This window comes from Gastrolobium bilobum, unplaced genomic scaffold (genome assembly GCF_033153095.1).
Source record: "Gastrolobium bilobum isolate Gb01-03AN ecotype WA unplaced genomic scaffold, APGP_CSIRO_Gbil_v1 utg15844, whole genome shotgun sequence".
Classification (NCBI taxonomy): Eukaryota; Viridiplantae; Streptophyta; class Magnoliopsida; order Fabales; family Fabaceae; genus Gastrolobium; species Gastrolobium bilobum.
In genome coordinates, this window is record NW_026896862.1 from 111,395 (window position 1) to 181,322 (window position 69,928).

Sequence of the window (69,928 nt, forward strand, 5' to 3'; positions counted from 1 at the left end):
TTGGTTGTTACAATATCCTACCGATATTGTTATTACTAATGTCCCTAACAGTTTGTTTCACCGTTACATTGATTATGTTGATTCAACGGTTATATTTATTTTCACCTTTGTATGATTATGATTCATCATATTTAATGTGAAAGCATTAAATATGGGGAATCATAATTATACAAAGATGAAAATAAATATAAAGTATTAAATATGAGTTCGCTTTTTCTGCAGTTACTGCAAATAAGTTATATGCACAAAGCCCAATACGACGTCGTTTTGGGGCAAAAATCATGGTGTATTTATAATTTTAATTATTTCAGGGTTATTATAATCTTTATAATTTAATTTTTTAATATTTCAATCCCAAAACGACGTCGTTTTGGGAGTAAATGCAGATAACTTATCTGCTGTAACTGCAGAAATATTTTTCTGATTAAATATAGGGAGAAGAAAGAAGGTTTTTAGAAAGTCAAATCAGAACTGTTGGATTAACATAATCGATCTAACAGTGAAATAAACTAGTAGTGACATTGATAGTAACACTAATTGGGAGTAACAATATCCTATCTCTTAAATGAAAGCCATGAATTTTATTTTGAAATAGTTGAAAGAGGTTGTAAGATAAAAGAAATAGGAAGTATAACCTCTATCGAGAAGAAAAAATTAAGGAGGTTATATTTATCATCATTTTTCTTGGGAAAAGTGTTTGTCCTTTTAAATGACACAACTTATGTCATTTAACTCTCACAAAGAGGTGGGACTCACACATTTATATTTTTTTGTCCACTCTCTTCTCCTTTATCTATCTCATTCTCTCACTTAAAATGACACAACTTTATATCCTTCAAAATGATATACACTTTTTCCTTTTTTCTTACCACCTTTTACAACTAATTTTATTACCGTTTGATCAAAATTAAATCAACAGTTACAAAATGGCATAAAGTGAGATCTATTGATTAGATTTTGATCCAACGATAAAAAAATTAGTTGTAAGAGGGGGTAAGAAAAAAATGTGGTGAGTATAACATATTCCAAAAAAAATATACATGTTTACTTTTTTTTTTAAATGAACAATATAAACCATGGTATACAAAATAAAAAAGAAGGTGAAGACAACAAAAGTGGTAAGAATGAAAAAACAAATCTTGCCCTGAAACAAACAAAAAGAGGGGAGTAGATCTTCTCATATGTTATATGGAAAAATCATAATCTTACCAAAGTGAATCAATAATAATAAAAGAAAGAGTAAATACCTTTTTTCGTCCCTGACAATATTCACGAAGTCCCTTTTGGTCCCCAACAATAAAAAAAAGCTCATTTTGGTCCTTAATTTTAGAAAAATAGTGCCATGTTAGCCCTTCTGTTAGTTGAGCTATGACGACGTCACTAACGTGTCTGACGTGTACCGTTAAGTGGCTGACTCACATTCCACTTAGGACCAAAAACGACGTCGTTGAGGTACCTTCAGTTTTTTTTTTCTTCTTCTCTCCCACTTGAAGTTTATCTGGAGATTACAACGCTAAGACCTTCCCTCACTTTCACAATTTGCTTCTTTTCTCCCACGTCGTTGAGGTACCCTGTTGTGAATGACCAAAGCTTTTGACGGAGTCTCCATACCATAGTCTCCTTTGGACAAATTGGAAGCCCTAGCACTATCGTCCATTTCACAGAATGTGTGGTCAATGACGATGGTGCTTTGGAGGAAAATTGAAATGTGGGTCACGAAATTGGCCAGGTTAGGGTTTGGATTTGAACAGAAAGTGAATTTTTTCGTAGAAATGGGGAAGCTTAGCGTTGTATTGTGCTGCTCCCACTCTCTGCTTGTGCAGTGGCGACGGTCAGAAGAAGAGGGTGACAACGAGCAATGTAACAGTCAGGTAGCCCTTACGTGGAACTTCAGCATTCATTGGATTTATTTTAATTTAAATCTGTTTATATTAAATAAATTCGTGTAGAATTTAAGTTCATCAAATAAACTTAAATTATTTAATCAAAACAAAATTATCACAAGGTTTCGGTTACTCTTAAAGGGTTTGTCATTTGTGAATTGTAAACTGCTTCCTGAACCCTACTTCTATAACTTTTATGTGAATCATGAAGAGGATAAGATTTGTGTTTCTTTTGGCATGTGATGTATCTGTCAAGGAAAGTAGTAATATATGAATATGCATACTATGCAGTTATCATGCTTTTCCTTAAATTCATGAATAATCAAATCTGAAAAATTGCTTTGTCCTTAATAAGGTGTCCATGTCTTGTTCTTTGCTTATGTCACACTTTTAGTGCAGAGATTTTAAGAAAGAGTTAGATGTTTTTTCATTTTTGATGAGATTCATCTTTCAAGTTGGTTGTGGTTGTAGTATACCCTTTCCTCCTTGTATCTCTATCACGAAATTAGCAATTTAATTTATGACAGTTCTAGCTAGATGAAGTATTGAATTAACTTAAAATTGTGTCAACTTTGTGAAAGTGAACCTCTCCAGTGCTAGTTTTGTGCAAGATGATTAAATTGTTTGAATATGAAGAGAGATGAATGAATGGTTCGTCAAGCTGATTTAGTTATCATTTGTGTCTCTGTTGGTGTGGCCCTTGGAATTTTGATAGCTTGCCTCATATGTTTTGGCATAAGGTGGTACAAGAAGAGTTCTCATCATAGGTCCGGTTTTTGCGCCAATGAAGTCACCTTTGCTAGCGTTCTTGCCTCTTGTGCTGCTGCTTCTCAGCTTCTTCTCTCCAGGTAGGTTCATGGGCTTGTGACAAAGTTTGGTTTTTGTGGAAATGTGATCCACGTCCAAATGCTGTCACTCGGAATGTAATTGTGAGGCGATATCTTGATGTTGGTGATGCAAAGGAATCAGTTTTCATGTTCTCGCGGATGTTTTTGGCTAAGGTTAGGCCTTTGAAATGTGTCGGCAGGCCTTTCAGACCATGAAATGGGGAAACAGGTTCATGGCTATATCTATCGATAGATACTATAATCAGAACTGCTTTGGTTTACATGTACTCTAAATGTCGTTGTCTTGAGTATGCTATTGAGGTTCTGATGGGGGCAGTTACTAGGGATGTGATTATTTGGAATACCATAATTTTGGGATGTTGTCACAATCATAGAGGCAAAGAGGGACTTGAACTTTTTGGGATAATGCTAGCAGAAGGCATCAAACCAGACCATGTGACCTTTCAGGGCATTCTGCTTGCTTGTGTTGAAGAAGGCCTTGTTGAGTTTGGTGCGGAATGCTTTAAGTCAATGAGCAATGAATACTGTGTCCTGCATCGGCTGGGGCATTATGACTGCATGATTGAACTCTACAGTCAGCATGGATACATGGATAAGCTCGAGAATTTTATGAAGACAATGACAATAGATTGCATAGAAATCCTTTGATTTCATGTCTCTGTTTTTCTTTAGTAGGGACCAAAAAAGGCCCCGTGGTTTTTGTCAGGGACCAATAAGGGCGTTGGAAATCCACGGTGGACCATTCAAATCCGTGTCAGCAAACTAACATGCCAAGTGTGCATCATTAGTTAGGCCGTTGGATGAGATTTAACAAAAGGACTAACGTAGCCTGTTTTTTGTAATTTAAAGGACCACTATGTCCCTTTTTATTGCTAGGGACCAATAAGGGGTCTGTGGATATTGCCAGAGATCAAAAATGTTATTTACTCTAAAAGAAAAATATATGAAAACAAATAGTTATAAAATCATCACCATTGATTCATCCATTAAAATTCTCTGAGATAATCATATTAAATAACATGTGATCCATTTCCAAAAAGAGGAGCATTTGGGCAGGGCTTGCAAAATGAAATGAGCATATGATATTGTAAATGATAATGTGAATGATTGTTTCTTTGTTTGTTTGTGTATCGTTTTGAGAATAGCGATGGTTTTCTCTTCGAATCCCTTAGCCCTCAGCGTTCCCGAACCCGCTTTTGAAAAGTGGCTCCGCGACACCGGCTACCTCGAAATTCTCGACCACCGCACCTCCTCCGCCGCCGCCGCCGCTGCATCCACCACCGCTGACCCCAACTCCTCCCCGATACCAGTTTCCGGTCTCTTCTCTCGCCTCGTAACCCTACTCTCTCTCCTCACTCTCAACCCCTTCGCTAAGCTCACCGCCGATGATTTCTCCGGCGACACCCCTTCTTGGTCGCGCTCCTTCTTCGGGTTCTGCGGGTCTTACTCATTCCCTTCCTCACCCTCCCAAGCTCGCTTTAGGGTCCATGAAAACATCAAGCGCTATGCTCGCAACTACGCCTATCTCTTCATCCTTTTCTTCGCTTGCGCTTTGTACGTACACTCTCCTTTCCCCCCCTCAAAGCTTCCTCCTTTCACATTTTGAAATGTGCAAGTTTGGATTTTTAAGATGTTTTGTTTGTATGGTACTATCTTGCTTTCAGTTGGAGTTTTTCTTTTCTGTTCTATTTTTGAAACATGATATTAATGTATTGGGTGAAATTAGGCTTTTTTTTTCTTTGTGAATTTGGTGTATTTCTCAAGTTATGATGGGTGGTTGTTTTTGATAGTGCAGTGTGGCAGCTTTGGTAATTTCACTTGCGGTTGGTATTAATTTGGTTATTGTTGTGTTCTTTGTTGTTGTTGTTTGATATAACTGCGTTTTTGTTCTTGATGGTTGTAGGTATAAGATGCCACTTGCTCTTGTTGGTTTGATATCTTGTTTGGCATTGTGGGATTTCTTCAAGTTTTCTAGCGACAAATGGGGGTTGGATCAATATCCTCTTACTCGCCAGTGCTTGCTTCGCATCGCCCAATGTGGTGAGCAATAATTTCTTATAGAAAGTATTTTTATTTTCTTTTTCTTTTTTGCTTTTTACTACTTGAGTATGAACTGGTAATCTATTGCCTTTACCAAAGAAAAAAGGGGGAGGGGGTGTTTTTCTTATGGTTTTGCTATAGTTTTATTGGGGATGTAATGTAACAATAACATCCAATAGGCATGTGCTGCCTCTGGACTTTGCTTAAGCTGTGGATTGAACCGAATTCATAATCTTTCCTCACCAGTAATCCCCACTGATGGAACCCCAATCAATTAACAGCAAAAATAATAACAAATACAGTAAAAGAACACTTTGATTCACTTAATAATACATTGGAGATAACTTCTTTGACAGTATCTACCATAACAACAGAGAACAGAGCTTTAACATACATACAGACTCACTACTGACAATGACGGTAGTAAATGACAATGTAGGAAAATACAACTATGACAGAAATATAAACCAAAGGTCTCAACTCACCCTCAAAGCCAAAGACCTAGGCCTCAAGAGATCCCTAGAGATCCTATTCCCATTCCCAATTTCCATTTCACTCAATATATGCCTACCTCACACTCCCACTCTCCCCTCCTTATATCCTATTATTTGAGAATATTCTAGAATAACTCCCTAGTAACTAACTTATTATCTCAAGCCCATCACTAAATATCTCAGCCCATCAAATTGATGGAACCCAGAAAATTATAACTATGTATTTATTAAGTCAAGAGATTGCAAACACTAATTCAAGATAAAATGCAGAAAATAAATACCAAAAGACCTCACTCAGTCTCCAGCCAATATACCTAGGCCAAAGAGATCCCAAGAGATCCTTTCCCAAAACTCCACTCCAAATATTCTGAATACATGCATAAAGTAAACCCCACCCCCAAATCACTTTATATAACAACATCTCTCTCCTCTAACTAACTGCTATGAACTCTTTTGCATTGCTGGACTTGGGCCCACTTGTCATAGCCCAACAATACTCCCCCTCCAAACTCCCAAGTAAGAAGAAGAGATTCACTGACGTTCTCCCTAGGCATGCATGAAATTTTTATGTTATATACTTAGTGGCATAGGTTTAACTAGAAATGTCTTTTACTGAGCTCATGTGGCATCTCTTGTTTTCTGCATATATTTCACCCTCCCTCCCTTTTTTCTCATGTAATGTGTGGTATAGCACATTGCTTATGGATGCTTGGAAAAACATCTCTAACTTGTTTTTGAATCTCATATTTTGCAGCAACAGCAGTTATTCTAATCTTTTCCAATGTTCAAATGGCTCTCTTTTGTGCCATAAGTGTCAGCTATGCAGGTGAGTCTTTCTATTTGTAATCTTACTGCTGCCCTATGCTCTTCCTTAACTGGTCTCCTTTATCTGGCGGGTCCTTAAGTTCAAAAAATCTCTTTAGGCATGATGCTGCATGCTGCATTTCGGAAGTTGACCCCTGCAAAGCAACCTTCCCCGGCCAGAGGTAAGTAGGTAGCCAATCGAAGAAACAGTGGTACACTTGCGTTTATTCAACACATCATACTTTGGTTATTCAAGGGGCTTTTGTACAGAAGATAGTGCTTACAATATAGAATTTAGGGGACGGAATTTCGATAATTTTGATATGTGCAAGAAACAAGATTGATAATATACCAGATAGGCTTTCATTCTAAACATGAACAATTGTGGATTCATGTTTTATACAATATTGGATCCTGCTTCGTTTATTTGTATCCTGCCAAGGATCTAGGCCCCATGTTCTCGAAGTGCACTTTCTCATCCAAATTACAATTCTTTTTTTTTGGTGTAAAAATTACAATTCTTTTAGGAAGCTGTTACGGACTCATTTTAATAACTATGATTAAACCTCAATGAATTTTTAAAATATTTTTGAAGTAAACGTGATAGAACTCCTACGAAGGTGTATGCTAGGAGGAGGTACAGGGGATTATTGGGAAATGTTCTAGAAGAATAGGCTGTTAGAAGAGAGAAGGAGGATGTGCTGACGCGTCTAGTCAGTTAGAGGGAATATAGGAGGGTGAAGGTTGTAAGCATGAGTCAGAAAAGGACTAGGACTTGGATTTGGGAGAGAATCAGTACCTCTTCAATTGTACTGAACCTGTATCTCTGTGTGCAGGGTTGTTAGTCATTCTGATCATAGTAGTAGTCATTTATCTTTGTGCATTGCTTTACTGTAATAGGTGAGACTGTAGTATTGTATTTCCTTTTCATATTAATACAGAAAATCCAGTTATCTGGGCCCAAAAAGGTGCTTGTCTCTTAATTTTCCTAAATTCTCTGATCCAGTCTCATCAAAACGATTGTACATAATTTGTTATTGCTTTTTGTGTTCCTGCTCATTGATATTCTTTTGCAATATTTTGCAAGAAGCTTTCTCTCTACCCTCACTTATGTTCAAGTGAAGTACACTGATTTTGCTGCTACACAGTTTGTTTAGCATATTGTAATTATGAAACGGACATTGAATTGTTTAGAACAATAGCTGGAAGTAAAGCAGGTTTGCGCACTGCTTAGGGAGTACATTGTTTTATTGTATTTAACAAAACTCTTTAAATGTCCATGTCAAAAAAGAGTTGCATTCTTTGGAATTGAGTTTGGATTTGAATTATGAACAAGAAGAGAGCAGATGAGTCTCTGTTCAAAGATAAGTGTAAAAGTAGTGGGATTTACAATATAGGCGGCGGCGGCATTTCCACATAATTACTTCTTTGGCTGCTGTTTTGGAAGGAAAGATCACTTGAATTCATCTGATGAGGTAAACTTTCACTGCTGTTATCCAACTCCATAGCTCCTTGCGCACCTGAGATTATGTCATAGAAGAGCGACGAATATATAGAGCCCTTGCCATCTACCATGGAAGCAATGCTGTTAAAACGAAAGTGTGTACATAGAAATGGTGAAGGTGAGCAGAAACGTAAAATCGTGAAATGTAAAATCGTGAAATGTAAACAAAACGTAAAAATTTATTACGTACCAAAAAAAAAAAAAATCGACATATAAAATCATAACACACCAATAATAAAACAACTTTTAGTATATAGAATCAGAATGGAATCATAATTTATAATTAGTATATTCTAATAATGTTTTTAGTACATAGAATGGAATTATAATTTATAAAACAACTTTCAACAAATGTTTTTAGTATATTCTAACAATTATAATTTATAATAATTAGTAGTAAAAAAATTAAGAAAGGCATTCAAGTAGTGAAAAAAAAAAGGCATTCAATCAGGTGATAGTCATAATACATGTATATAGAATGGAATATAATTTTTTTTCTAACCACATACCCAAATTCCAGATCCAACCATTATGTCAGTAAAAAATGCTAACAATATATGAAGATAAATCACGCTAATAAGTAATAAGAGCAGCGAAAGTGAAAAGATGGAAAGGGGCATACTTTTAAGTTTTAAGCACAAGATTAAGCAAAACTAATGGACCATTGAAAGTGATGCTACAAGATGGGTGCTTGCGAACAAGTGCAGTGACTATGATCGAGCATAAGCACAGCACAGCACTACAAGATGGTGATGTCCCCAGCGATACAACTACATTATCCACTCTTCAAGTTCAATGGGCTCTCGTGTGAGAGGACGTGTTGGGCACTTTCACCCTTTGAGCTAGCTTTTGGGGTGATGTATCCTAATGTTCTTTACAAACGATGCAACTGGTGAAGAAGCAAGGACGACAGCCGAAGCAATAGAGCTGTCTTCGTGTTTTAATTTGAGAAAAATATAATTTTCCCAAAATGCTCTCCGTTTATTTTCTTTTTTTTTTTTCATACTGAATCAACTCGTAAACTCGTCTAGTCAATCGAGTTTATTGAGTCAACTTGGCGTTTTAACCGTTTCTACCCAAATCCCATTTCTACCATTTTTTCGACACATTTTGTGGTAAAAAAATGTAGAAATAGACGTTTTTACATTTCGACACTACATTTTAACAATAATGCATGGAAGAGTCAACTGTTCAATTGGATGGCAGTCCTTACCTTACCACAATGAGATGATGGCAAGGACTCTATATATTTGTCGCTCTTCTCCGACACAATCACAGGTGTGCACGGAGCTATATGGAGTCAGACAGCAGCAGTGAGGGTTCATCTTATCAGATAAATTTAAGTGATCTTTCTTTTCAAAGCAGCAGCTAAGAGAGTAATTCTGTGGAAGTGCCACCACCACCACCACATTCTACCATGAATCTACTCTCTCAGCTGGAAGTTTCATAGGAAGCACCCTACGTCAAGGAAGTTGTGATGCAGTTGCACATTGTAGATCCATGGGAGTGTATATTTTATACTAATTATCTTTTGTTTTAAATTTTATGGGTTGAATTATGGGTTTTATAAGAGTTATGTTGTAGGAAAAATGATTGTGTAATATTATAGAGATTCGTTTTGCGTGCCGTAATTTTTTTTTTCTTCAAAAAGTGTGGGTCCCACAAAATGTTGTGTTTGTAGGAAAATTTATTGTGTCGTGTTTAATGACAAATGCAAATCCCTTGAACTATTAGTTAAAGAGGTATGCTTATTTTTATTTGGGTTTGGATCATACGTTGGTGTACCTAAAAATGAACATGAACCTATCATGGTAGTAGGAGTCTTTAAATTGGAGAGTATGATTTCACGCAAGTGAATAGATCTTGGTTTGACTTGTTATGTGACATCATCATAGGATTAAATATATGCTATCACTTCAGTTTTCTAGCCATAGCTATTATTTGATGAGGAGGAGCGTTCTTGTGTCTATTAAACGCATCACCAATAGCAACTTTCTTCTTCATGAGTCTATCTATGGGTTTTGAATTATTTACATGACAATGTCAAATTCTCGGAAGCTGTGACAATCATATGTTTTTTCTTGAATTATCTTTTCACTCCTGATTTTGATTCTTTTCCCTATAAATATTTCTGTTGCTGGAAGAGCGTGATGAATAAAAAACGAAAAAGTGGTTGAATAGAGAGCATAAGTTTTGTCTTTATTTACGTTTTCAATAATATATATGAACCAGTTTTGTCTTTATTTACGTTTTCAATAATATATATGAACCAAACTGATTTAAATTAAAAAAAATTAAATTAAAAAAAATTAAATTAAAAGCCATAAAGGGTTGAATAAATTTATTTTTGTTTGATTTTACTTTTGTAAAATTAATTTGTTTGGCTTAATTTTTCTTTTCATTTTGGAAACCAAATAAAAATAAAGTGGACATGTATAATTAGTTATACATTTTTCATAATTTAATATTTATGGATAAGTAAATTTGATGTAGTTTTATATAAAAAAAAAACTCGGGTTAATTCAATTATATATATTAATCATGTCTTTATTGAAGTTTTACGATAAATTTGTTGTTGATTACATCATAAAAAACAAAAACAGTGAAATTAAATTTATATTTATCATAAACAGAATTAATTATAAACTGATTGAATATAATAGAATCAAATCATTAATTAAGAAGAGTTCAAATTAATTGAGTTTTGAATTAAAAATACATGATTAATTTTTTATATAAAAATTAATTACTTTAATTCAAAGTATTTATATTTTTAAAATCAAGCAAACTCGAATTGTAAACATCTTATAAGTACAACTTTAAATTCACAAACGGGCATGTCAATAGCTTAAATAAGAAATGAAATTAAGAAGGTTTCAAAAAAAAAAAAAGGAAATGAAATTAAGAAAAGTATAGTAGAAAAGAATATTTGTCATTTTATAAAATATAATTTTGTGTTATTTGACCATATTTTGGTGTAAATTTTTTTGGTTTTTTACATTCTTTCTTCTCCACAATATTTTCTCCTTTTCTCTTCTTCTAATTTTGTGAAGGAGAGAAAATATAAAAAACCAACAAATATATATTAAACAGAAAAATATTTCTGCAGTTACTGCAGATAAGTTATCTGCATTCACTTTTAAAACGATATTATTTTGAGATTGAAATATTAAAAAATTATAATTATAAAGACTATAATAACCCTGAGATAAATTAAAATTACAAAAATAACATAATTTCCGTCCCAAAACGACGTCGTATTGGACTTATTCCAGATAACTTATCTGCAGTAACTGCAGAAAAAACGAACCCTATATTAAAAAACAACTGTTTCACTTAAAATAACATGAATTTGTATTCTTTAGAGTGACAAATATTTTTCTCTTTTTTTTTAGAAAAACATTTATCATTTTAAATGATACAAATATATTGAATATTCTATTAATAAAATTATAAACCGTAAATAATCAATTCAATCAAAAAGCATAAATTATTCGGTAAAAACACATGCATTAGTTACAAAAAAAAAAAAAAAAAACATACATTATTTTATATTATTCATTAACACAAACACTCAAAGATTACTTAAGATTCCAGCAGCATTTGTACAACTTTGGTTTGTAACCACAACCCCACCCAAGACCAGCGGTGGCACAACCATATCAGGAGCATGATTGATGAGTTCTAAACAGTAATTTACAAGAGGTATTATATCTTCTGTCATGACATCAAGAGCAGCACTATAATTCCTTTCTTGAACATAGTGTGCAACAGGCAAAAACATTTGTTGTGCCTTGGATGAATATGCTGCACAACCTTTTAGAACGCTTGTCAACAAGTTGGTAGTACTATTGGGAATAAGCTTGAGTGAGTCCTCATGCAAATAGGTTGTGTCCTTCTCTGCACACTTCACTGCTATGAGGGCAAGTCCTTGACTATCAGCTGAGTTGCTCTTAGGTTCTGCTTCCAAACACCCTTTGCAATTATCTGGCTTTTCTGTTTTGGCACATAAGGTGTTGATCAGATTCTCATCTGATTTTATCATGCCAAAGCAGAAGATAAAGATAGCTAGGAGGAGGAGGAAGAGGGTGTTGAAGGAACTCATCATATTTTGTAGCTAATGTTGATCTGAATTTGAATAATCTTTGTATGGTAGTGTGTATATTTATAAAGAAATAAGATATGTGTGCTCCACAGTTCTCATGACATGATATATTATAATAAGGTGCATAAATAAGAGTACATCTATTCTTAATTTAATTTTAAGTATGTCCAGTATAGTATATTGATAAAATACTACCTCTACAAGATAATATGATATGATCTTTATTATATTTTGTTATTGTATAAAAAGGTCTTAGTTATATTTTTCTTGAAAATTGTATGTTAAATAATGGTTTATATATATTTGATTTTTCTTATAGCCTTAATTTTTTAACAGATATATATATATATATATATATATATATATATATATATATATATATATATATATATATATTCTGTTTTAAATGGTTATACATCACATTTTGAAAAAAAAATTATAAAGTTATATTTTATACTTAAACTTATAAACATGTTCGTTGATAAAAATTATTAATACTTAATTTCAATATCAATTTATTATAAATAATTTTATCATTATTTGAAACGTGGATTATATTTAAAAAGATACGTAATATTTTCTTTACCAAAATTATTGTTTAATATTATTTGAAATAACTCAGTTACATACTAATTAAAATACGATTTATGAGTAAAATATATTTGTGATATAGTATGACATATGATATAATTATATACATAATATTTAAATAAATGTTGCCATGTCTTATTTTAAAAAATAAAATAAGATAGAAAAGAAATTGGAACTAATTTAGAAGCATAAATATATAATAATATAAAAATTATAAATAAAAAATTTAATTTAAGATAATTAAGGAAAATAGTTATAAAAAGTGTGAATATATATGGGATAGGATCATTTGATACTGTTGTCAAATTTAAAATTTGACACCAAATCCTAACCTTTAATTTTCGTCAATCAACGATTATCATTTATTGGGAATCAAATTTATTAATTAATATTAATTTCTAATAATATATATATATATATATAAATATAAAGAGAGTTATATTTACTAATTTTTTATTTATAAATTCAACTATATATTCTAGAAAATACGCACTTAAGTGTTTGTATTTCTCGAAATACATAATTGAATTTGTAAATAAAAAATTTGTAAACAAAATATTTCCCTATATAAATATGGTAATAATCTCCTTAATAATTGTTGGAACTTGGAAATTTCCAGCTATCAAAAGATGTGGTCTATCTCCACATATATGGAAGTGGATTTCGAACTGCAAGCTGTGCCGACAAATTAGGTTAATGTGAAAATAAATAATCACAAGTGATTAATCAAATTACTTAATTAACTAATTAATAGTTGACCCTCCAAGTTCCATATTGGCTAATCCCTAACTCGTGTTTTTTCAATTAGTTGTCTCATATTAATTTACATTGTGCTTCCCCACTTTTGGTTAGTCTTCTCAATGTTTAACTAATAGTCATGTTATACTATCCATTTTCTACTATATACACAAAGCTTTAATTTTCCTAAGGAGGCCATGACTTCTGCCAAAAAAATATTATGTTTATATATATGTCATTGATGGAAGTCAAATCTGTTAATTTTGAAACAATTAGGATTAAACCCACTTTTTACAGTGGAAGGAAGGGCACTTTCATGTTGATTTAGTTATGGTATAGGTGCCAAAAATCCAGACTCTAGAAAACCAGATTAATAAAGTTTAATCAAGTAAAAAAGTTGATCATTTAAATGTAATTCGTGGAAACTTTAACAAGAGAATTTAGAAGGAAATTTAATTTTAACGTTTTATTAATGTAAAAAAAGTTTTATATTTGTATGTAATAGTATATTGTCATATTATTTAATGAATTTGACATTATTTCATACTATTAAGAGATTCACAACTTTTAAAAACATTTTATTTTATAATAATGTATTAAAAATAAGGGTAAAAGATTTCTCCAGTCAATGGATACAAGTTATCTCCTAAAACGACGTCGTTTTGAGACATAAATCAAGGTATTTTTGTAATTCTAATATATTACAGGGTCATATTAGTCTTTATCATTATAATTTTTTAATCTTATAATATCAAACGACGTCGTTTTGAGCTCACTGGAGATAATTTTTCTGCATAAAATGGTTATTTAAAGATGATAATGGTGTAAGATCTTTATCTTAAGAAAGTATCAAATATTAATTCAAAATTAATTAGTACACTTATATTTTTTATTGTTGTTAAGTAAGCACTGGAAATAGTAATAATCCATAACTTTCGACGACATGACTTCCATGCTTGCACATTTAGAAGTCAAATTCCCATAATACGTTAGGTGCCACACTTGTTTGCATCCCCACGAATTCACTTCTACTCCTCTTTTTTTTTTTTTTTTTGTATATATCTTTTTTTTTTCCTTTTTTTTATTTTTTGTATATATCTTTTTTTTTTTATTTTTTTTTCATAACATAGAGCATGAAGGATTTTACCACTGAGTCTAAAATATTTTGCCTAGAAATCAAACCAACAACCTTTCAACCACAACAATCCATTCTTTGAACATAATCTGTTTACCAACTATGTCATCCTTCATAATTACTCTCCCCCTTCTTTGTCATTGCAAATTGACATTTGTTTTTGGGGTTGATTAACTCTAACTGTTTGTAATGTGTTTGGATTGAAAAGTGTTTCAGATTGGATTAGGCCAATATCCATTACGCATTACAAAATAAATATGTTATTCCGGCAAATACTTTTCATATCACCCATAAATAATAACTTTTGATATAATATTTTTCTTACGACATCTCTTTCATAAACTATCGCAAATTTATTAGTAACCTTCGATGATACGTTCACAATTCACATATATACGTTTTTGCATTTGTTTCGCAACTCATGCTGCTATCCTTTCAGGTAGACCAGGGGTCCAAGGAGCTCTCTACATACTTGATTTTATCCTTCACATAGAAGAGAACAAATAAAATAAATCTTCAATTTTAATTTTCAAAAGATTAAGATGTCACTTTATTAGCCTTTTAAAATCTTGTCATTAAATTAGTTTCTTCAAAATTGTAAAATATCACTATATTTGAATATATTTTTCATCAAATTATTTTCTCAAAGATACATAATTATTATCAAATTAGTGCTTAATTTTATATTAATATTTTAGTCTTTCATATAAACAAATTTGGTGACAATTTTGTATCTTGGAAAGATTAATTCAATAAAAGAATTTTAGAAGACTAGTATCATAATGTTTTATCTTTGACAGACTAATTTAGTGACGCAAATTTTCAAGGACTATTATGACATAATTTAATGTTTAGATGACCAAATTGAAAAATTACCCTTATTTATAGAGTTTTGCTAAAAAGTGCCTTGAGTCATTTGCTAAAGAATAAAAATTAAAAAATATTAAATAAAAAAAGAATATTTAATATAATAAAAATTAATATTCTATAATAAAATTTTTAAAACTTTTACTTTTCATTGTAAAAGATACTATTTTTATTTCTTTGACACATGCCCTTGCTTAACAAAATACTATTTATATATTTAGTATCTTGCATCTCTACATGCATAACCGGTTCGGTTCCTTTTTTGAGAAGAGATATTTGTGTCCATTGCTTTTTTTCTTACTTTTTGGTTCAATAACCAAGTGGTATTCTGAAATGGCAAATTTTTTTAATTTTACACACAAACAGAGATTACTATGCAAATCAAAATGATAGACAAATTTTTTAAAACCTCCTACCATATATGGTCAACTAAAAAACCCATCTCAACTTTGTCGGTCATCATAAAACAAATCTCCTACCAAACACCCCTTGGAAATAAATTGTTAGCCTATATAGATTATGAGTTATTTATTAAAAATGTTAATTCATTTAACTTATTTAATTAATTTAGAAGGAGATTATATTTATGACATATTTTCTCTCACAACTTGATATAATCATTTTTATAGTTGTTGAATCAAAATCAAATTAACAAATCGTTGATTTGATTTTAATCCAACAACTATAAAAATAATTATGAAAGGTATTAAGAAAAAATATGTTATAAATATAACTATCTCTCCCATTAATTTATGGGTTCCCTTTTTCTGCAGTTAGTTACTGCACATAAGTTATCTGCAGTAAGCCTAATACGACATCGTTTTGGGACAGAAATCATGGTATTTTTATAATTTTAATTTATTTCAGAGTTATTATAGTCTTTATAATTATAAATTTTTAATCTTCTAATCCCAAAACGACGTTGTTTTGGAAGTAAATGCAGATAACTTATCTGTATTAACTCCAGAAATATTTTTCTGTTAATTTATGTTAAAATACTTAATTTTATTATTTAAAACAAAAAATATAATTAAAATAATATTTAAGTAAATGAAAAAAGAAGAAGAGAAATTCAATAATATTGGTGGCTCCCTCCAAAATTCTCCTTGGTTGGAACTTGGTTCAATCGGAGAAGCAGCATGGCTTCAACTTCACATGGCCATGGCGGCGGCGCCGCACGAATAAAAAACGCAGCTTCAACCTTCTGCTCCGATTCTCAGCCTCTCATTGCTGTAATTTTCAACCCCTTTTTCTTCAATGCATTTTTAGGGTACCCCTTTATTCACTCAACTGCTTTCTTCCATGTTTCCTCCAAAAGGAACATTTTTTAGGGTACCCATTATCGTTTATGACTGACTGGGTTGCATTTTTCTGGTTTTGCTTTAGGATGTCCGTAAAACTGTGGGTTTGATGAAAGAAATTGCAGTTGAATTTGAAAAGGACAACCTTTCTGATAAGGTTTTTTCTTTTTTCTTTTTAATTAGATATTGTTGAATTTATTTGTGTTTGAATGGGAAGTCCAAGCTTATTTTTAATTTTTGCAATATTGATCATATGGCGAGTGAAAACTGTTTCAGGTGAAGGAGCTGGAAGATGCGGTTGTTGAGTTAGTGGAACTATCTGAACGCAGTGTGCATTTTTCATCAGCAGTTCAAGCTGTTGCCCACAGATACCAGCCTGCAGAAGAGGTTTTGCAATGTGCATTGCATATTAACAGCTTTTGTTGGTCTTATAAACTTTTATATGTTATCATTTATCATTTAACCCTCCCTTTTCTCCAAAAACTAACTTGCTTGTTGATGTTCCAAATGCAGTTGACAAATTTTCATAAATTGTTTGAGGATGAAGTTTCCCAGTTTAAAGCCAATCAAACTTCTGATCTTACTAGACATCCCTTAATACGCCAATTTAAGGAAGCTGTGTGGGTATGTTTCTTGTCACTCTTAATTGTTGAAAGATTCCCCCCACCCTTTTCCTTGCTGTTACTATGTCGATGAAGATATCGATCAAGTTTATCTTTTGGCCGGGATTACAGTGGTCTCTTCCCTAATTTCTTAGTTTAAAAATAGTGTACTATCATTTCCTTACATATATCTTGTTCATACAATGAGTAATGGTGATTGACTTTAAAGATTGGGAAGCCTACCACTTATCTGGAGTGTTCTCTTTACTGCTAGCAGTGATTTTAAATTCTGGCGAAGGTGGAGATGTAACTGTTGTCTCTGGTTAGAACATGTTCTTGCAATGACATAAGTTCTCATCATTTTCTTACAAGACTGGGATCCCATTCAATAGAAGGATGCCTTCCCACCATTGGATATGTTTATATAAGATTTATGTTTCCCAATAAGGCAACTTGCAGAATCCGTTATTTGCAATGAATATTCGCTGTCAACTTTCTCATGAGTATATGATCTCATAGTTTCTTTCCCTGACACACATGCATGTGCACATATGTACTGAGAGAGAGAGAGAGAGAAAGAGAGAGAGAGATGAATTAAACTCTGGTTTGCACTTTTCACATTCTAATATGGATGTCACTTTGTAATATTCTATTTCCATGATCCTGTTTGAAAGAAAAATTGTTAATGTAACATATGCAATAGTATCTTACTACTGAGTACTGATGCTTTTTTAAGTTCCTTCTGTAAGAATGTTGTAAACTGAATTCCTGTAACAATATAATGTGCTTGTTGTTTGTCTCTGTCTTTAGAATGTTCATCATGGGGGACAGCCAATGCCCGGTGAAGAGCAGGAGGAAATTGTAATGACCAGTACCCAATCTAATATTTTGAATAATAATTGTCCATTGACTGGAAAGCCTGTTACCGAGCTTGAGGAACCAGTTCGCAGGTACCATATGAATCATTGCAAATATTGTTATTTCTGTGAATAATATATTCTTTCTATATTAATAGTTGTAGTTACATTTTTTTGTTTTGTGTTGTTTGGTTTTTTCCTTGAAAATTTACATAATTTGATTGAATAAATTATTTTTCCTCCACGAAGTTTATTTATTGACATATATGTAAATTTGCAATATATGCATGTTTTTTCATTTGGTGCATGGATAAATGGAAAAACAATCCTAGTTTATGGTGTGAGAAAATTGATTGCAAAATGGCAAGTATAGTGTTCGGTAATTCTAGGCTTAATCTGCAGTTGATTTAGCACAAATTTTTCAGAAAATGCTTTTTGGCGGACTATGGTGTGTTATTAGAGTCTATGCTGCTGATATATCTAGGAGATAAGATACAGCTTGTCTATATTTTTTTAAGATCCTTTACCTCCCCTCTCCCATAGTAGGGATATAAATGGGTTGGCTTTGGGGTGAAGGATGAAGGATCCATACGCGAACCCAATAAGAAATATATGTTCTATCTGTTTGTTTCTGTCTCTATGTCCATTTGGCTGTGCCTTTTCTCAGCTGTACCTGAACCCAAATAATTGATTTTAATATTATACAAAGAAAAAAAATAGTTCATCATTGTTATTTTTATATTCGTATGTGTATTTGTGTAAAAGGATGCAATATATATATATCCATACCAATGTCTGAATAAAAAGTGTTCCTCCTTACCTGCATCCATGTGCAACTTTTCTCACCGATACCTGCACTGAACTTCGGACAATAGATCGGGTAAACAGGTGACCCTTATCTGTTCACAGTAAATGAAGTTACTTTTTAACTGTTCAAGCTTAACTTGTTCAATGCTCAATTAAGCTCGATTATATAAATAAGTTAAACTCAAGCCTTATATGCTCAACAAAAGCTTGCGAATAGCTCGTGTGTGTGTGTGTGTATTCTATAATAATAATAATTTATTTATCACTATTACTTAGTAAATTGTAGTTCTATCTAGAGAAATCTAATTTTATTTTACAATCTACTACTTTTCCAACTAAATTTTCAAAGAGTTTCATATTCTGTTCCTATTTTTGCGTCATCTTCTAGCATAAAGATGTCTACCAAATACTAAATTTATAAAATCATAAAATACTTCAAGGAGAGATTTGATAAAAGGAAAAAAAAAAAAATCTAAAAGTTATAAGCAAGCTAAACAAGCCAAGCTAAATTTTTTGAACAAATCGAATCCAATATTTAAATTTGTCCCGTTTAAATAAATGAGTCAAGCTTGAGTATCATCTTTTTTCATAAGCCAAACTTGAGCATCAAATGCTCTACTTGTTTAGACCCCTAGATACACCCTTGACGTGGGGGGCTGTCATATCATATAGATTAGATATGTATGGAATCTGCGAAGATTTATTTTTACAGATGTGTATGAGTGGTTACAAAGATCAAGAGTCATTATGCACACAAAGTTAAATGTAAGTTATGGCCGTTGAGTTGTTTCCTTTAGAGACATTGCTTGAAGATGGAACCTTCATGGTGAGGGATAGAGTTGCATTGCCATGTTAACTGCCACTGAGGAGACAGGAGTAATTGTTAGTATCAATGGTGTTTAACTTCCTTTTATATTAGTATGAGATAAAAGATTGGTGGAAGTTTATGTATTTACACTGAAATGCATGTTCTATGCATGGAAGTTCTTGTGAATGGATTAAGATATTGATAGATTATTTTGTATGTTACTCATGTTTCTCTTTCATTGGTGCAGTATGGAATGTAGACACATTTATGAAAAGAAAGTAATAATGCGATATATAAAGTCAAAGCAACAGCAATGCCCAATATCAGGTAGATCATTGTTGTCTGATAACCTTCACATTAATCCTATGCCCCCACAGCGTTTCTTTTTAACCAAATCTTTGTGTATCAGGTTGCCCAAAGATATTGCATGCGGATAAGCTGGTGCATGATCCGTTGTTACTGGTTGAGATTGATGAAATGCGCAAAATGAACAAAGAAACCGACGTAGAAGATTTTACCATGCTTAATGAAGATGAGTGATTAATAGAACCAACTGCTGATAGGATTTCTTCTGTAAATTCTGATAGTTATCCACTTGATGTACTTGTGTTGGTCCATCATTAGTGTTAATATTTTTGGGCTGTGTACGTTTCTTTTCAGTGAAATTGTAATATCCTAGACTGCTAGACATGCCAGACTGGTTAATTGAAGTGGTTTCAACTTGTAAATTTGCAACATTTGCATACATTAGTGAAGTTTCTATGATGGCTTTGTATTCCATAATTTTATCTCATTGCTCAATCTTATAGCCTGGTGCCCCATGCTTTGCCTGTTATCTTTTATCTATTATTATTATTGTGTTCCCACTTCCTATTATATACTTATCTGGTTACTAATTAGAATTTTAGAATAGAAGAGTTTGTTGCAAAATAGAATATGGAATTAGAGATTATTTGATCGCAGCTACCTCATGCTTTCACGGGTATGACCACTAGTTTCCACTCCAACAATCAACCTCTGCCCTTGGCATGCCATGACACGGAGCACCATATCACAGTAAAATTCTCTAAAACAGCATAGTTTGTGCATTTAATATGTTCTAAAACAAGCATTGCACATGAAGTTTCATGTTTAGTTTTTATAAATCACGTATGTATGTACACATTTTAAATACATATTTACATTGGGTTAAAGATTTTTCATGTTACATGAGAAGAATATCTTATCCTATACATACAACAAATATGTGGGTCCCATTGAAAAGAAGAAAGAGAAAAAAAATTTAGTGGGACCCAGATGTGTGTGTAGGAGAAGAAATTCTTCTCATATAATATGAGAAGTCTTTAACTCATTTATATTTTCAGATAAGCATACTAACAACTTTGCTGCTGCTGCAAACCAACCTGTTTGTCCATCCTTAGATCATGAGAATAGGACATTATTGAGACTATCTGAATCAGTAACTGTTGGAAATTATGAAGTGGTGATTGGAGAATTTGGGATGTCGAAAGACTTGAATAAATCCATATGCACACACTCTCTGGTCTTTTCTGAAAATGGACTTCACACTTCCTGGGAACGTGAGAGTGTTGAGATTGGTAACTTCAGCACAGTGTCTAATCAGCCTCTTAGCGTGTCCTCAGTAGAGACTGGTGTTAAATTAAGTGATGTTAAAACTGGTAAACATGAGAATGTTATAGATATCAATGTCTCTTCAAGCAAGGATAGTGGTGCTGCTGAATCTAGGAATATTTGCTTGTATCAATGTTGCCCTGGATGTCTCTACAGCATCTATCATTTGACACAGAAAGTGCTTGTTCGCTAGTGGAAGATGTCCATGATGCTGTTGCATACATTATTATTTCAGCAGTTAGAAAATGTTATCTGGCAGAAGATTTCAGTGATTTATCCAGTGAAATCTTAATGCATGAAGTTTACATAGGACATTTATAACATTTATAACTAAAATTTATGTTTATCTCTTCCAAAAAAATAAAATAAAATTATTTTTATCACTTATCTAGGCTTGAGCCTTGCCCAAAACTCCACTTATAGATATTTAAATTATCATTTACTATCACTCTTCCACATTTTACCGTTTTATTTCATGATGCATATTCTTTCAAATGTACAAAGAAGAATCCTTTATTTATAAAAAGGGGAAAACGTTTCTCCTTTTAAATGATATAACTTTGTGTCATCTTATATTCTAACCGTTGATTTCCTTTAATCAACAGTTAGGATTTATTGAATTTTATTACGAATTACTAATTAATTAAGAAGTTTAACCCAATAAATTCGAACCGTTGATTGGCGAAAATTAATGGTTATGATTTAAAATAACATAAAGTTATATCCTTTAAAAGGATAAATATTTTTTCCTTATAAAAATATTAGAAACAGTGTTCGCTAAAATTGGGGTTTTTTTCCGAATGAACCAATAATATATATTGATAGAAATAAAAAACAATATTTTTCTAATACATTATTTATTAAATACATAATCGTATGTAATCGGAATTAAATGTACACTATTATTAAATATATAATATTCTGTATCATTCGGAACATGAATATATTGTGATACCAAAATATTTTTTTCCCACAAATTATTTTAAACACATCGACCAGGAATGCCAGTAGAAAATTATTTCTCTTAAGAAATAAGAAAAAACAATAGAATAAATGTTATGCACATTTTATCTTATTTAATGATAAGTTCTATTACAAATTATGAATATGTACTAATTACTAGATTCAATAAGTACAATATGAAAATTATTGACTCGAAAATTAACAAATTTTTATTAGTAATTATAAAAACTTATATATCTTAAAAATTTAAAAAATATTCTAACTTAAAAAAAAAAAAAATGGGAGACAGATCCAATCTCTATCAATAGCCCAACCCAATTTCATAAAGGCCCACCTGAAATTCATTAGATCCAAAAGACTATTCTACCCTCTTAGGTTTCGACTAATATGAACTACTCACTTCCCTAGCTTATGTAAACACGCGCCTCATTCTTCATTGAGCAGAGTCCATAGCCGCAGTTTGCATCGTTACCTCCTTAAACCAAAACAGGTAACGGAACAACCTTATCCTTATGTTCTTGTTCTTTTCATTATGTTTCATGTTCATCAAATCTGTGGTTTTGATGAAGGAAATTACACTTTAATCTTCTTCATAGCTTTTTTTTTTTTTAATTTCATTAAATTTCTTTGTGTTTGATGGGAGGTCCAAGGTTATTTTTTTAATTTTTATTCTGATTAGAAATAATTTTGATTGTTTAAAAGCAAATAATTAAATTCATCTTACTTTTTAGTTTTTAAGTTTAATGAAATTTCACTTTGTGTGTTTAGAATTTTCCACATCTTACCTAGCCTCTGATTCGCGACAATGGCGACCCAAATGAGTAAGAAGAGAAAGGTCAGTGTGACCTAGGAATGGAACACAACCTTCATTTCTTTTTGTTAATTTTTTTTTTGTTTAATGTATTTATGTTGTTAAGGTTTCTGAACCTGGGACTTGTCTATATATGTAGTTTGTAGCTGATGGAGTTTTCTTTGCTGAGCTGAACGAGGTTCTGACCAGAGAGCTTGCTGAGGATGGATACTCGGGTGTTGAAGTTAGGGTTACCCCTATGCGCACTGAGATCATCATCAGAGCCACTCGAACCCAGGCTGTTCTTGGTTTGTGCTTGCTTACATTCATTCTTCAAAGTTTTAATTTTTCATTATTTTAGGGGAATCTAATGTTGTTGATATACAAGGGTTTGATTTGTTTTTGTTTTGTTTTGCTTTTTGTTTTGGTGTTTGTGGAATATAGGTGAGAAGGGAAGAAGAATTAGGGAGCTTACCTCAGTGGTACAGAAGAGGTTCAAGTTTCCAGAGAATAGTGTGGAGTTATATGCTGAGAAGGTTAACAACAGGGGTCTTTGTGCTATTGCTCAGGCAGAGTCTCTCCGTTACAAGCTACTTGGTGGACTTGCTGTCCGGAGGTATATATGCTTTAAATTAGTAATTTAGATGTGCAAAATGAATCATATATTGCTTACATTTAGTGTAATAATTTTGGATTGTTTCGTTTTGTTATTATTCAAATGTGTGTGTGCTTGGAGGGTCAATGTGCTGATGGCTTCTCCATGGTATTCTTGATTTTGTTTGATGTATCGAGTGTAATAACATGTTGCATTCAGTTGACTATTTTCTATCAAGGAATGTGATGAGTTTGGAATTCCTTCTCAAAGTTGAGGTGTAGAAGGTTTCAATTATTCTATTTATGGTTTTTGGACGTGAAGGACTGACCGGTTGTATTTTATGGATGGTCATATTTTACGGCCATGTGAATTTGTTTTCCTTGGAGAATATATCTCGTTAGTCATCTATAAAGCAGATTGGTGTTCTGTACCAAGTTTGTGTCGGAAGATGACGAAATTATTTCATGTCCTCTATTTCATTAAAACTCATGAAATTCTGTTGTATTCATGCAGTATAACATTGGGGGATACATGTTATATTTCATACCCTGTATTGTTTGTTGGCAAATTGTAGCATACCAAGGTTTTTTCAGTTTTAAGTATATTCATGTAGGATGGTATAAATAATCTGCCCGTGTTGTTTAATCGAGGTCTGCCTTGAGTTGATTTATGTATGTACTAGTTCCTCGTGTCTTTCTGTAACGAAATATTTCCATATTTTGTCAAAACTCTTCTGTGTTTGTGGTAACATTATAAACTTAAAATATTTGTTTCAGGGCCTGCTATGGTGTTTTGAGATTTGTTATGGAAAGTGGTGCCAAGGGATGCGAGGTTTGTTCTACAGAAGCAGCTTTGAACTCCTGTTTTTTAATTGCTTTATGTAATGATTTGGTTGTAATTGCTGTTTGATCTGAGCAGGTCATTGTTAGTGGAAAATTGAGAGCTCAGAGAGCCAAATCTATGAAATTCAAGGATGGTTACATGATTTCTTCTGGTCAACCGGTCAAGGATTACATTGACTCTGCAGTGAGACATGTGCTCCTTAGACAGGTTTGTTTCTATTCTCCATAGATAACTGATATAATTTGTTTTGGCACTTGGATTTTTAAGTTCTTGATTCATTTTTGTTTGTTGTGGGTTGATGAAGCTAATCATTTTCTCCTGTCTTTTAGGGTGTTCTCGGTATCAAGGTCAAGATCATGCTTGATTGGGATCCTAAAGGGAAACAGGGTCCCAAAACTCCCCTACCTGATATTGTCACAATCCATACTCCAAAGGAGGAGGAAGAATACATCCGGCCTGCTCCTGTTGTGGCAAATGATATTGAAGTCCCTGTTGCTTGAAATGTTTTGATTACTGGAGTAGTGACTGATAGTACCTGAGTGGCTACAATGTTTGTTGTCAAAGACTTGTTCAAAATTTTCTAGTTTTTTTATCTGTTTAAGAAATTGTTACACTTCAGTTACGAGTATTTTGGCATCAATCGTTCTAACTTTTCCCTCCCTCTAATGCAGTTCGAATTTTGTTTGTGGTAGACATTATTGATGTTAAATCTGTTATTTTCCTTGTCCTAACAATAGTTTTTTTTTTTTTTTTTTTAATTGAGAATTTACACAATTTGATCGAATAAATTATTTTTTGGTTTCCTAAAGTTTATTTCTTGACATGTATGTAAATTTGTAATGAATGCATGTTTAGTCTTTCACTTTCTAGGCAGAACGGATAATGGAAAAATAATTCTATTGTATGGTGTGATAAAAATGATTGCAAAATGGTAAGTACAATGTTCGGTAATTCTAGGTTTGATCTGCAGTTATTTACTACCAACGTTTCAGAAATTCTTGTTGGAAATGTCATTGAAGGATGTTGTGCATGTTAAGCCAAGTTTCTGGTGAACTATTAGGTGTTATTAGAGTCTATGCTGTTGATTTATCTTGGAGATAAGATACAGCTTCTCTATATTTTGTAAGATCCTTCACCTCTCATCTCTAAAGAATCCATCTGCGAAACCAGTAAGACATGTCTGTATGTCTCAAAATCCTTTTGGCTATGCTTTTTGTCAACTGTACCTGAACTCAAATAACTGGTTTTTATAATATAAAGTGAAAAAGAAATTATAATTTATCAATGTTATTTTTTATATTTCTATGTGTACTTGTGTAAATGGATGCAATGTATAGACCCATTTCCATGTCTATAAAAAGCGGTCCTCCATACCTGCATCCATGTGCAACTTTTCTCCCTGATATGCGCACTGAACTTGGGACAATAGGTCGGGTAAACAAGTTACCCGTGTCCCTTAACATAAAGGTGTAAATGAGTTAAGTTACTTGTTAACTACTCAAGCTTGAGTTAAATTTAGATACACTGTTCACACACCAAGTAGCTTTACATTGTGATAATTGAACCAAGACACTAACCAATTCGACTAACCACTAACAGATCTTAAGTATAGTGAATATGAAATTTAAACAATGGTTAAGCTAATTAAGCTTACAATGATTGTATTAAGCTTTGATACATAGCAATGATAAACTTGAATTCAGCCATTTTCTTGGTGGTCTTGGTCAAGGCATGGCTAGTTTTTAACATATATGCGACAAGTTCTTTGTAGACCTGGTGGAATCAAATGTTTAAATCTTCAATTAAAAACAAGGGAAAAAGACTTCTGTTGTTATTGCAAAAGTCTCTTCTCATGCCATAGATCCATTGTTTTGTGTGGGTTATTTATTTTTATTTTTTATAAAAATTGTGGGACTCACAAATTCTTGTGTCTGCTGCGTGCTCGAAACTTCTCCCATGAAAGGAGAAGTTATATCCCCTAAAAATAATGAATCCACTTATTCAATGTGTCTATCGCTTGTAGTTTTGGTTTTTTGCCGGAGATAATGTAGTTTGAAGCTTCTTTAAGTAGTTCTTTGTTAGAAGGTAAGATATATAATAAGAATTAATATTTCTCATGTCGTAAGAGATAATTTTTATAATGTTTCTTATATTATTGGAGATAATTTTATCTCCTACTCATACATAAAAAGTGTGTGGATTTATATGAGGTTATGTAAGGAGAAGAGAGAAAAAAAGAAAACATGAATCTTACACACTATTATGTGTGTATATGGGATAAAATTAACTTCAAACACTAATTCGATATATTAGAGTGGTTTAGAATTGTCCAAGTGGCTGGGTTGGGGGTGTCATGTTGTGGTGTAATGTAAAGTAAAACTAAAACTTGTCAAATTTAGTATAAATAGAAAGCCTTTAATTTCGAGTGCAAAGATTTGCTGGAATTAAGATGTAAATGAGTCTGATTTGCTGCAAATGACTGGTTGGAACGTGCATAGTGTTCACCTCTATGTTCATTGTCCAGCTAGAAGAAAATTATTGACTGGAAAATTAACAAATCTTTTGGTGTAATGAGTTTTATATTTTTGAAAATTTAGAAGCGTTTGATTTTTTTTTTCATTATTAATATTTTGAATTAATAATTATAAAAATACTATATGGCTTTAATTCTATTTTTTTTAAATGATGTGAAACAATAACAAAAAAGAAAAAAATGGCACTTTATTTCCTGTTTGTTTAGAGGCTGTTTATTTTGTTTTTAAAATTTCATAAAATAAATGGCGAAAATATTATCTTGTTATTTTATCATTTTCTTCGTCAAATTTTAAAAATAAAAATAGGGTGACACTTTAAAACAAACTAAATACTTGTTTTAAGCACCGGGTTTAATTTAAAAATTCTTAACAGTGTTTTAAAATTCGGAACGGTCATCGACTTGATCGAGATACTGGTTCACTGAGTTATTGGTTCAACCAGGTATATTGTTCACATATTAAAAAAATATAAATATATTACTTATAATAATATGAAGAAAGTGAATGGTAATAAATGCTATAAGTGAAAGAAAAATGTTATCTCTATATGCAACAAAAAGTGGCAGCATTGTACTTTTTATCTTAACAGTATGCATAATTTATAATTTTTTAATCAAATCTTCATAAAGTTAACTAGAATGCATGAAAATAAAAGAATAATATTAATTAAATTATGTAAAATTGACGCATTCCAACATCTCTCCGGAGTCCAACCCCTTTAGGGAGGTATAAGAAATTTGTGAATCAAAGTTAAAAGTGGATCTCACGAATCAACTCATAACAAACTGGTAAAAAAGTGAGACATAATAAAATCATCATCTTCAAGATTTTATGCACTTTGAAACGATGCGGAGCAAATGTTAGATAAAAAATTACTGCACTATGGATATTTCTTTATAGGGAAAAGTGTTTATTCTTTTAAATGACACAACTTATATCTTTTTACTCTCACAAAGAGGTGGGACCTACACCTTTATTTTTTTGTCAACTCTCTCTCCTCCTTTATCTATCTATTTCTCTCTCTTAAAATGACACAACTTTATATCTTTTAATATGGCACACATTTTCCCCTTCTTTATAAGTAGAAAAGCATAATTGATGAAAACAACAATACTAATTATCCAAAATGCTTTCATAAATGAAGAAAGTGTTTGTCATTTTAAATGACATAAAGTTATGTAATTTTAAGAGAGAGATAGACATAATTTTTTTTTTTAAATTTAAATTAAAAAGAAAACCACCCACTTTCTCTCCCATGATTTTCATTCTTTGTTGCTATCTCTCTCTTAAAATGACATAACTTATGTCATTTAAAATGACAAACACCAAACCCTTCATAAATATAGGCTTTTTAAAAATACAGAGTATATTAATAGAAAGAAAATAATGAATGCATATATGGGGATGCATAAATTGTCCTCAATTTTAGATTTAAGAATATTTTAATGATTATCAACTTTCCTTGTACGAAAACTACTCATCAAGTGAAAAGTATTTAGCAATACTTTGAATTAGTTTCAATCTGTGTTAAGACTAATATATTAAACCAAATTACTAGTTTTAATTCAATTTCATTATTTTGTGTTTTTTTTTAACGCTCATAATATGTAGACAGCTAAGAACTTTGGTGTTATGAATTGTGATGTTGGAACAAAGCAAAAGTCATAAATACTCCATATACAAACACATATACCTGAAGAAAGGAACGAGGGTCTTCTGCAATTTGCATATTAAATATATGAAATCTTTGCTGTTTACCTTACCCTTAGCTGTCACATTGCAGCAACAAAGAGAGAAAGACCTCTGAGAATTGTATTTTAGAAGCTCAGAAGTATATTTTTATTTACCAACATTATTATAATCGTTCAATAATAATTAAAGAAAATAACATAATAATTAAGCCTTTTAAGATAATATCAAATCATTTATTCTAATAGTCAAACTACCAAAATAATAATTAATTTAACTTGTTCTGTGATGTGGAGTGGCTGCATAAAAAAAAAAACAGCATCACATGGGGATGTGCTGGCATGACAAAGCCAGTGACAAGGAAATAGTCCCTGCCAATTATTTTTAGCTGTGGAGCTTAAATGCCGCATAACCCCACTTGGGTTTTCTGTGTTCATCAATCTCTTAGATTATTCCACTTCATCAAAAGCCTTGAAGAAATCCATTTTCTATATAAAATAACACTTGGATTTTGGACTGTAAGCTCATTATGGCTAAACAAAAATTAAAAGGAGATCTTAAAGCACATGGTGTCATATCTCATATGGCTTATCTAGAAAGCTCAGCTTCAGCATTCTTTATGGTCAAAATTTTGACCTCATTGTACAACATTCAGTTAACTTAAAAGAGTGTTAAATGATAAGAGATGCAAAAAGGACTCAATATAAATTCACAACACATGAAGGGGTGACAAAGTTGGAAAGTGGAAACCTATGGAGCCAATTGATAACTCTTGTGAATCTTCTTTTTGCAAAGATGAAAAAGTGGAAGCCTTGGATCTTCTTGAGGAGTGCTGGTTCTTTGATAACTTGTTAAATGTAAGACCAAGGATGCCAAGGTGTTATTCTGATCCTTGCCCTTCCACAGGGCTAATTAGCCCAGATTTTTTGGGGAAGGACTCTGATGTATATAGCATCTACTCATCAAGAAGTAAACCTTTTGTTCATCCTAAGATGATTCAGCGAGCACCAACCATGCCACCATTTAGAGTGAGACAAGAAGATGATAAAACAGGAAGCAGTTTTACTAGAAGCAAATTGGTGCACCAACCATCAGATGCTGTTGTGCTTCAGGAAGCTAGTAAACCTCATTGTTCACAGATGAAAGGACATCATAGAAGTGACTGTAATAGAAGGAAAAGCAAACTGCTAAGAACACCATCTTTACCTCCATCCATAGGGAGAGAGGAAGAGTTCCAAGTAACTGATCCAAGAACTGGAAGATCCCACAAACAACCATCAACTCCTACCCATATTGACATCCTGCCACCAAGGCAAACATCTAAGGTAATGTAATAATCTGATTTTATAAAGATCAAAGTAATAGACTCATTTTTTTTTTCATTTATGATTCAAATGCATAAGATTCTGTCACATCCAAGAGCTTATGGTTGAGTTAATGTGGCCAACACCCAGAAAAGGCACCAATTACTGTATTGCCAAAAGATCCAAAAGTTTAGCTTTTGGCATAAGTAAAATCATACTCATTAAAAAGGGACAAGCAGCATATATAGCTTGCTGCTACAATGCTACTTTTTAATATAAGTCAAATTGTCCTTTAGAAAGTTAGTCTATAATATATATACACTTCCAAATTCAGATTGATTTGAATGCTTTGAAGCTAACTCCTTAAATGTTATTTATGTTTTGGGGTTATGGATGACAGAGTTGTAGCATTCCAAGATATCGACCAGCTAGAAATACTGAGGTTGAAAGCTTCAACAAAGAGGGTATTGAGGAGGTGAGGCGCAGGTTCTTGAATCAGAAAACAATGAGGAGAAGCCTAAGTGATCTTGAACTTGAAGAAGTTCAGGGGTTCAAGGATTTGGGTTTCTCATTTGAGAAAGAAGCCTTATCCCCAAGTATAGCTAACATACTTCCTGGTTTGCAAGAGAAAAATAGAGCTGAGACAGAAGAAGATAAGGCAGCAAGGGGACCTTACTTATCTGAGGCATGGCTAGTGCAAAGTTGTGATCCTCCTCCTATTCCAAATTGGGCTTCTAAGAATTCTGCAGATGACATGAAAAAGCAAATCAAGTTTTGGGCTAGATCTGTGGCATCAAATGTCCACCAGGAATGCTGAAAAATGCCATTGGTTATCAGACCTTGATTACACTCAAGTGTTGAACACAAGGATCATAATGACACTTTACTGATTAATTCTTTGTAACATTTGTCTAAAAACAGCCATAATAATAAATAATAATCATAATAATTCTTGGTATTTCTTTTGCAATAAGTCATTCAATCCTGATGTAGGCATTTTCTGCTTTGTGGGAATAGAACTTATTATTTATAAAATTAGAGATAATTACAATAACATTTTTTAAGCTCTCTCCAATCAAACAATTTATAATCTGCTTTTGTTTTACTACTAAAATATGTATGGGAAAAACTACTCTTATGTTACATGTGATAAATTTCTCTTTTACATACCCTTCGATAACTGTGTCACCTATTTCTTTTCTTTTTATTTTTCAGGTGATGGAGCTCACAAGTTTATCTTTATGACATGAGATAACTAATCTCCTTTAACATGAGATTAATAAAACCCAATATGTATATGAAACAAACGCAATAGGTTTTGTTCAGTTATCAATACGGCTAACTAGATAGGAAGAGAATATACCCTTCGATAACTGTGTCACCTTTTTCTTTTTCAGGTGATGAAACCCACAAGTTTATTTCTATGACATGACATAACTTATCTCCTTTAAGATGATATTAATAAAACCCAATATGTATATGAAACAAACACAATAGGTTTTGTTCAGTTATTAATACGGCTAACTAGATAGGAAGAGAATATGGGTTCACGAAGAGTTTTAATTGTGATTAAGTCAGGATTTAGAATTAGTTTCCTCAAATAGTTAAAGCATGTGGGGATACCGAAAGACCGACTTGTCTGAAAAAGGTAATTATTATCGGTATAAAAAAATATGTATGAAACAAGTTATTGTACACATGAAAATTTGTGGAAAGAAAAATTCAAAAAGACTGGACATCATAATTTTTTTGGGTTATACTTCTCTCATTTTATACGAAATAAACCAAATTTTCACGGACACATAATAAAGGTAGGTCTCATTCTTGTTTTTTTTTCTCCAATTATTTATAGATCACACTTATAATTTTATTTCATAACTAAATTCGAGTTTTTTTTTTTTTCAGAATTTTGGGTATGTAGGATATTCCTCTATTTATTATATACCAAAAAAAGAAAATTAAAATATGCATAATGGATATGGTGCATTTGCAATTCCCACCAAAAGCCAAAAAAAGACCACAAGATATTTACAGAACAGAAACTCTTCCATTCCATACCTTTGTAGTAGTAAGTAGGTAACACATTACACAACACAAACACCATTATCATCACTTGGAACACTACAACAACCATTACCATATATATCCAATGTTGCACTCTCAGTGCCAACAACACCTTCTCTTCTCAAACCTCCCTATCCCATTAACATTCACTCATTATAAACCCTCTCTGTCCCTTCCTTCACCACCACCATCATCATCATCATCAATATCCCCTTTTCTTAATTTTCTCCACAAACCCACTATTCTTCACTCTGTTTCAGTTTCAGCCATTCCTCCAACAAGTTCATCATGGACATGGCTGACCCACCTCGCTGAACTCACCACTGCAACAGAGGAGGGTCCCATTGAACTCCCATTTTATTCTACTCCTTCCATTTTCGCTACCACCGATGACCCTTCTCCAATCCAAGTCGCTTCTAGTGTTCTCCTCACAGGTTCTATCTCTGTCTTCCTCTTTCGCTCCCTCCGCCGCAGGGCTAAACGTGCCAAAGCATTGGTAAACACTGTTTTTCTCTTCTTTTTTGTTTTATACTATTTCTCTTATTTCTTCTTCATTCAAAGTTTATGTGTATGTTAATTAAGAGAAAATGATGTTTTTTTTTTTTTTTTTTTAAGGTTATTTTGTCATATGTAATATAATTGCCACAATTCATGTTCTGAAACCCTTGAGTTTTTTCAATTTTTCTTAGGATAATGTGCCATTCACAGTTTCTGTGTATTTTTTGTTGAGAAAAAAAAGACGATTTTATTTAAGGTTATATAAAATTTTCACAATTTGTCTTAGGATAATTTGCATAGTTACCCTTTTCTTCAAAAATGTTTCGGTGAGTTCAAAGCTTGATTTTTTAGTTTTAAAAATGAATTTGGATTTATTGGGTTGTTTTTGTTGCTGTGTTGTTCATGTTAAGTTTTAGAGTGATATCACTGATATGTGCTATTATGATTCATTCTGTGTCTTCATTGAAATGGGTTTTGTGGTTTTAGCAATTTAGGTCTTCAGGAGGAGAGAAGAAGTCAATAAAGGATGAAGCATTGGATAGCTTAAAAGCTTTAGGGTCAGCTCAAATAGAGGCTAAGGGTCAACCATCACCTGTTCAAGCATTTCTTGGGGGAATATCAGCTGGAGTTATTGCTCTTATTCTCTATAAGTTTGCCACTACCATAGAGGCATCTCTAAACCGACAAACAATTTCAGATAATTTCTCTGTATGTCTTATCTCATGTACTTTTATCTATGTTTATCCCTTTTGTTGCACATCATGTTAGTTGGAATTAGATAAGGCTGTTTTCTTTTATTGATTGAACCGAAGAAAAAGGTCAGACAGCTAAGAATTGGAATATTGTTACTTACTCTTCTTAACTGTAATGATGGTAAAACTATAATTGGAGTGTATTTCATTTATTGATAGTTTTCTTGGTAGTATACTAAGCTTAATTAATTATTCTGAACTTTTGTTCCTCTGGTGGCTAATCATTCTTCTTGAGATACTATTTTGAAATTGAGACAAAACACTTGCTGCAAAAAGATGAAAAAGTAAACATTTCAATTTAAGAAACAAAGAGTAGCTTCAGTAACATGAATCTAACTACCTGAGGAATATGCAGCTACTTTGATTGTTGTTGTGTCCTTCAAGGCAAAAGTCTTCAAACATATCTGGTTATGTGATTCTTTGACCAATCAAGAACAGATTAAATTTCTTGCCAGGATGTATTTGATTGAAATGTTTATCTCGGAATTGCTAATGTTTTACCCAATAGTATTTTTGGTTGAAAAACATGTACATTAAGTCATTGTTGCTTGACTGACACAGTTTGAAATTTTCCAATATTTATTATTCTTACATGGCTATTTAATGTTGATATGTATTAGTTTATGGTTATTCTGCATCATTGATGAGCCTATTGAATACTTAACTCCGATGGTCAGAATATTCAATTGTACTGAAGTTTAGCCATTTGAGATTAGTCAGGCAATCCGAATATTCCCAGGTTAAAACCAGAGATTGTGCTATTCATGTGTGAGTTAATGATATTTGGACTGGATAATTCTGTTTTATCATCTCAACACTGTGTTAGGAGAAAAGCCTGATAGTGAAATACAGACTTTTAATTCAGTTCGTTTTGATTTTCCTAACTGCACGATAAGCACATAGTAAGATATTAAATGGGAAAAAACATCTAAAACTAAGATACTATTCTTTCATTTAAATGCATTCCTGGATTGTGTAGAAAACTCAATCGTTGATGCTCATCACTGGAGTACCCAGCAGGGAAACTGTTAGAATAAACTTTTACAATTACATGACTTGTTTTAAGTGAAATTATCAGCTTTTGCAAGTATGTTGTTGTGCTCATCATAGGGTGGTTATATATCTTGGCATGCATCTATTGCTGGCAGATAAGAGAGCAATTCTTCAAGCTCTTAATGCATTGATATTCATTAATTTTTCTTGTGTGCACAAGATAGTCTGATAGTGAAATGGTATGCTTTTCAGGTCCGCCAGATAACAATCACCATAAGGTAGCTTCCATCTCTTAACTATCTGGGGCCTTTCCGTTCTTTATTTGAAGCACCTAACAAACGTCTGACAATTTTTCACAGGACAATAATCAATGGCTTGACCTACCTTGCTACATTTGTTTTTGGCCTAAATTCCCTTGGCTTATTCCTTTATTCTGGCAAGCTTGCCATTGACTCCTTTATGGGAGATTCAACTGAAGAGGAAACTGAGAGAAAAAGCACTACTGATCAGTCAAGTTTATCAAATTCATCAGTTGAAAGTCCCACAAGTAACACTGAATTGGGCAGCACGAAGGAAGAACAAAGTTCAAATGATGCACAATAGTTACTAGAGGAAGTATAGTGAAGTTACGGAGCTGTGTGGTGGTGAGCACAAAACGAACTCTTCTTTCGCCTTTTACTAAAGAAGTATAGTGAAGTTAAGGTGGAGGAATAGGTCAGCAAATTTCATCCACTTGTAGAAGTGATATAGTGTCCTTGATAATCTTTCACTTTTTGGGAGTAATGTAGGTGCCAAGTGATCTTTAATGCACTTACTAGTCTCAATGTTGAATGTTTTGAAAGGCTTATAGAAGCTATATTCTCCTGTTTTCTCCTTTACCCTTTCTGAACGCCAAAATTATGTCAGTTGAGTTGACTCAATTTATTGAATGTAGCAGTTAAAACAAGTCAGTGTTTGAGATTTCCACTTACCGAATTCACACTTTAAGTGGCCTTCACCAAAAACTTGTGTTTAATTTGTTCTATACAACCATACACGGATAGTTAAGATTAATTTCTCTTATGTTCTCACGATTTCATCTGATATACTCACTTGGCCACTAAGACCAGCTTTGTGTACACATAGTTAGAATCACTAAGAGCATGTTTGGTGAGCGATCATTTTAGAGAAATAACTATTTTTTAAGTTCTCTAGAAAAAAAAAAAGATTTGTTAGTTTTGAAATAAGCTAATTCAAATACGTACTAAAATGTTTGTATTAGAAACGTTCATAATTGTGCACAATCGTGCAAATGACTTCATGTCTGGAGATGCTGGGTGTATATTATCTCAAACATATGAGAGGTGGTAGAAAATGAGTTAGGATCTATTGTAATCACAGAATGAAAAGTGAGCAAATGTAATGTTTGAGTGTACATGTCATAGGATCATATGTACAAAATTGTGCACAATTATTCATGCAATGGTATGGGTTAGGCCAGTTCTCAGAGCACAAAGCTCAGCCTGCATGTTAGTAATCCAACCCACAGGAACATAAATATCTCACACTGCACAGCCAAAACAAGAAACTGAAAGCATTTTAATTTATTTTTATGATCAATGTTATTTGGTTAAACTATTTGGAAGCTATTGTAAAGGAGATAAAAAACTTGCATATTCCGAAACGAGCGAAGATATTTTAACTACTAAATTTTTTTACTACTAGCTTACTACCCATCACATTACCATTGGATCAAAGAGAGTGAATGTTAAAAAAATTTTGAAGAGAGAGAAAATGTTAATCTAATAGTGATTATATAAATAGTAAGTTGGTAGTAGAAAATTTTGATACTGAGAATATACTCCTCTTCCCAAATATACTATGTTTAGTCTCTCTCTCTCTCTTTCCCTTCATTATTGGTTCTGCAATCCATGTGCCACCTATCAATTTGGTGGGTGCCAGAATGTCTTTCCCTATTCCCTACACACCATTTCCAATCTGTTCAAAAAGTTTGCAGCAAAAACACTTTTTCTTACCAGCTTCCATGGTGTTTTTCTCTGTTCGTCCTTTTTTTAAGTCAAGATTCCAAATCAGTCCTACCCTTTTACAGTATAATAAAGCTGGTATGATTATGAAACTGCTTAACCAAGAAGCAAATGTGTCAACACTGGTTTTCCACCTAATATCCTATCTTAATAATTAAAAAAATTGAACATTCTTCAAAACACTTTAAAGATAATTAGTTTTACACAAAATCATACACTTAGGAGTTTGTTTTCAAAGAAAGGAAGGTTGCAATACAAAAAGGTACCTAGCTAATTTACATTTGGTGCTATAGAGTTGAATAATTTACTGAAATTGAAGGGAATGCAGGTAAATCTTGAAAGAAGAGGCTGCAGCATCTCCCAAACTTCAAACATAGTGAGGTCAAGCAGAAGCTGCCCAAAACACTGTTGAGTCCAACGATTAAATGAATAAACATGATTTGTTTGCTTCTGTGGTTTTCTTTCTTGTCTTTGGCTTTGTCTTTACCTATTGCGAAGAAAGAGAGAAAAAGCTCGAACAGATAGATAATCATGCTATTACTATAGTTTTGCTGCCTTGGGAATAGAGGAAAAACACTTGCTTTGAAATTCTGCAAATCCGTGGCAAAAGGAATGGGGAAAACAAAAGCAATGGAAACTGAAAAAAAGTTCTAAAGAAAAACAAAATGCTAACTTTAAAGTTTAACCACAGCGTGGTTGCTTTCAAGGTCAAGTTGTTTATTATTACTAATTCATCTCAAAGTCTTTGAAAATAATGAGCACAGAAATCAAACACCTAACGTAGTTTTATGAACCAAATGCTTGCTTTTATAAAAAGATCAAATAGACTGTGATACTATGTTATAAAGTCCATAAATAATGTTTACCTTTAGCATATATTAATAATATTCCCAAAAACTAAATATGATTACTATTAATGGTTTTTCCAACCAGTTAAATAAGATTCATTTCTAGGCATGGTTGAAAGAAGAAAGGAGAAAGAAACCTTGTATTGCATGTCTTCCAATAATTACTGTTAATCTGTGGTGAAAATTTCTTTGTAATAAATAATTAGTTTAACATTATCCTAAGCTTTAATCTTTACCATTTGGGTTCATAATTTCTTTTTAACCATTAAATACTAACAATCAGCCTTACACTGAAATTCTATTGTGCTTTGACTGTTTTCAAACCTGCATTTCAGTTCCCCACTGAACACACACTCTTCCAAGTTCTAAGTTCTAACCAATCAGTAACAGCACAATTAAGACTTGAAAATGACAACTGAGGTGCAACACAAAGCAGTTCAGATAAAAAGATGAACAACCATTGACAATAACAGATTCCAACCTAATTAAGGGAAACAGACAACCAGACACATAACAACCTTAACCAAATGTCCATTCAACCTCATCTTCTTACCCTTCAAAGCAACAAACATAATTGAATGTCCAACCCCTACAAATTAACCCAAATGGCAAATATTTGCTCATATTTTAGCCATTGATAAATAGGTACTTCCATATTATCTTATACATATATTCAAACCATAATAAATTTATGAATGAGTCATGAAAAAAAAATAAAAAAGAAGAAGAAAGAAACAAATTGCATCACTAAAACCATTTATACAAAGGATTACATTCTAAAAAACAGTAAAATCACTATATAATTAATCTAACTTACCAAAGCTGCCCAAAGGTTTAGTAATAGTCTACAGATAATAACAACACTTAATTATTCTGTCATTAAAAAGAAAAAAAGGAAAATTTGAGATTAAAAATAAAAAAATAATCAAAATCCAACCCCAGCAGGCGCCGGCGCCGGAGGAGGGTGAGGCTCGAGCTTCCGGTTGTTCCAGAAACAAGCCTCGGCGGCGAGCTTCGACGAAGACCTCATCGGCTCCGATTTGCAGCGCGTGAGGAACGGCTCGTACCCATTATTGGATTTGGACCCCACCAGCTTCTGCTCTATCATCGTCGCCATCGACATTCCGGCGGGACCACCCGCCGCCGGGAACGAACACGAAGATCTCGGCGGCTGCATCAGAGGCTGGTGTGGCGGAAGCGATGGCTTAAGCTTCGGCTTCAACTTGGAGGAGGAGTCAGCGATGACCCTTTTCGCACCACCGGCAACGTTTGTTTTTCCGGCGGGTCTCTCCGGCAACCACCGTATGAAGTCGGTGCTGCATACCCATGTCTCCTTGGATACCTCCATTGACAGCTTCGGCTCGCACATCATCAGCAACAAGCACTCCGGCAACCTCTGTCTTTCTCTCTCTTCCTTTGACTCGTTTTCTCGCTCCTTTGACTGCGGATCCGGGTCGGATCCTTCGTGGGTCGGATCTGTCTCTTGAGCTTCAGTCCCTTTCTCTTCTTCCTCAACGTTTGACCCTTCTGCTGAAGTTTCAGCTGTTGCTGCAGCTTCTGCTTCTGCTTTTGCTACGTCGTCGTTTTGTGGCTCTGAAGCTATGAACGTTGAAGGGGTGGAAGAAAGTTCAGAGCTTTCGTTGTTTTCTTTTTTCTCTTTTCCCCCTTGGAGATGACCCTCTTCTTGGGTTTCTGGTTTATCGAGATCTGCATGAGCTTCAGGGAGTGAAACACATGAAAAGGTTTCATCTTGATGATTGGCATTGGCATCTCCATTTCCTTCATCTTCTTCTTTGTCTTTCTCATTTGTAATTTGATTTGCTTCAGTAACTTCATTGCTTTCAATTTCGGAACTTTCCTTCACTTCTGGTTCTGCTTCTTCTTCTTCTCTGGCCACAAAATCACAAATGCTATCTTCTTTGATTTCTCCTCCTTCCACTTCTTGTTCTTGTTCTTCATCTTCCTCCATTTCAATATGTTGGTCTTCATCACTTCCTCCTCCTCCTTCTTCTTCTTGTTCCTCTTCCTCATCTACAGTATCCTCATCATCATTATCTTCTTCTTCAAAGTCTTCATGGTGCTTCTGAACAGGTGATTCCCAGAACCTGTTAGCAAGAGCAGCCATTTTGACAGGATCAGATCTGCACCTCATCAACAAAAGAGCATTCTTTGGTGGGATGCAAATGCTAACTCTTGCTTTCTCTTCCTCTTCTCCTCCTCCTACAAACTCCTCATGTTTCTTCCCTTCAACTACATCAATATCAATGTCTTCAAACACATGCCTTCTCTGGCTGTGGCTTCTCTCAGCATTATGTCTTCCATCATTATCATCATCATCATCATCATCATCATCTTCTTCTTCTTCTTCACCCATTACAAGCTCAATCCCTCTTCCCTTCCCTTCCCCTTCTTGCATAGCCACCACCCATTTTGCAAATGCAGCCCCACAAGAACCCTCTCTTCCATCTCCACCACCAGATCCTACTCCTCCTCCTCCTCCTCCAATAACTACTACACCACCACCACTTGCAGACTTCTCTTTCTCCCTCTCACTTGACATGCAAGAGGAACGGCAAGGAAAGAAGCAACTGAATTCTCTCAAGGCTTCACAAATTGTCAAAGGGAGATGAACCCATCTCTGATTCCTGTGCTTCAAGCACTCCTGTTGCAAGTTCTGGTGATTCTGATACTGAAAGCTCTGGCTGTTTTGTCTAGTGAGATCTGGATTTGCTGCAACCTGAAAATTTTGTTCTGTTGTTTTCCTGAAGCTTGCTTCTCCTCCTCCTCTTCTCTTTGATCTTGCCCTCATCTTCTTCCCTTGCTTCTTGGTTTTCACCCTCACTTGTCCAATACATGTTACTTTGGGGGATGAAGGTTCAGGATTCTCAAAACCACACCCTCTTCTCTTGCCCCCAGTTGGGAACATTGGAGAAGCTTGGCCTCCTTTCATGCTACCATTACTCTTGAGCCTCCTGCTTAAGGAAGATGAGAGAGAAATCTGAGGAGGGTCTCTACTGCGGCTTGGGCTGAGAATGGACTTGGAAGAGAGCTTCATGGATGAAGAAGACAAACGTGAAGTGAAGCAAACAAAGAGCTCACTTTTGCTGCTGCTATTGCTACTTGTGGTACGATGGGGTTTCTCTATGTCCATTTTTTCATTTTTATTTTTATTTTTTTATTTTTGTTACAACAAAACATTTGCCTAAGATATGGCCATTCAGTGACAAAGCAAGATTTTTTTGGGATGGTAAACACAAAGGGTTTGATAAATGAAAAAGCTTTGCTTTGGTGGTATGGTGGGGTGGCCTCTGCAGTGCTACAGATTGCAAGGTTATGTGAGTGTGAGAGAAGAGTGAGAGAGAAAGTGAGAAGAGAAAAAGGGTTTAATGGAAGGTGACGAAATGCTTGTTTGTCTTTAGCAAAATGTAACTCAGTGCTTGTTTTTGTAGGGTCTTGTTGCCAATTGTTGTTGTTTTTTTGCTTATTTGACAATAATACCCTTCTTTTGTTGTGGAAATTCTTGGGAGCACTGCAAGATGTTTAAAGAGCCATGATACATCCACATTTCAAAAATTTTAATATGTCGTGTCTAATACTTCGACACTTTTCGACACTTTTCGACACTTCAATATTCATTGCAAAGACTCAAAAAAGGTTCAAAGGCTACGTTATGTTGTATTTTGAGTTCTAACTATTAAATTTGTTAGATTACGATTATGATTTTATTGAGTTTAATATATATATTTGAGATATTTCATGTTTCTTTGCAAAATTGATGGGTATTATAAGTGTAGCTTTATTTTTTTGTTAAATTATTGAATACTAAATATAATATACACTACATAAACTAAAAATATTATATAATATCAAAATGTATATTAACATGTCAAAATTTAACATTTGTTAAAATTAACATATCAAAATATCGTGTTGTATCGTATCTTATATTCCATGTCAGTGTCGGTGTGAGATAGGTTGAGAGATAGTGTAATATGAATCATATGATCAGGAGGGTTTGAATGATACTTGTTAGTGAAGTACTCAAGTTTCAAGGTTCATCTCTGTGTTCAGCTGAAAAAGGAAAAATCACCTCTGCTTGCACGAGACTTTTGGCAGATCAACAACTTTGGTAATGACAGAAAGTTAGGGAAAAAAGAACGGAAAAGGAAAGAAGGTGGTGGGTGGAAAAGAAATTTCACAGTGAAGTGGAACCAATATCAGAAAAACATGCATATATAGATTTTTTATAAAACGGTGACATGTATAAAGGAGATTTTGGGCATATATAATCCAAAGTGTAAAATATATATTGGATATTTCAGTAAAATCAATAATATTATCATAAATAAAACTTGGTAAATCTTCTAAAATCATTTCTGGATAAAATGTATATAGTTTTCTTCTTACTTGGAAAACTATAGTTTCTTATCAACAAAACACTACCAAAATAACCAAAAGTACAAAAAAACTTAACCAACAAGTAATAATCAGAACAACTAAAAGTTAGGAAAAAAAACCTTACACAAAACAAAAGCACCCTACCTAACGGTATGATATTAGTCAAAATCAGCTGTATACTCAGCCACATTTAAGGAAGAGTCTCAAATCCTATTTGAGAAAATTCTGCCCGTTACTTTTAGTCTTAATTCGGCAAATTAATGGCCTACAAACTAGAAATGTGATGTAGGATGTATAATATTGAATAATTTTAATAATATTCCTGTATATAATAAAACTAATGAATACTGAGTATTTAACATACTATCTAATTTCATATATACTTCATCAATTGTCTTAATTCATTCGTCAACATTTCCCATTCTGATAACACTCACAACGAGTGTATTCTACAATAATGAAGGACTCTATTCCAGATATAGAGAATCATATAAAATACTATACGCAGGTGGCATCATGGGAAATGGTTGGAATCAAAGAGAGTGCCACGATAAATAAATATATGCACATACATTTGAGATGTAATATTCTAAAGATGCATTCTAAGGGGCTACATGGAGTGAAATAGTGTGACATATATGTAGGAACGTGGCCAGATCATAGAAGGAGAAATGATGAACATGTTTTTGGCATTGGGAATATCTTCATATTCATGCCACTTTCACAAAATTAATCCATGCATCCGTGTGGTGTGAGAATTGAGAAATGCAGGTTTGTATTTGTATGTGTAAATACTAAATAATCAACAATGTACTGTTTACAGTGTCTTCATGTAATGTACGGTTTTTTCGGCTTTCCCCCACTCCTCAGTTCTCAGTTTTCACAGTCCACTCTTCACAAGACACTATTATTATTCTTTGTTGTTTTCTAAACTTTTTTCTTTTGGTAAATTTTTTCACTGCTGATTAAATATAATATGGGTTTAACTTTTCTTATGTTATAGGATTGTAGGAGAGAAAAAAAGTAGAAAGAACTTAAATGTGGGTCCCATATTTTATATTAAAAAGAAAAGAAATATTATTTGGCACGAAAAACGAATTTGTGTAGAAAAATGAGAGTATCTCACGTGACATGAGAGTATTATTTCCCATATAATATTACATAAAACTATGTTTTTAACCAACCCACATTTATCTATACAGCATAGCCCAACCAAAGTAATTTTTATATCGAATGAAGTATTTTATTTCAGTTAAAATTTGCTTTGATGTTAATAATTTTTTATAATGTGATAGTAAAAATAAATGATTGATTTATATATATTTATCTTGTAACTTCTCCTTTTACCGGAAAAGTTCTCTCTCTTCCCGCAAACAGAGTAATTATGGGACATAGGAGAAAGAAAGCCAAAAAAAAAATCAAAAAGCACTGCAATGGATGGCTCAGCTGCAAAAAAAAATTCCTTTTATGCAACTGCATAAATATATCCCATTTATGTTTTTCTAAATGTGTGAACGAAGTAATTACTTTCTGAATAATTATTATATGAGTTCGCTTTTTTTACGGTCACTGTAAATAACTTATATAGGGGTATAAGTGAGCTAAGCCGACCTATAGGGGCCTACGGCCTGGCCTATTATAGGCCAGGTTTGACCTATTATACATAGTAAAATAGAACAGATCTAGGCTTTTAAAAAAACATATTTAGAAAATAGGTCATAGACTTTTTTGTACATGTCGGACTTATAAGGCTACAGGTCGGTCTATATCATATTATTTATTTAAAATATAATAAATAAAATAATTATTTTAATAATTTTGAATAACTAAAATAATATTATTTTAGTTATTCTTTTAATTGTGGAATGTTTAATAGGTTTAAATAGGCTAACAGGCTTAGGTCAAGGCTTTTATTTGCCAGACTTATAATTAGGGGCTTACACAGGATAATAGACCAGGCCATACCCAATGTTTTTACACAAGCCTGGCCTATTTAAGCCAAAGTTTAGCCTAACCTATTTATTCCCCAAAACTTATCTATATTGAGCCCAAAATGACGTCGTTTTGAGACGGAAATCAAGTTACTTTTGTAATTATAATTTATTTTAGGATTATAATAGTCTTTTTTATTATAATTTTTTAATCGACGTCATTTTGAGAGCTAGATACATTCAGTGTAGAAGCATTAAAGCCATATTATATTATAAAAATGGTTATTAAAAAAGGGATAAAAAAAATGAAAACAAATTCAAAATTAAAAAACTATAAGAGTGGGAGTGGGAGTTAGGAAATAAAAGGGGAAAGGAAGGGTATTTTGGGAAGATGGCACATGGGAATAGGATAGAGACGACGTGAAAAAAACAATGAGGAATGTGCACCGCACGTGACCTCACTTTAAAGCTTTGCAATTTCATGCATCCAATCATCGTAGTTGCTCCCAAGTCCCAATCATACATTGCACTGCTTTCCTTTCACCCCACGCGCCTTACTCTCTTTACATTTCTTTCATGTTCATGCCTTTGCTCATCTTTTATATTGCATTCCATATTAATTATTTGGGGATGGATATATTTTGATTTGTTCCTGAATATAAAAATTTGGAATAATGTGTCATTTTTTTATTTAAGAAAACATTGATAATTTGGACAACACCATGTTTTGATTGGAATAATGTGCTGATGATATGAACCTAACTATTAAAAAGGAAAAGATAGGAGAAATCTAATAACGGGCCAAAATATAAAAAGCCTAGTAACGCATGGGAAGTATGCAATCACGCGCATGAAAAGGAGAATAGATATAAGATTCTGAAACAAGCATAGGAACCCGTTTGTGTAGAACTGTGCTGTTTACTATGCTCCCCACGTATATCATAGAAATCTGCGCGCATGTGGCGCGTGGCAGAAAAAAGGATTTGCTTTGCAAAAACCAGGTGCTGTAAGGCATAACATAGCTTATTGAATTATGCTAGTAATTTTGTCTGCCACGTAATGCTAACTTAGAGTGCACAACTTGATCAAAGTTGCTTAATTATTTAAATAAATAAAGATATTTATATTTCTTCACACATTAAAATGCATAGGATTCATAAGAAACTATATGAAAAGAAGAGAGAAAAAAAAATTATATAAATCTCACACACTTTTATATATATGTACCGGAGATAAAATTATTTCTTATAATAGAAGAAAAATTAATCACATAATTACAGAATGCTAAACACCCTATAACCATCTAAACTCAGGTCACATGCAACAAGAGAAAGCATTTAATATGAATAGGTTAGGGTGGGTGTGGTCCAGCCCACATAGACAAAGAGAGAAGCACGCGCCAAAACACATACTATGATCCTAACTCCAAAGTTTAATGATAAGTGGGTCAAGGTTACTTAAAAAGAAGGGGTTGACCAAACATTGTACGCCACAACTTGACAAAACTGCTACTGAAAAGCACATTATGGAACCAACGTCTATCAAATAATAATATATTTTTATATATTTATATTAAGATCTGCATTCATCATTTAACATGACAAGAAAAAATTTCTCACATGCACAACATTTTGTAAGACCCGCATTTTTTGGATAAAAAAAAAAAAAAACTACGACACGCAAACGTAACACAATCACTTTTTCTACAACATCACTTTTATATAACCCATTTATATTATGGGTCCGTCGCTTCTCATGTGACTGCTGATGAAAAAAGTTACAGCAAATTTTTAACACTAGGATACACGTGCGGATCCTAGGATACACGTGCGAATTCTATCAAAAAAAAAAAAAACCAAGATTCAGACGCGTATCCTGTGTTGCTGCACTTTTTCTATTCTGCAGTCAGATAAGAAGTACTTTCCCCTTATATTATACAACAATTTGAGATTAGTTTGTCTGGCATTTTGGACTGTTTTGCATGAGGCCCGGTTTTAGGGAAAAGCCAACACCAAAAAGTAGCCAATGAGGGTTTTTAAGGTACCTTTATATTTTCGAAAAGATGATAATTATTGAGTTCATTAGAGGGTTATAATACAAGAGAAGGTGAAAAAAAAAATGAAGTTTGTCCATTCATCCCTTCCAGCTGGTGTGGTGACCACTACTAGGTCTTGTCAAAGTGTTAATACAACCCATGTTACATTGTGCCCCACTAGAACATATATAATTTAACAGTTGTATATACAAGTTTTTAGTTTAGGTACATCTTTTTTAATGTATACGAATCACGAATGCTACATGTGATCAAGGAAGAACGAAACAAATTATAGCTTGTTCTAAACAGTTCAAATAATAAAGTAAACAGACAAATGCTACATGACAATGTTCATGAGATCAGGCCATTTCAATAACAAATGATGCCTATCTCTCTACTCTCTAGCACTATACAATTTATATGCTTTCTGCTAATAATTCAGCAGTGTTCTCTTTCAATGTTACAATTCAAGAGAACATGGACTAGCTACTGATGGTGAGTGCAACTGACACATGGGAGTTTTAGAGGTATAAACATCATACCCGCACCTTTCACAAATTGACATGACATGACTAAAAAGAGAACAGTCACCCAAACTTCTCAATCAATTTACAAATTGTTTTGATCGGATATTATGACTCAAAACTTACAAAAAAAAGTTTCACTTTCTATCATAAAGTGAAAACCCAGAAAAAGCACTATCCATTTCTCAATCAAATGTGGAACAATCCATTGAAGAGAGAACCAAAAAAAGATTCTAGTTCTAGCAACTCCCTGATGGGCTTGAGGACGTCAATCAAGTTCTAGCACTACTTTACCTTGAATGATCTTCTTATCTTTTGCCTCATGAGCCTCTTTTACTTGTGTTATGGGAAACGTTTTATCCACAGGTATCTTCATCTTCCCAGCTTCACACAGCTTTCGAATCTCAATTAAACCTTCTAAGTCAGCCCTCATGTATGTCCATGAGTATTCTGCATCACAAGGAAAGAGGGGATTTGTTTTCACATTTTTTTAAAGGAAAAAACTTCATATGTCTAATCAGTTACTGATCTTGATTTATTAGCAGAAAGTTTAGTTCTAACTGTCCAGCACTGAAGACTATTGCAGCTTGCCTAGTGTAAGTTTCTGCCACGAAGGAAAAAAAGCCATGGAGTATATAAAGAAATTACAGCATAACCCATTTTGTAGAATTCCTATTTCTTCATTTGGTTGGTTCAGCTTCAGATTTTATCAATGCTTTAGATATCTAATTCAAAACTTTTTTCCCAAAGGTGATGTAGAGGCAGGAGGAAAATTCCTCTAGCCACAGGCATTATTTCAATTAGCACAATAAATAATAATTTTCTCTCCACCTCATTCACTGCTTCTTTAGCCTACAATGGAGGAGTGGGAGGGGCATAAAATATATATATTGCTTAGCAAAAACAATACGTCAAAGAGAAGATAGAAATCACAGCAAATAAGTGACATAATTCAAGGAGTTAAAGCAAAATAACATATGACAGACTGGCGATATCTACCTATTCCATGAGAGTATCGGTATAGTATCTGTTTTTTCAATAGAAGAGCTGTAGCTACAGGAAGCCCAATAGCCAGTCCAAAACTATCAGCCCATGATGCTGCCTCACCCTTCAAAGAAAGAAAAATGAAAGATTTAACCTCAAATTTCACTAAGGGAAACATCTTAAAGGTCGTTCTGGCAATGAGCCAAGAGGACACCTGCAAGTGTGATAAGATGAAAAAGGTGATAAATTTCTATATCCTACCTGAAGTGTCATGTAGTGCCCACCTCGCTTAAGAAAATTAATGCCCATCCGTTCTGTCTCTGGACCACCAATAGTGTCCAAAACAGCATCGAACTTCCCCTTTATAGCCATTTCAACATCCTGTGAATCAAGAATGAAGTTATAAGACAAAGCAAGTCATATGCAATAAGCACTAGCATCAAGAAAGCATAAGCTCAAAGATTAGATTATCCTTGCATTTTTTTTTTTGTGGGGGGGGAGTGATTGTACTAATCCATAAACATACTGGATGACTATAATATAGGTTATTAGCTTTAGTAATCTGTTACTTTAACTAATTTTACATTCTCAGTCTTAGAGGTATTCTACTGATTTTTGTATATCTGGGTCTTGGGTTTAAGTAAATTAGGTCTTACTGGGTCATATTTTCATCTCCAAGTTTCCCTTTTGGGTTTAGTAGTACTAGAGAGTCCCACTCCTTACGGGACTAGGATTTATTCATATTTCTGGGAGAATAAGTTAAATTAGGATTTATTCATTATTTCTGTTTCATAAATGTAATAAAACAATTAAAATAAAACAAATCAACTTATTCAGATGATTAAACCCCAATTGTCTCTCCCATGTCTCCGCTTTTGACATGATTATTTTCATTGTCTTCCCACTACCAATAATTTTTCTTTTAAAAAGAAATAATTATTTTCATCCATGTACTGATGTACACACAGTAACAGTCAGTCACCTGCCACTTTCAACAAAGGCCAGCTATAGCCTCTTTCAAAATCCCTTTGTTTTATTTTCCTTTCTTACATATTATTTTCTGTTTTCTATAAATCATTATTCTAAGTATTGTTATTTTCCATTTCATGAAATTTTATATCAAAACAAAAAACTTGAATAGCATCTGGCATAATTGAAATATCTGAACTATGGATAGATGATACAAAAGAAGATTCAACACCACCTCAGCAACATAATCAACAGCCTGCTCAGCACCAGCAGCTAACATGCGGTCAATGCTTTGACTTCCACAAGTAGTTACAACAGGGCAACCAGCGGCTACTGCAAGCTGAATTGCAGCAAATCCTACTGCTCCTCCACCTCCCACTACTAATATCCTTTGTCTGTTTGAGATAAGCTAAAGAATATAAGTGAGTGAAACATGAGAGTTTTTAGCAAGCTGAACATCAAGTGAGTAATAAAAATACCAAAAAATAAATAAATAAATAATCAAAAGGTACAGAAAGGAGTAAATAAGAGAAAAAATTATTTTTTACTCATGGAAATCATAATCTCACCAATATAAACATACCCCTCACTTATTCTAGCAGTACTTTTTAGAGCACGCCAAGCAGTCAGTGCAGCAAAAGGAATGGCACTTGCTTCCTACAAGATAACAAAATAACAAAAAGCATGCCTTCAGTGGGCCAAAGTAAATAATGGCGGAAAAATCATGGTCAATCGTTAAATATAGAAAGCACTAAAAATATTGTAACATGTAATTATCAGAGTGATGGTAAAACCAATGAATTGGACATACCCAGACAAAGATTATTGTTGTATCTCTCACTTTGGAGAATTAAATGGGCGTGCAAGAAATAAGCACACCTTTGGACAATATGCAGTTGAAGGACATTTTAGAAAGACTAGCGCAGCAACACACATATAAGTTGAAAACTTTTTTCTCTACTAAACATTACAATCTATAAGAAGTTAATCATCACATTCTAATCATCTCTCCCCTAATTTGAATAAGGGAAGAAAGAAAGAAAAAGGTTAGATCCAATGTGAAATGAGTCTATAGAGTAATTCAAAATATTGCATAATCTATAGTATAATTAATTCCACCTTAGGCACACTTTAAAATGTTTCCTTCTAGCCACAGATCTTAAAAAAAAAAAAATAATGCTTTTCTAAATAATAGCAGATACATAATGAAAAATATAATTTCTGTTACGAATTAGGACCGTTTGATTATACATTCTTTAAAAAAAAAGCAATTTTTTATTAACACATTTACAAAATTTATGATTATTACATATGTTTTTCAAAGGAGCAATAATACAAAAAAGCATTTGTAGTGCTTTTCTTAAAAGTTAAAAAAGTAACTCCTGAAAAAAATTGAAAAAAATTAAAAACCATATCATAAAAGCACTTTTTTTTAAAAGATTATCCAAATGCACCCTTAGTCAGGGTAAAATAAATCCCTCGCTATAGCTGAACTTGTGCTCACATTGACTGCAATACAGTTCTGTAGTCCAACATATTCCCACTTAGGTATCAACTATCAACATTGGTTCTTCTTCAATCAATGAGCACTTGAATCCCTCATTCTACCCAACCCCAAGAGAATGGCGCAACAAAGATATACAAAAAACTATTACACATTGCACATAGTGAAACATACACACAAAAAGAAAGCAAGAGACTTCACAGGGTTTCAGTTAAAATACATTTTTATTGCCTGGTTCCATTCTGACATAGCATTTAGTTAAGTAACTAGTCAGTTATAGTTAACAGCAGTTAGTTGCAACTGCATCCCTTAGTCACAGTTAGTTAGAGTTAGAAATTAGTTATTGTAACAAAGTCCATAGTTACATTCTGCAGATACCCAGTGTTACAAACTGATTCTTCAATTCTCAAATTCTCTCTTCCATGGTGCTCAATCTACTATAATTCCTTTCACATTCATCACATATTGTATTCTAAGTTATAACTTACTAACCCCTGACAACAGATTCATCAACTCAACAGAAAGTTACATATAAAAATTGCAAAATGCTCCAAAGAAAGGGATCAAAACAGAATCAAATTCATTAGAACTAATCTCCAAAATCACAAGCTTCCAAGAACACATACCACATGAGTTAGCGAATCTGGTTTTGAAGTAACCTCCTCTTGGGAGAGAATTGCATAGTCAGCATAAGTGCCTCTCAGTGCAGTTGGATGCAACGCCCCAAAAACTTCTTGACCCACTTTCACAGACCGAACCGAAGCTCCGACAGCCGCAACCTCGCCGCTGACGTCACGGCCCAAAATAAGAGGCAAAAGCGGCTCGAAAATGGAACGACCGTAACCGGAACGCATCTGAACGAAACAACAATTTCAAAAAAAGAATTAAATTCAAAAAAACGAAGAACACCCCATTATTGTACTCGAAGAAAAGAACGAAACTTTGTGATGAATCTCACTCGGGTATCTAAGGGGTTAACGGAAACGGCGCGAGCGCGAACGAGGACATGGTTGGGTTTCAGAGGAGGAACTTGAATGTTGGAGTGAAGCTGGAGAACCTCGGGTCCTCCGAAAGAGGGAAGAAGCACGCCTCTGCAGGTTGAGACATAGGACCTTCGGTGATGATGATGATGATGATGATGATGATTTGAAGCAGAGAGTGTGATTCTTCTCAATCCGCGATTACTCAGAATCCGCATCTTGTCAATGTTAAGAGGTTGGGTTTCAGAGCATTGGAGTGGAATTGGATACCTCTCTTGGGTTTTAGGGATTTTGAGTTTGACGAGTGTGCATGTGAGTGAAAGTGAGTGAGACAAGAGAGGAACGTGTCTGCGTTTTGGTCCGCAGAGAAAGAAAGAGAGAAAAGGTGGCTTCGTTTCGTTGCGTTTAAACGATTGATGTTAATGGCGCGCCCTTGGTAGTTGCGATCTTGATCTAATGGTCATTTGGTGAAAAAAAATCCATATTAAATTACACCACGGTGTCTACTTCTAAAAATTAATAATATAATTTATAAAAATTTGTAATGAATCCTTTCTCATTAGTTATTACTTCTCTATATAGAAATTTTCTGCATAAGACAGTACATTTATTGTGTTTGTTAAAAAAAATTATACTTACTATCATTTTAAATTTATTACTCTTATTACCTGATTGATAAGAGTTGATTTCAAATTAATTCAAAGTAATAAGAATAGTAAATGTAAAATAGTAATAAGTATAATTGTCCCAAAAATAATAATAGTTCATCGTTTAAAAAGTTTTAGGGTGAGAATACATTAGTGTTTGAAATTATAAAAAAATTACTCGTTTTTTTTTTTAGCCCAAAATTACTCTAGTTTTTTAACTTTACAGATGCCGACATTTAATGTGTTTGGTACTTAACAATTAATATAAACAGATTATACTTATAATTTTTTTTTGTCTTAGAAACCTAAAGTACCAAAATGTAACATTTACATGTTTAAAAACTAAGGTGCCCAACTTAAAAATTTTTAGAGACCAATTAAGGAATTTACTTAAAAATAAAACTGAGAAAACATGGCCTCATAATAAAATCTAAAGTAGCCTAATACACTTCATCCTCAAGTAAGGAATATGTAAACTTGTTCATTTTAACACACAAAAAAAAAAAGGAAGGTGAACTTGTCTATTCAAATTAAGCAAAGAATAAAAAAATTGACATTCCTCACTCAATTTACAGAACTGCTATGAAAGTTGCATTTTCTGTAATGTCACCCTTTTTTTAAATTTTCAGTGTTCACATGAAAAAATGGGAGAAATAACCATTAGTCACTTATTTACCGAGTCTCATTAATACGATGGTAAATCACTTAAACGCATATCTAGAGCCTTAACCCAAATGATTGGCTAGAAGCATCTCAATAGAAAAGAAATTATTATCAAAGTGACTTTGTCTTTAAAATGAGCAAGTAATATTATATGATCTTTAATATAATTCAAAATTTCAAAGTACATTCTAATGTTAATATACTAAAGAATGAACAACAGTGCGAGCGAGCTAGCAAATATTGATCTTACATTAACTATGTCAAAAACTAATTTTCGTTCAAATTCAAATTTAAGCAATACAAAAACCATTGAAGGAGAGGTCCCCTGACCAGAATCTTTTTATATTAAAGGGGCACCTGATGCTATGATCCAATTCCAGTGTGGTTGGCATTTGAAGCATCTTCATTCTTTTGCTTCTTTTTCTGCTTCTGTTTCTTTTGTTTCTGTTTGAACCGAAATTGATCTTTTATGCTATTCTCCCATTCTTTTCTGTTTCTTTGGTAAAGCAGCATAGCAGCTCGGGCATCCTCTATCTGAAACAAGAGGGAGGCATTAGACTTCTTATTCCATGTTTTACAGATTCAGATGGATTTTTCAGCATGCTAACACCAGATTGACACATAGGCTCATAGGTAAAAAGCAAATCCCAGTGCACAAGGCTCCCCGACTTACGAGAGTAAAGGTGATGGGCGATTGTACATAATCTTACTTTTGCAATTTTTGCAAAAGGACTGTTTTCCAAACTCAAACCCCTGACTTTTCGGTCACAAGCAGCAATCTTACCACTGCTCCAGGGCTAGACATAGGCTTATAGATGAGGGGGGGAAATTCAAACTTATTAAGAATGGAAGCTTTAACTTCTTAAAGCTAGTGCAATTTTTAGCATAGAAACACAATTGCCAATTACCCAACATACTAATAGTTCTATTTGTCAATTGATCACATGAAACAAAAAAGAGGGTTGGGGGAGGGAGAAAATGTTAGATAGACTAACCGGGCAGTGCTCTCCTGTTTGGATCTTAACACCAAGAAGTTCTGCAGCAAGATGCCGCAGTGCTCTTCTCTTACTTGACCTGCTTAAACCAAGAGGCAAATTTTTAGAACATATTATAGGGACATTTGGAATATAAAAAGACAAAGCAAAACAACTGGAAGAAGCAGTAAGGTGACAGCACTTTAGAAATGGTTGGTACTCGGAGGTATCCCGTATATCCTTTTTGGGATGACCTAATAATAATGCCTGCAAAAGTACAGCCTAATTCTTAGTTTTACATACAACAGACTGACAAGAAAAACATAGATGCAAATCAAGAAAAAGAAAGAGAATAACTGCTACAATGCAGACCTTAAAATCATTGTTCAAGGCATGACCCACAAGGATCCTTCCTTTGATCAACTCTGCCACATTCTTCTGAGCAGTCCAAAAATCTTTTCCTACAAATCGTATCATCATGTTGAAAGATGTATTTGCTTATCAGCGTAGGAATCAAAATGCTAATCATAGAAATGGTTAGGAAAAATCCTCATCCTCATAGTAACGATAAGCTATTATAGCTGCTTTAAAGAATTGAGACATGCTAATAGAGTAATAGCCGAACCTTAACCTCTTAACATTATAGACAATGGCTTCTTTCCAACTGCTAATCAAATTAAACTACACATCGCATATCACATTCTGTCTAGATCAAGCATAATGGAGTATTTAACACTATGACTGGAGCATTTTCCACATTCTCAATCCCACCAAATAAGCTAGACCACTACAAGTTAGGGATTAATACAGGACAGCTCTTGAAAGTTTTGACACGGAACACATGCTTTGATAAAGCCACTTAAAAACTTTGAAATCAAAGATAAAGAACAAAGGAGAATCAAGATGCTCTTGAAAAATGTCCAAACTATATCAGTAGAAGTAAGATGACATCCACAAATGTTGAAACTTGAAACTCAAAGCTGTTGTAGTTAACCCCTCCTCCCTTTTCCTTTCAAGACTAGCAATATAAGAGGCAGAACGTTCTCTTATACAGCATGAAGCATACAAGAGTTTCATAGAGTGTGACTGATTGAAGATTTTAACTTTCAGGGACTACAATGAAGATTAATGTTTCTACAGGGAGATTGAAAGTTGGTATAATTCCCTCTAAATAATAATTTCTTAAGTCTCAACTTGACCATCAGATGTCAAACTCCCTAATATCTTTTGGAACTTTTAGGTTTCAATAATTTCAACTATAATTTAAAATTGTAGACAAAGGAATATCAAGCAAACCTTTTTTCAAATCTCGAGGTCTTATGCCACTAATTTTAGTGCGGAAGTCAACAACCCGCTCAATTGGCCGAACAAACTCGTCATAAATAACATTTCCCCACTTATTAACCTGCCATCAACTGAACTAATATTAGAAAAAATGATTTAGCAATGCAATAGGAGATGAGATGAAGATAGTAATGATAATTGGCAATAATTAATTGTGTTAAAGAAATTTGGAAATTAATATAGTCATATAGAATTTTGGTTTTACTATTAAATGTTAAATTAGAATTCTACTATTTCAAATTTGGACCACTTGAGTCTTAAGATAGGATTTCTTACTCGAAATAGAGTTGAGATTGATTTGGCTTCACAAACATACTGGATGGAATTTCTCAGGGCTTTTAATTTTATTTTTGATGTTGGAAAATAGCAAAAAAAAAAAAAAAAAAAAAGAGGAATTTTATAGTGTTATCAAAAATGGGTTTTGCATCACATTGAAATATTCAAAGTAGCATCATAGTTGTCAATAGCAGGCTTTCATAATGCCAATTAGTGCCTATCTAACACTTGCACTTAATGGTCTCAGATGGATGACAAGAAACTGATAGGATCTAGAAAAATGTATCAGAGATAGCGCACAAACACCAAGGAAATGGCCTAGAATCAATCTGGGTTTTCTGTATATTTAACTAAAAAAGACAATTACAATGAATACAAAAAACAGCAATGGAACAGAAGAAAATTACAATGGAAAAGGAAGAAAAACAAAATATAATTTCAGAGCAATTAAAGAGTGCTCTGGTTCTCTCCCAATCTGGTTTCCCAGCCCAAGTCCCAAGTTCCAATCTGAATCCTTCTCCACACCTCTCCACCCCTTTTATTCCTTCTAACAACCTTGCCACCTCAGCGATTCTTCTAGAATATACTAACTAACAAACTTCATACTCTAATAATCCCCTACTAGCCAACCTACATATATTTACATGACTATATTCCTATCAATACTGCCCCCCTTAAACACTCGCATTGCCCTCAAGGTGAGGTTTAGCCCCTGAGTACCTTCCACCGGGATCCCATTGCTTGAATTGTAGAGATCCACATGTGCTCAAAGTAAGATGTTGTCCACCAGGATCCCATATTTGTCCAACTTGAATGGCTTTTACCACAACAAACGAGAATAAATTTAGGCCAAGTAAGGGCCTCAAAATGTTTGTCAGCAACTGTTGGTAGTGCCTCTTACTTAATCCAAGTAAGGAATTCTCAGATTTGTCAAGAAATAACTCGTTGGGTGTAAGGTTTGATTGTGACTGCAGCCCCACTTTCATTTAAGAATCCTCAGTGATGACTTGTTTCAATTTTTCTTCATATATTGAAGACATTGAATGAGGTTTCAAAGCAAAAGAACGAGAATCTTTTTCTCTTAATGTTTCCAAGTCTTCTGTTGCTAAAATGTTGTTTGTTTCAAAATATGATTCAGCCCCATTATACAAATCCACTTGAGTAGCACTACCCAAAGTAATTGACGGAAATATCTTACAAATCAAGGAAATGTCCAAATCATCTAATGCATCTTTAAGACTCATTTCAGATTTCATTTCCTCACTTCCATTTCCAATTAGGTCAGGAAGGTTATAATCCATAAGAGCAAATACCTTGCATCGAAGACTTGGGTTCCACTGTTTTTCACATATAAAGCATAACCCCCTTTTTCGCATATCTTGGAGTTCGGCCTGGGTTAAACGCCTTCCTTCACTCTGCCCATTGTTACTTGCAACGCTTTCTTCCTTCTTCACGAAATTGGAGACTCCACCCTCTTGAACCCGTGTGTTAATGTTCAGTTTCTTGTCAACGCTTGAGATAGGATTAATGGGACGCGTGTTGCTGCCAGAATTGTTGTTATTTGAACTAATTTGGCTCACGTGCCTTGTACCCACACTGATTGGGTTGTGGTTTGCATGGATCTACCTGACCCGGCCCATTGTCCTTTCACACTAGGCCCAACTCCAAACCCATCACCTAAGCACGTTACATTTGGTTTCTCCCATGTCGTCTCCTTCAACAGATCTTCCAAGCTGGGCATCTCCAATCTGCGCGCGCTCCGTTCAGTTGAGCGCACGTTGCTCGGATTTTCCCCAAAATGTTCGGCTATGAGTGGTTGAGTTGTGGGATCGCCACTGCCATATGTTTTCGTAGCTTCCTCTTCTTCGACGATCTTCAGGAGGTTGAGTGTTGGGATCCTGCAGCAATGGGTTTGACACCCACGCTCGACTCCCTCGATTCTGTTGGATCTCTCATCCTGCAGCGTTTTGTGATCATGGGCTTCGTCTGCTTCAGATCTGTATTCCGATTCAAAGGAGTCTAGATTTCTCTTGCGAGAACAACCACTATGATGATGCTTGTCTCTGTTTCGTCTACCTGCCCTTCCTTGTCGCCGTTGAAGGAGCTGCAAGATTTCTGTCAATTTCTGATCAATTATGCAACTCCTCACTTCTGCAATTTCTTCATTCCTCCTCATCCTCTCTTCTATGATCTCAAATCGGTTGTCCATGTTGTGCATAAGAACCGTTCAAAGCACTCCTAGGATCAGAGTGCTCTGAAACCAATTGATAGGATCTGGAAAAATGTATCAGAGATAGCGCACAAACACCAAGGAAATGGCCCAGAATCAATCTGGATTTTCTGTATATTGAACTAAAAAAGACAATTACAATGAATACAAAAAACAGCAATGGAACAGAAGAAAATTACAATGGAAAGGTAAGAAAAACAAAAGATAATTTCAGAGCAATTAGAGAGTGCTCTGGTTCTCTCCCAATCTGGTTTCCCAGCCCAAGTCCCAAGTTCCCATCTGAATCCTTCTCCACACCTCTCCACCCTTTTTATTCCTTCTAACAACCTTGCCACCTCAGCGATTCTTCTAGAATATACTAACTAACAAACTTCATACTCCAATAATCCCCTACTAGCCAACCTACATATATTTACATGACTATATTCCTATCAGAAACTCAAAAGAAAAATCAAGGAAAAGACAGCCAATGATGATATATCTTCAAACAACATAAACTATTTTTTTTATTTTTTTTCCAATTTGGGGCTCCCGCAAGATATCCCCACACCCTTTAGGTGTGAAACTAATCCCCACTCAAGAGTCTGATGGTGTAGCCCTGGCCACAAGGTACTTCCAGTGGGATTCAACATCCTGCATTGCAGGTAAAATCCTCCCACGTGGAGCTCACGTAGCCAACTGAGCCACACCACATGGTTAAAAAATATACAGTTAAAGTATATATAAGTTATAACTATGAGCAAAGGCACGTTAATCTTCAAAACCATCAGCATTGTATTGGGACAAGAGAATTTAAGTGCAATTCTAAAACAGTATTTCAGGCAGAAATCCATAGCCAATAGAAAATAAAATGGATTAGGATGAAGGGGAAAATTCTATAAATGATTAGTTAATAACTTAACCAATCAGACATTCTTTTCAATGATATGAATTCATCAATGCCAGATAACTTTTAAAAAAAAAAAAACATATTTCTAAATGTGCATATATTATAGCAAGGTGAAGAGGAACAAATTAATACCAGCGTTACTCTTCCAAGGGCACTTTTGTTTCCTTCACCAACGCCAACCATTTCACAATCCATGGCAACTGCATCTGTCAGACTGCCAAATGGTTAATAAGTTAAAGGACAGTGAACTTTAAAACAGAGTGGAAAGCTTCAATAAAAAGCAGTGTAAAACTCTTCTTCTATAGAAATAGCTCTAATTCACATACTTTAGTTACTAATGGCATGTCCTTTTTTGAAGGGGGGGTAAAAACATAGAAGCAAATAGTATTACCAATTTACCATGCATTCAAAAACTAGGAATTAACATCAAACAGCCTCAATGTCAAAATCAAATGGAAAATGCAATCAATTTACAGCATCAACCAAACACAAAACAGTACAAGACAATCCCACTTCCCCAAATTACACAATAACACATAAAAAATCATTATAGTCACCTTGAATCGCCATTTACAGGAATAAGAGGATTAATCTGACAATCATTGGATTCATCATCTTGCCTTTCTTTACGCTTCCCTGTCAAAACAAAGAAAAAAAAAATCTGTCAACTCCAAATCACTATAAGCTGCATTATTTCCAAGGCTTCACCTTTTATATCCACCACTCAATATATACAGCAAATAAGGCACACCCAGAAGGAAAGAAACGATTTTTCTATTACCCAATATTGATTTTGGGGTGTCTTCTTCTGAATTGTTGAAGGTCCTTGAAGCCTTGGAGCCATTCAGCTTCAGCTTCTGCACAAAGACAAACACCAAAAAAAAAATTGATGTAGAGACATGGATTTATGTCTGTAAATGGAAAATAAGGAAGAAGAAGAATAGAGAAGGCACTTGTTGGAGTTGAACCCAGTTTGGGTTCAGTTGGGTTTGCTTTGATTTCTTCATGGGTTCGCCGCCCGTGGTTGCCTTCTGCGCGCTTCAAAACCAGGGTTCCACTGCTTGTGATTTTTTTAAGAATTTTATATATAAGTATAACACTCTTTTTAATTTAATCTTTAAATTTTAGTAAATTATTATAAGTGTTTTTATGAAGAAAAAAAATGTCTCTTTCATGCGGGTAAAGCTTTTCTTTTTTTAATAAGTGTGAGATCGACAATTAATTGAGTCACAATATTATAATTGAATTCTCATGCAACATGAGAAAATCAAAATCCTTAAAAATATTACATATTAGAAAAAAGTATTAAAAAAGGGCAATATTTTTTCGGGTTTGATAGGAGATCAAAATTGTTTTCTACATATACATCAATATAAGTGCCAATCTTTTTTTTTTAAATATAGTAGACTCCGGTAAATTATCTCTATTGCATAAAATAAGATAATTATCTTATGCAACATAAGATAATTATCTTATGCAACATAAGATAATTATTTTCTTTTAAAAAATTTAACCTTTAAAAAATTGTTCATATATCTCACTTCACATCTTAAAATATCACATGCTTTTTAAACTTATGCATGTTTATAAAAAAGTTGATTAATTATATTTGTTTTTATAAGAATAATGCAATCTTTTGTTTTTTTTTGTACAAATGTACATTGTATCAAATATCTTTACTTCTTATTTAATATATGTTTGAATTTATTTACTTTTAAAGACAAAATTATTTTTTCAAAAGCTTTTTGCTACTAGAATCGAACACAAAATTAAAATGACGTAATAATTAAGCTTATAATATAAGAGATTTACGGCTACAATTGAGATTACTTGAAGTGCATAAGTGATCATGTATGTATACTAAGCCTCCATTTTCATTTTTTTTATTTTCCTTCTTCCAATGTTATATCCTGAATTTTTTTTGCTTTGTCATATAGAAGAGTGTTATGAGGAAGAGACTTTGAGCCTCGCACATACTTTGCATGCGGGGGCCTAAACAGTGCATTCTTACTCTAATTGTGTTGTTGAGGTGAAGAGTATGAATGAATTGCTCGTGTTGACAAAGTATGTTCCATTTTCTCTGGAATTATGTCTTTGTGCACAAACGACCAATCTAACACTTGTTTGAGGGCGTCTTGGTGTGCTTCAGAAGTCATGATGAAAAAAACAATGAAATCTTTGTCGATGTCTTCTAGAGTTAGGGATTGTCCTTTCTTGAAAGAAGTTCATTTAAGTTGACATATTGCAATTCTATCTTTCCTTCATGTATATTTGCTTTAATCCTTTTCCCAATTTCAATTAGGTCAACAAAATCTTTCACATGGGTCTCAAGTATGTTCTTAAAGAAAGGGTCTTCCAAAGTTAGAATGAAGTATGAGTGCATATCTGATTCCAACGGGGGTGATATGACTTGAGCTACCATGACTCTTCACCTTGTGCATTTTCTTTGAAGGTTTCACCTTCCTTTTTCTTCATTCCCTTAAGTTGATCTTTGGTTGGTGCAGTATTAGAATTGAACTTGTATTGGCTAATAAAAGCTTGTGTCAAGTCTTCCCAACACTTGATTTGTATAATAACCCAAACAATTAAATTGTGAAATTGGGAATTAATTAGGGATTAAAAGAGATGGATTAGATGAATAATCTAATTATGCAATTTAAGTCACTTTTCTGGGTAAAAGTTAAATAGTGAAAGTTTTGAGATAAAAATACAATAATACAAAAGTTACCTAAAACTTGGAATGATTTAATGGAAAACTACTTCATGAATTTTCATGAGTTTAAAACATGTAACATCCTGTACTACTCCGGTATGTTATCATTACTTATAATATTAATAGAAATTACAATCACAGAAGTTGAATTAAAATACGGTTAAACTTTTTTCTTTTTACACAAGACACGTTTCTGCTTTAAATCATTGTTGTATTTAAAACAAACCAAAACTGTAATAACGTTTCGGAATACTTAAATTCTGCTCAATTGTATCACACATTGCTTATTAACTATTGCCATGAGGTTCCCGTAAACCAATATAGCCTGAAACAACTTATTTTCCTAAGTCCGGAACATGTGGCATTCCTTATACATAGGGTGTTCCCACTCTGGGCCGTTCCTGCTTTCTGCTAGCAGAACAACCCCACAGGATCAACATTCTAGGGTCTCTACAGCGTTACTTCTAGCCATAATTTGGGATAATTACACTGCTCAAAAAATTTCAAGTTTTGGAGACAAGAAACTAGACTCCTAGGGCTTTCTAATGATATATTATTTTCCCCGTTTCATTAAGGAATGAAGGAGATATGGACGTTCTAATTCAAGCGTACTTTTCAGAATAATATTTGACAGCAATTGGTTGTTCCTTGTTGTTTATGGATGCTTCCCAACGTATTAACACCTAATGGGCATAGAACACATAATCCAATATTACACAATGTCCATTTGTCCCAAATACATCAAATAACCCACATATACAAAATAGAACTTAGTTAAACAAAATAGTTATGATAATAATCCTAGGCTCCTTCTAACAACATAAGATACCAAAGGGAAGTTATCACAGGCTAAGTCCACCAAAATACATCATAATATATTAATGGGCTACGAAATGTAATTCGTATACATGTTCATCTACATGTAAATAGGATGCTCCAAAAACAAATATATATATATATATATAAATATATATATATATATATATATATATATATATATATATATATATATATATATCACTCCATGCAATCTATTATGGCCTCCTGCCAATAGGCGCTCCAGGTTAGTAACTAAAAAATAGGGGTCCTGAAATGTGGGGTGAGATAGATATCTCAGTAAACTAGTCCACCCCAGAGCTCACTTCAGGCAACAAGCAATAAATAACATTATCAGGAATGTATGAATGTATACATGTTAAGTGTGCAAATAGTTGTCTAATATTTCTTCTAGTGCCTTGCACCATCCTCCGAATATAAACGATAGTGTCCTACCAATCCCTCGTGGTAAACATACCTTAAACAGGAACTCTAGACAAATAATCATAAGGCCAAAAAATAATGTATGATTTACACAGTCATGCAACATACTATAGGAATTACGCAACCGTGCAACCTACCCGTGTATGAATCTCTTTTACACCACAAGCATCACACATCATGTATTATTTTCAATTCATTGCATAACCATATATAAAACCAAAACCCACCACCGGGCTTGGTGGAACAATTAAAGGATTAATTTCCAAGGTCCGAAAGTTTACCTTGTAACGCTTCCAATCCAATGCTTGCTCCAAGCACATGAATTCCACTAACCAAGAATTCAAGGAAAGTCCACAACAATACCTTTCCAAAACCAACGCCTACACTTGAATTAATTCAAGTAGCCAAATCCAACTCCATTGGCTCTTCCAATGCTTACTCAATTAAGTGTTCACGTGTTTCCGACCTAGAAACACACACATGAACACAATCAACAACCACCCATAGCATTTGAAACACCATAATAACACTAAATAGGCATTCCCATTTTCTAAAATATGGAAGGTGACTCAAATGGTTTTTCAAACCCATTTTCACCATTTATATCATCGTCTAAACAACCTTTTCGAAAGGGTTTAAGCCTCATTATCACTTAATCATTATCAACTCAACCAACATGTTCATATTGAAAACCTAAGAAACTCATTATCATAAAACTCAAGGAAAATTAGATTTCTTACCACTAGGTTCTTCACAAGTGGCCGAGGAATGAATTTTCAACCTTGGATGAGATCAAACAAGCTTCCAAGACTCCAAACACATAAAGGGGCATCGCTTTCACAAGGGATTTTCTCACCACACACAAATTCTTAGCAAAATATGGATTATAGGTTTTGATTACAACTAAATTCTAAGCAATTTTGATGTTCAAGCAGTTTGGATTAGATGAAAGATGAAGAACTTGGAATTTGGAGCTTCTCTTCAATGGTTGTCGGGTTTGGCAAGAGAAGAACAAAAGAGATGGCTTTTTTGGTAGAAAATATCTAAGTTTACACATAATAAAGCATAAAGCAACATCCTACTTTATTCCCTTCATGTTTTCTTCACCAACTTTAAATCATAAAACATCATTTTACTTATCTTATGTGATTTCCACTTCACCAATTATCAATTAATCATGTTACACCACATTGATTGAACTAAGTCTTCTTACTTATTTTATCTACAATATGCTTAATTAATATTTAATCTAACATTTATATTAAGTCTTACACTTAATTAATTTGATTATGTATGATTAAATAATTAATTCCATGCAATTAAGCATTTTACAATTAGGGTTATTATAAAACACATGCTAGATGTTTTAAATCATTGATTAGAATGGATTAATCAAGAGGTTCATGCTTGAGATCGTAATAGCTCTTTTGACGACTTTGAGCCTTTTTCAAACTATCTCTGATCTTTTGAATTTGCTTCGTAGTCTCTTTTACAAAATCTAGTCAAAACTGTTCTTTGTCTCCAACCTCAAACCAACATGTAAGTGTCCTACACCTCCAACCATACAAAGCCTCTACAGAACCATACCCAAACTAGAATGGAAACAGTTATTATATGAAAATTCTAACAGTGTAAGATACCAATCCTAAGCAATACCCTGCTATAGAGTACAAGCTCTCAGCATATCCTCCAACGTCTGAATGGTGCTCTCAGTCTGACCATCCTTATGCAGATAATAAGCAGTACTCAGTCTCAACTGAGTGCTAAGAGCCTCCTGCAATGCGTCCCAGAAGCGAGAAGTGAACTTCAGGTCTCGATCGCTAACAATGCTTTCAAGAACCCCATGAAGCCTCACAATCTCCTTCACATAAAGTCGAGCTAACTTCTCCGTAGAGAAATCCACTCATACTGGCAGAAAGTGTGCAGATTTTTCAACCTATCCACAATCACCTATATGGAATCATAACTAGTCTAATTCGCGGCAACCTCACAACAAAGTCCATGGAGATACTCTCTCATTTTTATTCCAAAATATCAAGATACTATAGTAAACCATAAGGCTTCTGATGCTCAATATTTACCTTTTGACACACGAGACATTTGGAAACAAACTTAGCTATATCTTTCTTCATACCAAGCCATAAGAAATTTGTCTTCAGGTCCTGATACATTTTTGTAACTCCCGGATAAATAGTAAACCAACCCTTATAAGCTTCAGTCATAACTTCCTAAGCTAGCTGGTCCTTAGGCACAAAAATCCTGCCATAATACAACAAAAGACCCTGATCACTCCAGGATATGCCACTCTGGCCTTCCAGATACTCAAGTCTTTCATTTTGTTTAACAGCTCGTCGTACACCGGTATTGTTAACATTAATTATGATATTAAGCGCAGTTACAATCACAGCAGTTCATTTATAAAAATGCGAGTAAACTTTTTCCATTTATTACGTGAGCATATAAAATAATAAAAAGCGTAATAAATAAAAGTTGTGACCGTAACGGTAAAATCTTTGCGAAATAATTATTTAAACTACTTTTATAACTTATATTACATCTCTCAAGTCACTAAGGGGTTCCCATAAACCCACTTAGCCAAAATATCACTTTTATGTTTTCTACCTATCCGAACATGGTTCGGTCCTTTAATTACTGCGGACAAACCACATTCTACAAGCCTCCCATATTTTAGTATGTTATTCTAGACTTAATTACCTTTCTAGGAAGTTATCACACGAGTCATAAAGTTCTCGTTTGCTCCGGATATCGCCGTTTGAAGTTGGACAAGCAAATATGCCAGCCAACCCCAAAACAGCTCCAACATCCTTCACTCAATCAATTATTTTGGAAAATCCACTCAACCAATTACTCACAAATTTTTATATAACAAACTAGACACCTCAAGCTTCAATTTGATATATCATACACCTATTTGACCAAGAAACGAAGCAGGAATAAATTTCCCAATTTTGGTCCAGAACAGCCCCATGTGCAGGGACCAACAGGGCAGTCCAAACTCTCCGCCTTCTACAGGCCGACGCCCAACCCAATAAAATCCCAAATTTTGACATGAGCTAGAGGACATCTCAAGCTTCAAAACGGCATATGGCACGTCCTTATCAGACCTCTGTGAAGGGATATATGTTCTCCAAAAGTTCGCCTAAATTCTGCCAATTTCTAGAAAATTCGTCAGAGTTTCCTTTGTATTTCCAATAATCTCCAATTTTGCAAAAATGTTCCATGACCTCAAATTGTACATAATAATCATTGGGTGGCACACACAAGGCCCAACAATGTCTTGGAGCTCTTACAACCCATCACAGTTTATATCAATTACTCAATTTCCATTACTTTACTTCTATTTTCAAACTTAATATCTTTCAATCACCATAATCCATTTGCATGCATTCTTTACATCATAAAATATAAATCAATCCTAGAATAGGCCTATTGCCCTTTCATCATATTACATACTTCCATATTACATCAATCCATGTACAAATTACAATCTTTCAAATGACACATTACACTTTACAAATCATAACCTTCAAATGACATAATACATACTCCAAAATAAACATGATAAATCAAGACTAAACTTAGGCAAAATACATTATGAACCAAATGATACTCATAATCTAAACACATGCATTATTCATGAGCTAAGTCTAGCCTAGGCTCAATGGCCAACAAAATGAAAAATATGAAATCCTAAGTCCAAATCATCCTACGGGCTTCTTGCCCACCGCCCCAGCGCCACTGCTACCTCCTGAAATAAAGCCCCCAAAGCGGGGTGAGATATACGATATCCAAATTTTCGTAAGTTATGAACATATTTTTCACTAATAATTTTTATTGCTTTTTTAGGTGCAACACATCATTCTAAGACATAATCATCTAATACATATTTTCCATTTGAGCTCTCTAACAACACAAATCACCAAAAACCCCTTTAGGGTTCATGAAACCAAATCAACAAATCAAACCATCAAAATGTGAGAAAACTTACTCAATAGCTTGGCCTAAGGCTTCTCCAAGACATACTAAACCATTGGAGCTTCAAACAACTCCATGAACACAAATCTAGTAAAAGGGCCGCAACTTTTGGGGAGAATTTTCTCAAAATCTAATGGGTTTCAAGGCTCGGGTGCCACTAATGTGTTTAGGAGGTGGTTTTCAACAAATTTCAAGTCCAAGTTTACTTGATTTGATGAAGTATAGTGTGAGTTAGAGGAGGAGGAAGATTTGAATGAAAATAGGGTCTTTGGGAGGGGAGGGCTGTGGGTTTCACCAAGGGAGGGAGGAGAGAAGATAATGAATAGTGTCTAGGCTTAGGTGTCTTAAGTGACTTTAAGTGAGGTGGGCCCCACCGTCACCTCACGCGATTTTAAACTAACTTGAATTTCCCTCCGATTCCACTAAACGTCCATAAATTCACAACCTATTTAGAAACTCTAATTTTTAACATTAACCATTGTCCTTTAATTACCCTTGATCGGATGAATCCTGAGTTTTCCGGTCGTTCGGAGAAAATGCAGTTTTAAGCTGTTACGCGCGTTGTAGGTACGCTTCCCCAAACTTACTAATTTCCATCAATTTTCATCAGAAATCATATTTCCTAGTCCTATACATCATTTATAAGTTGTATTCAAAACCTAGAACTCAAAACTCAATAGGCACATTTTACGGTGCAATCGTACTGCGATATTTTTACCCGATAAAAATACTATTCACTGAATTTTCTGAAACTTGCCTAACCACTCAGTTTTTCGTTCTGAATCATTTCCAGGGTTATTTTCATCATTTGAGAACTTCTACTCAATTTTACCTTCCTAGGGTTGTGTGTTTGGCTATTTACCGTTTTACCATTTCTTTGTCTTTTAGCCTAATTTCCAGGATTTCACTAATCCTTCTCGTTAATCCTTATTTAATATATTAATATATAATTTAGAAATGTGAGGTGTTATATTCACCCCTCCTTTTTGAAATTTTGTCCGCAAAATTAAATCATACATGTCCGCTAACTCAGAATACAGCCGAAGAATCTCATCCTCCCGTTCCCAAGTAGCTTCATCAGGTGTACGTCCTTCCCATTGAATCTTTAGCATTGGTTCTCAGCCTCTTTTTGCTGCGATCAAGGATCTCAATAGGGCCTATAGGAGTCTTTAAATTCTCTCAAATCTCAATATCATCTGGTATCACCACATGTGATTCATCCGGAATATAACGCCGCAGATGCGATACATGAAACACATCATGCAAATTCGACAACTGTGGGGGCAAGGCAAGCTGATAGGCCACTAATCCCACTCTTTTCATTATCTGATACGGCCCAATAAACCGAGGACTCAGCTTCCTCACGCCCAATGCACGGCCAACACCCGTAACTGAAGATAACCGCACAAATACATGACCACCTTCTTCAAATTCAAGCGGTCTGTCTCTATTATCATAGTAAATTTTCTGCCGATTCTGTGCCTGTTTAAGTTTCTCTTTGATCATTTCAATCTGTGCTGTAGTTTCTTACACAAAATCTGGCCCAAATCTCTCTTTATCATCTACCTCAGTCCAACAAGTAGGAGTACGACATCTCCGTCCATATAATGCCTCATACGATGCCATGCCCAGACTGGAATGAAAACTGTTATTATACGAGAATTCCACCAATGACAAGTACTTGTCTCAAGCAGTGCCCTGCTCTAATGTGCAAGCTCTCAGCATATCCTCAAGTGTCTGTATGGTCCTCTCAGTCTTACCATCAGTCTGCGGGTGATACGCAGTGCTCAGCCTGAGCTGAGTGCCAAAAGCCTGCTGCAAGGCTCCCCAAAAATGGGAAGTAAATTTCGGGTCCCGATCACTGACAATGCTAACCAGTATCCCGTGGAGCCTCACAATCTCCTTCACATATAACTTTGCTAATTTCTCCGTAGAGAAGTCCACTCGCACTGGCAGAAAATGTGCAGACTTCGTAAGCCTGTCCACTATAACCCAAGTTGAATCGTGACCAGCCTGAGTCCGAGGCAAACCAACAACGAAATCCATAGAGATGCTCTCTCATTTCCACTCTGGTATATCCAATGGCTGAAGTAAACCAACAGGATTCTGATGTTCTATCTAGACTTTTTGACAAATTAAGCACCTTCATACATACTCAGCAACATCCTTCTTCATCCCAGGCCACCAGAACTTAGTTTTCAGATCTTGATACATGTTTTGTGGCACCTAGGTGGACAGCATACTGACCCTTATGGGCCTTAACCATTACCTCCTCTGCTAACTCCTTGGGCACAACAATTCTGCCCTGATACATTAATAACCCATGTTCATTCAAAGATATCCCACTCTTCCCTTTCAAATACTTGATATTGTCGTTCCGTATCTGAGTTTCTTTAATTTTCTCATGTAATTCATTTTCAACCCGTAAACACTCAAACTCATTCATCCTGCCTACAAAGACATCCGTCAATTTCAAATCACGGAATTGTTCAATCACTTCATTATCCAACAACATTAGCTGGGACACACTTACATACTTCCTACTCAAGGCATCAACCACCACATTAGCTTTACCCAGATGATATTTCAACTCAAAATCATAATCCTTTAAGAATTCCACCCATCTCCACTGTCTCATATTCAACTCCTTCTGATCAAACAAATATTTCAGACTTTTGTGATCACTGAATACAGCAAATTTCATCCCATACAGAAAATGCCTCCAGATTTTTAAGACAAATATAATAGCAGCAAGCTCCAAGTCGTGCGTCGGATAATTCTCTTCATGAGGTTTCAATTGTATAGAAGCATAAGCAACCACTCTCCTCTCTTGCATCAACACGCACCCCAAACCTTTCTTGAAAGCATCACAGTATAATTCAAACTCACCTTCCAGATCGGGGAGGGTCAACACAGGAGCAGTAGTCAATTTCTCTTTAAGAGCCAGAAAACATTCCTCATATTCCTGGATCCATACAAAAGGAGTATCATTTCGTGTCAATCGAGTCAACGGTAGTACCATTGTGGAAAATCCCTCTATAAATCGACGATAATAGCCAGCAAGACCCAGAAAGCTTCGGATCTTAGTCACAGTCTTCGGTCGTTCCCAATCAATTACAACATCAATTTTGTTAGTATCCACCGCAACACCCCTAGCTGAAATAACATGACCCAGAAATTGCACCTCAGAAAACCAAAATTCACACTTAGACGGCTTCACATACAACTTTTTATCCTTTAATATCTGCAACACAGTCCTCAGATGCTCTGTATGCTCCTCTTCACTTTTAGAATAAATTAGAATGTCATCAATGAACACAATTATAAACTGGTCCAAATACGGTTTAAAAATGCGATTCATATAGTCCATGAACACCACAGGGGCATTAGTAAGCCCAAAAGGAATCACCTGATACTCGTAGTGTCTGTATCTAGAACGGAATTTCGTTTTAGGCACATCCTCCGACTTAATCCGAATCTGGTGGTATCCGGACTAGAGATCAATCTTAGAAAATACACAGGCACCCCCACAATTGATCCAACAAATCATCAATACGCAGCAATGGGTACCTTTTCTTAACCGTAACTTTATTCAACTGTCGGTAGTCTGTAATAAATCTCATGCTTCCATCCTTATTTTTCTCAAATATAACCGGTGCTCCCCACAGAGACACACTCGGTCTGATAAAATCCTTTGCAGATAGCTCCTCAATATGTTTCTTCAACTCAGCCAGCTCCAGTGGCGACATCCGGTGTGGAGCCAAAGAGATAGGCCCTACACCAGGCAACAATTCAATAGAGAACTCAATCTCTTTCTCAGGTGGGAATTCTGGTATCTCATCAGGAAACACATCCACAAAATCATTAACCACCGGGATACTAATAATTTCTATCTCCTTATCACCCACCAATCCACCCAAGAAAACATAACCCAGATCACCAGCCTTCAAGGCTTTAATTGTTTGACAGACAGACAGAAAAGGAGACGAACAAACCGAGGGCTTCTCATGAGATAATATCAACCTCTTGCCGCAGCAATCAATCATTGCGCAGTTTTGAGACAACCAATCCATACCCAATATCAAATTAACAGAGGCCAGGGGCAAGATAATCAAATCAATAGTGTAACCCCTGCCTTCGTAGATAAACCCAACCTCTTTACAAATAAAGGAGAAATCACTAACCTCTCCTGTAGCAGTAGTAATACGCATAGGGCGAATCATCCGTGATATTCTCAACCCCAACCCCATAGCAACATATTCTGCCACGAACGAATGTGTCGCTCCCGAATCAAATAAAACAGACAAATCAATATTAGAGATAGAAATTGTACCTTTAACCAAATTAGGTGCCTTCTCCGTCTGTTGCGCATTAGTAGTATAAACACGCCCCACAGTAGGAGCAGTGGCAAGGTTTGCAGATTCACAGCCTGTCCAGTATTACTATAACACTCTCTGGCAAAATGCCCAACCTTACCACACTTAAAACAAGAATTTGGAGCCGCAGTACATGGACCCCGATGATACCTCTTACACTTATCACATTGCGGAGGAGAATTTCTATAATTGAAGCCACTTCTCTGACCACCACCCCTCTTGAATTGACCTGGAGGCTGCCTTACCTGCAATTCCTTACCTCTATTATTATTCTGATGGTAGCCACCTCTGTTATTATTACCAGGAGGACCAGATGTCCTCT

At 34.2% G+C, this 69,928-nt stretch overlaps 9 protein-coding genes across 9 annotated transcripts; 5 read left to right on the plus strand and 4 right to left on the minus strand.

Annotated features, from left to right (window-relative positions):
- Positions 1 to 3,868: 3,868 nt before the first annotated feature.
- Positions 3,869 to 6,967, plus strand: LOC133302459 (PRA1 family protein H). Its single transcript, XM_061502232.1, has 4 exons — positions 3,869 to 4,285; positions 4,635 to 4,771; positions 6,020 to 6,091; positions 6,189 to 6,967. Exons 1-4 carry the CDS (start codon positions 3,879 to 3,881, stop codon positions 6,257 to 6,259), a joined length of 687 nt encoding a protein of 228 aa, XP_061358216.1. The 5' UTR covers positions 3,869 to 3,878; the 3' UTR covers positions 6,260 to 6,967.
- Positions 6,968 to 11,147: 4,180 nt separating this feature from the next.
- On the minus strand, positions 11,148 to 11,618 carry LOC133302450 (uncharacterized). Its single transcript, XM_061502222.1, has one exon. It carries the CDS (start codon positions 11,616 to 11,618, stop codon positions 11,148 to 11,150), a length of 471 nt encoding a protein of 156 aa, XP_061358206.1.
- A 4,530-nt stretch (positions 11,619 to 16,148) lies between these two features.
- LOC133302465 (E3 SUMO-protein ligase MMS21) lies at positions 16,149 to 19,924 on the plus strand. Its single transcript, XM_061502237.1, has 7 exons — positions 16,149 to 16,241; positions 16,396 to 16,467; positions 16,587 to 16,697; positions 16,824 to 16,934; positions 17,723 to 17,862; positions 19,632 to 19,711; positions 19,794 to 19,924. Exons 1-7 carry the CDS (start codon positions 16,149 to 16,151, stop codon positions 19,922 to 19,924), a joined length of 738 nt encoding a protein of 245 aa, XP_061358221.1.
- Positions 19,925 to 22,380: 2,456 nt separating this feature from the next.
- LOC133302447 (small ribosomal subunit protein uS3x-like) lies at positions 22,381 to 24,902 on the plus strand. The gene is made up of 7 exons (XM_061502220.1): positions 22,381 to 22,469; positions 22,748 to 22,814; positions 22,930 to 23,077; positions 23,214 to 23,385; positions 24,141 to 24,195; positions 24,283 to 24,414; positions 24,537 to 24,902. Exons 2-7 carry the CDS (start codon positions 22,785 to 22,787, stop codon positions 24,705 to 24,707), a joined length of 708 nt encoding a protein of 235 aa, XP_061358204.1. The 5' UTR covers positions 22,381 to 22,469; positions 22,748 to 22,784; the 3' UTR covers positions 24,708 to 24,902.
- A 4,265-nt stretch (positions 24,903 to 29,167) lies between these two features.
- On the plus strand, positions 29,168 to 30,651 carry LOC133302464 (uncharacterized). The gene is made up of 2 exons (XM_061502236.1): positions 29,168 to 29,755; positions 30,135 to 30,651. Exons 1-2 carry the CDS (start codon positions 29,183 to 29,185, stop codon positions 30,549 to 30,551), a joined length of 990 nt encoding a protein of 329 aa, XP_061358220.1. The 5' UTR covers positions 29,168 to 29,182; the 3' UTR covers positions 30,552 to 30,651.
- Positions 30,652 to 31,809: 1,158 nt separating this feature from the next.
- Positions 31,810 to 34,988, plus strand: LOC133302463 (uncharacterized). The gene is made up of 4 exons (XM_061502235.1): positions 31,810 to 32,294; positions 32,783 to 33,004; positions 34,294 to 34,319; positions 34,401 to 34,988. Exons 1-4 carry the CDS (start codon positions 31,884 to 31,886, stop codon positions 34,642 to 34,644), a joined length of 903 nt encoding a protein of 300 aa, XP_061358219.1. The 5' UTR covers positions 31,810 to 31,883; the 3' UTR covers positions 34,645 to 34,988.
- Positions 34,989 to 37,724: 2,736 nt separating this feature from the next.
- LOC133302458 (uncharacterized) lies at positions 37,725 to 40,306 on the minus strand. The gene is made up of 3 exons (XM_061502231.1): positions 39,651 to 40,306; positions 39,440 to 39,563; positions 37,725 to 39,409 (listed from the first exon to the last, which is right to left on the minus strand). Exons 1-3 carry the CDS (start codon positions 40,062 to 40,064, stop codon positions 37,839 to 37,841), a joined length of 2,109 nt encoding a protein of 702 aa, XP_061358215.1. The 5' UTR covers positions 40,065 to 40,306; the 3' UTR covers positions 37,725 to 37,838.
- A 5,278-nt stretch (positions 40,307 to 45,584) lies between these two features.
- Positions 45,585 to 50,593, minus strand: LOC133302455 (uncharacterized). Its single transcript, XM_061502227.1, has 7 exons — positions 50,217 to 50,593; positions 49,885 to 50,112; positions 48,338 to 48,411; positions 47,990 to 48,149; positions 47,047 to 47,166; positions 46,801 to 46,909; positions 45,585 to 46,251 (listed from the first exon to the last, which is right to left on the minus strand). The coding sequence occupies exons 1-7, from the start codon at positions 50,454 to 50,456 to the stop codon at positions 46,070 to 46,072; spliced, it is 1,113 nt and encodes a 370-aa protein (XP_061358211.1). The 5' UTR covers positions 50,457 to 50,593; the 3' UTR covers positions 45,585 to 46,069.
- A 1,131-nt stretch (positions 50,594 to 51,724) lies between these two features.
- LOC133302462 (uncharacterized) lies at positions 51,725 to 58,313 on the minus strand. The gene is made up of 9 exons (XM_061502234.1): positions 58,215 to 58,313; positions 58,043 to 58,118; positions 57,819 to 57,897; positions 57,394 to 57,475; positions 53,819 to 53,927; positions 52,895 to 52,983; positions 52,725 to 52,789; positions 52,544 to 52,622; positions 51,725 to 52,082 (listed from the first exon to the last, which is right to left on the minus strand). The coding sequence occupies exons 1-9, from the start codon at positions 58,266 to 58,268 to the stop codon at positions 51,912 to 51,914; spliced, it is 804 nt and encodes a 267-aa protein (XP_061358218.1). The 5' UTR covers positions 58,269 to 58,313; the 3' UTR covers positions 51,725 to 51,911.
- Between the last annotated feature and the right edge of the window lie 11,615 nt (positions 58,314 to 69,928).

What these genes read in the sequence shown, in the direction of transcription:
- LOC133302459 (XM_061502232.1), top strand. Translation starts at nt 3,879, where the DNA reads ATGGTTTTCTCTTCGAATCCCTTAGCCCTCAGCGTTCCCGAACCCGCT. An exon ending in CTTTTCTTCGCTTGCGCTTT is followed by an intron (nt 4,286 to 4,634) that starts GTACGTACACTC and finishes TGATGGTTGTAG; the next exon opens with GTATAAGATGCCACTTGCTC. An exon ending in GCTTCGCATCGCCCAATGTG is followed by an intron (nt 4,772 to 6,019) that starts GTGAGCAATAAT and finishes CATATTTTGCAG; the next exon opens with CAACAGCAGTTATTCTAATC.
- LOC133302450 (XM_061502222.1), bottom strand. Translation starts at nt 11,618, where the DNA reads ATGATAAAATCAGATGAGAATCTGATCAACACCTTATGTGCCAAAACA.
- LOC133302465 (XM_061502237.1), top strand. Translation starts at nt 16,149, where the DNA reads ATGGCTTCAACTTCACATGGCCATGGCGGCGGCGCCGCACGAATAAAA. An exon ending in AGGACAACCTTTCTGATAAG is followed by an intron (nt 16,468 to 16,586) that starts GTTTTTTCTTTT and finishes AAACTGTTTCAG; the next exon opens with GTGAAGGAGCTGGAAGATGC. An exon ending in ACAGCAATGCCCAATATCAG is followed by an intron (nt 19,712 to 19,793) that starts GTAGATCATTGT and finishes TTTGTGTATCAG; the next exon opens with GTTGCCCAAAGATATTGCAT.
- LOC133302447 (XM_061502220.1), top strand. Translation starts at nt 22,785, where the DNA reads ATGGCGACCCAAATGAGTAAGAAGAGAAAG. An exon ending in TCGAACCCAGGCTGTTCTTG is followed by an intron (nt 23,078 to 23,213) that starts GTTTGTGCTTGC and finishes TGTGGAATATAG; the next exon opens with GTGAGAAGGGAAGAAGAATT. An exon ending in GACATGTGCTCCTTAGACAG is followed by an intron (nt 24,415 to 24,536) that starts GTTTGTTTCTAT and finishes CCTGTCTTTTAG; the next exon opens with GGTGTTCTCGGTATCAAGGT.
- LOC133302464 (XM_061502236.1), top strand. Translation starts at nt 29,183, where the DNA reads ATGGAGCCAATTGATAACTCTTGTGAATCTTCTTTTTGCAAAGATGAA. An exon ending in CACCAAGGCAAACATCTAAG is followed by an intron (nt 29,756 to 30,134) that starts GTAATGTAATAA and finishes TATGGATGACAG; the next exon opens with AGTTGTAGCATTCCAAGATA.
- LOC133302463 (XM_061502235.1), top strand. Translation starts at nt 31,884, where the DNA reads ATGTTGCACTCTCAGTGCCAACAACACCTTCTCTTCTCAAACCTCCCT. An exon ending in CTAAACGTGCCAAAGCATTG is followed by an intron (nt 32,295 to 32,782) that starts GTAAACACTGTT and finishes TTGTGGTTTTAG; the next exon opens with CAATTTAGGTCTTCAGGAGG. An exon ending in CAATTTCAGATAATTTCTCT is followed by an intron (nt 33,005 to 34,293) that starts GTATGTCTTATC and finishes TATGCTTTTCAG; the next exon opens with GTCCGCCAGATAACAATCAC.
- LOC133302458 (XM_061502231.1), bottom strand. Translation starts at nt 40,064, where the DNA reads ATGGACATAGAGAAACCCCATCGTACCACAAGTAGCAATAGCAGCAGC. An exon ending in CAACAGAACAAAATTTTCAG is followed by an intron (nt 39,564 to 39,650) that starts GTTGCAGCAAAT and finishes GAGTGCTTGAAG; the next exon opens with CACAGGAATCAGAGATGGGT. An exon ending in GGAGAAAGAGAAGTCTGCAA is followed by an intron (nt 39,410 to 39,439) that starts GTGGTGGTGGTG and finishes TTATTGGAGGAG; the next exon opens with GAGGAGGAGGAGTAGGATCT.
- LOC133302455 (XM_061502227.1), bottom strand. Translation starts at nt 50,456, where the DNA reads ATGCGGATTCTGAGTAATCGCGGATTGAGAAGAATCACACTCTCTGCT. An exon ending in TTAACCCCTTAGATACCCGA is followed by an intron (nt 50,113 to 50,216) that starts GTGAGATTCATC and finishes TGTTTCGTTCAG; the next exon opens with ATGCGTTCCGGTTACGGTCG. An exon ending in GGCACTACATGACACTTCAG is followed by an intron (nt 46,910 to 47,046) that starts GTAGGATATAGA and finishes CTTTCTTTGAAG; the next exon opens with GGTGAGGCAGCATCATGGGC.
- LOC133302462 (XM_061502234.1), bottom strand. Translation starts at nt 58,268, where the DNA reads ATGAAGAAATCAAAGCAAACCCAACTGAACCCAAACTGGGTTCAACTC. An exon ending in CCTGTAAATGGCGATTCAAG is followed by an intron (nt 57,476 to 57,818) that starts GTGACTATAATG and finishes ACCATTTGGCAG; the next exon opens with TCTGACAGATGCAGTTGCCA. An exon ending in GAGTACCAACCATTTCTAAA is followed by an intron (nt 52,623 to 52,724) that starts GTGCTGTCACCT and finishes TGGTTTAAGCAG; the next exon opens with GTCAAGTAAGAGAAGAGCAC.